Source organism: Hippoglossus hippoglossus, chromosome 3, assembly GCF_009819705.1.
Source record: "Hippoglossus hippoglossus isolate fHipHip1 chromosome 3, fHipHip1.pri, whole genome shotgun sequence".
Lineage (NCBI taxonomy): Eukaryota > Metazoa > Chordata > Actinopteri > Pleuronectiformes > Pleuronectidae > Hippoglossus > Hippoglossus hippoglossus.
This window is the reverse complement of record NC_047153.1, coordinates 21,613,428-21,677,088: the sequence shown is the minus strand read 5'-3', so window position 1 is coordinate 21,677,088 and position 63,661 is coordinate 21,613,428. Positions and strand designations below refer to the sequence as shown.

At 39.1% G+C, this 63,661-nt stretch overlaps 7 protein-coding genes across 12 annotated transcripts; 4 read left to right on the top strand and 3 right to left on the bottom strand.

The window, feature by feature from the left end:
• Window positions 1-3,045: 3,045 nt before the first annotated feature.
• Window positions 3,046-11,169, top strand: rec114 (REC114 meiotic recombination protein). The gene is made up of 6 exons (XM_034579130.1): window positions 3,046-3,201; window positions 5,964-6,053; window positions 8,832-8,915; window positions 9,311-9,484; window positions 10,579-10,656; window positions 10,920-11,169. The coding sequence occupies exons 1-6, from the start codon at window positions 3,106-3,108 to the stop codon at window positions 11,082-11,084; spliced, it is 687 nt and encodes a 228-aa protein (XP_034435021.1). The 5' UTR covers window positions 3,046-3,105; the 3' UTR covers window positions 11,085-11,169.
• Window positions 11,170-11,314: 145 nt separating this feature from the next.
• On the bottom strand, window positions 11,315-37,442 carry nptnb (neuroplastin b). Of its 5 annotated transcripts, none has more exons than XM_034579100.1 (9): window positions 36,813-37,441; window positions 26,163-26,510; window positions 21,591-21,765; window positions 19,937-20,031; window positions 16,768-16,901; window positions 16,407-16,680; window positions 12,778-12,787; window positions 12,593-12,666; window positions 11,315-12,499 (listed from the first exon to the last, which is right to left on the bottom strand). In XM_034579100.1, the coding sequence occupies exons 1-8, from the start codon at window positions 36,886-36,888 to the stop codon at window positions 12,606-12,608; spliced, it is 1,173 nt and encodes a 390-aa protein (XP_034434991.1). In that variant the 5' UTR covers window positions 36,889-37,441; the 3' UTR covers window positions 11,315-12,499; window positions 12,593-12,605. The 5 variants fall into 5 exon arrangements, with proteins under 5 accessions (XP_034434991.1, XP_034434999.1, XP_034434985.1 ...); XM_034579108.1 differs by having other exon boundaries at window positions 12,778-12,784; XM_034579094.1 differs by having other exon boundaries at window positions 12,778-12,799; window positions 36,813-37,213.
• Window positions 37,443-37,921: 479 nt separating this feature from the next.
• LOC117757323 (calcium homeostasis modulator protein 6) lies at window positions 37,922-40,348 on the top strand. Its single transcript, XM_034578357.1, has 2 exons — window positions 37,922-39,146; window positions 39,363-40,348. The coding sequence occupies exons 1-2, from the start codon at window positions 38,682-38,684 to the stop codon at window positions 39,513-39,515; spliced, it is 618 nt and encodes a 205-aa protein (XP_034434248.1). The 5' UTR covers window positions 37,922-38,681; the 3' UTR covers window positions 39,516-40,348.
• A 3,267-nt stretch (window positions 40,349-43,615) lies between these two features.
• On the bottom strand, window positions 43,616-45,750 carry LOC117759398 (UDP-glucuronosyltransferase 2B15-like). 2 transcript variants are annotated; one of them, XM_034581497.1, is made up of 2 exons: window positions 45,713-45,750; window positions 43,616-45,324 (listed from the first exon to the last, which is right to left on the bottom strand). In XM_034581497.1, the coding sequence occupies exon 2, from the start codon at window positions 45,315-45,317 to the stop codon at window positions 43,743-43,745; it is 1,575 nt and encodes a 524-aa protein (XP_034437388.1). In that variant the 5' UTR covers window positions 45,318-45,324; window positions 45,713-45,750; the 3' UTR covers window positions 43,616-43,742. The 2 variants fall into 2 exon arrangements, with proteins under 2 accessions (XP_034437388.1, XP_034437390.1); XM_034581499.1 differs by having other exon boundaries at window positions 43,616-45,326; window positions 45,716-45,742.
• A 493-nt stretch (window positions 45,751-46,243) lies between these two features.
• On the bottom strand, window positions 46,244-47,964 carry LOC117759403 (UDP-glucuronosyltransferase 2B15-like). The gene has a single exon (XM_034581506.1). It carries the CDS (start codon window positions 47,960-47,962, stop codon window positions 46,388-46,390), a length of 1,575 nt encoding a protein of 524 aa, XP_034437397.1. The 5' UTR covers window positions 47,963-47,964; the 3' UTR covers window positions 46,244-46,387.
• A 2,589-nt stretch (window positions 47,965-50,553) lies between these two features.
• chrna5 (cholinergic receptor, nicotinic, alpha 5) lies at window positions 50,554-58,262 on the top strand. Its single transcript, XM_034581258.1, has 8 exons — window positions 50,554-50,742; window positions 51,076-51,216; window positions 54,240-54,391; window positions 54,564-54,608; window positions 55,599-55,708; window positions 56,344-56,521; window positions 56,611-57,306; window positions 57,451-58,262. The coding sequence occupies exons 2-8, from the start codon at window positions 51,126-51,128 to the stop codon at window positions 57,607-57,609; spliced, it is 1,431 nt and encodes a 476-aa protein (XP_034437149.1). The 5' UTR covers window positions 50,554-50,742; window positions 51,076-51,125; the 3' UTR covers window positions 57,610-58,262.
• Window positions 58,263-59,707: 1,445 nt separating this feature from the next.
• On the top strand, window positions 59,708-61,872 carry LOC117759229 (UDP-glucuronosyltransferase 2C1-like). Its single transcript, XM_034581257.1, has 2 exons — window positions 59,708-60,062; window positions 60,157-61,872. The coding sequence occupies exon 2, from the start codon at window positions 60,164-60,166 to the stop codon at window positions 61,754-61,756; it is 1,593 nt and encodes a 530-aa protein (XP_034437148.1). The 5' UTR covers window positions 59,708-60,062; window positions 60,157-60,163; the 3' UTR covers window positions 61,757-61,872.
• The last annotated feature ends 1,789 nt before the right edge of the window (window positions 61,873-63,661 follow it).

Here is a 63,661-nt window from a genome sequence, read left to right as displayed (position 1 = left end):
ACTTTGTCTTTTGATATTAATTAAATTACTATTGTGTCATTCAAAATATAGGTTAACCTTCTTACAGAAGTTGTGACATGACCCATCCATCAATCCACTTGAATTGACTGAAAAAACATTTGGGAAAGGGCCTATATTCTTCAAAGAAATGCAGTTAAGCCTTTTGATTTTATGAGTTAAACCTTTCTACAAATTTTGTAATATTGCCAACCTTGATGTTTTATTGTACAAACTTCCCCATGATCTTCCCCAAAAACATTTACTTCAGTGAAAAGGGAAGTACCTTCATCATCAGTGCCTGAATTCTGAGAGTCCCAAAGAGTTCCTGAAAGAAATCTCAATAAAGTCATGATCAAAATTCATCCTACTAATTCTAACATTATAGCCTATAAAAGCTCCAAGACAGATCGAAAATGATTTTTGTTTACATGATAATTGGTCAAAGCTCATCGTGCCTTAATAATTTTAATATGTTCATAATTTTAATGTTTAATAATGTCAATGATAAATACTACAGGAATATGCAAGGGGGCATCCCAGGATTCGTAATACAATACAACATTTCTATTGCTTTATGTTATTTTTTCATATCCAGTTGTTTTTCAAATTCTTAAAGCAAAACAAAAATGGCAGCTGGTTTGTTTTTTAATCAGGAAGTAAAGGAGTCTAAAGTCAAAATGATTCAGCTCTTAAACTATTTAACATTCTTTGCTGGTGCACCCAACAGAGAGGAAAACTCACCAGGTCAAAACAAGTCACAGCATCAAGGGAAACGGGCGAAATCATCAACCAGCTGTCAGGGTCGGATGGAGAAGGAGGGACATCTCACATCCATCCATGACCACCTGCCATTATGTTCTCCACACGCAGGTCACTTGTTGAGACATAAGCCAGCTCTATTCGCTGGAGAAGACCATGTGATGCTGCTGAAAGCTCCAACAAGTTCACCTTTCATTTACATCCAGAGCTATGTGACGTTTCAAAACTGATCCCTGAATACCAATTGTCTTAGGACTGTTAGCTATTACACTGTATAAACTAGGGCTGGGCAATAAAACAATAATCACCACTATATCATTTTTATCAATAGCAACATAACAAAAGTTCAATATATATCGATACTAGAACGGCATTCATAGAAACCAAAGTCCAACAGTCTCCTTTTGAGCCCATATTTAAATTCACTATGTCTGATTTTGTTTTGATCTGCACCAAATTGCACACACTGATAAATATCAGTCCACTAAACATTCCTGATCTTTTACATCAAGTTCCAATGAAAAAAAAAACCCTTCTCTGAAAGAAATTGAAAAAAAAAAATGTTGGACCCGCCCCGTGATCCAGATCCACACCACAATTCTATGAGTTCTTCCCTGACCCATACCACTCCCTTCAACCAAGTTTCATGATAAATTATTCAGACATTTTTATATAATCCTGCTAACTAACAAACAAACACAGGTGAAAATATAACAGCTTCTTGGCAGAGGTACTAGTACTACTTGTGAATTGTGCAAGCACAGTGAGGAGATATAACACATAATATGGTTTTACTGTTATCGTTGTTTGCCGAACGTTTGTCCTTCTCTGCCTATTGAGCAGGTTGACACAACCTTCACTCAGAAATAAGCCTGTACACTGAAAGACAGAATAATTTGACATTTATCCTGATAAATATTGATATTGATTTATATGATTTTTTTATTTTGATAACATTTTGCAACATATGGCCCAGCATTGGTTTATACTCATGCAACAGACATTATTCAACAGAATGTACATATGTTTTTACTTTTACATACATTAACATAGGCTCTATTTTTGTTCTATAGCAGTAAAACAATGTCTGTCTTTATAAAATGAACTTAATGGTGGCGTGTTTATTGGCACACCACTTAAAGCATGAGGAACCGGGGGAAATGATCAACCGTTTATAGTGTTTTTCAAATGCTTTCCACAGGTTGTTGTCTGATCAGGATGATGGAAGTAACAACCAGTAAACTATAACGTAGTATATCCACAACTTACTCCAATAATAGATCCAATGCACAGTGGCCTTCAACTTCAGGCACCATCACAGGCAGGTCAACGTGCTGCAGCAAACTGAGAGACAGGACAGGCCCTGGTTCAGACCTCTTATTAGTACAGGTGAGGCATTTATACACCTACACTTGTCTCTTTATACACTGACACTTATCTATATACACTTATCTATTTCTACACTTACACTTATCTATTTATACACTGACACCTATCTATATACACTTACACTTATCTATTTATACATTTACACTTATCTATTTATACACTTATACTTATCGTTTCATACATTTACACTTATCTATTCATACACTTACACTTATCTATACACCTACACTTATCTATATACACTTATCTATTTATACACTTATACTTATTGTTTCATACATTTACACTTATCTATTCATACACTTACACTTATCTATACACCTACACTTATCTATATACACTTATCTATTTATACACTTATACTTATCGTTTCATACATTTACACTTATCTATTCATACACTTACACTTATCTGTACACTTACACTTATCTATTTACACTTTACACTTACTTGTATCTTTATACACCTATCTATTTATAAACCTACTCTATACACTTACTTATCTATTCATACACTTATTTATCTATTTATACACTTACACTTATCTTTATACACTTATCTATTTATAAACTTACTATATACACTTACACTTATACTGTATATTCATACACTTACTTATCTATTTATACACTTACTTATCTATCCATACACTTATTTATCTATTTATACACTTACACTTATCTTTATACACTTATTTATTTATAAACTTACTCTATACACTTACACTTATACTGTATATTCATACACTTATCTATTTATACACTTACTTATCTATCCATACACTTACTTATCTATTTATACACTTACACTTATCTATACACTTACACTTCTCCTTATTACATCTCATAGGTGAGGAAGGTGTGGTCACACAGCCAGACAACAGACAGACAACAGACTACCCTCACCTTCTCACCTCGTCAGTAACAGCAGGTCCTGGTTTTCCACAGAAACATCAAAATGGCCTCCAGTCAGGCTCCAGCCAGCAGCCAGGTGTGGAGGCTGAAGCGTTATGGACGTTTAGTTCCGGGCTCCACAGGGACAAAGCCCTGGAAGGTACCGGGGGTTTACTGCACAGTTACTGGACGGGGTTTATGCTAGCTAGCCCGCTAACATTAGCTGTCCCCCATCAAGCTAACATCGGTTAGCTTAGCTTTGCATAGCCATTAGCTGCTCCCCAACTCAGCTGCCACTGCAGGTGAATTGGCTCAATGTGTGGGAGCACATATAGGAATTCAAATCAACGTCATTTATTATGAGTGGAGTTTGACCTGGAGCTCATGAGCTAGCTTAATGCGACAATCTTAACATTGTCGCATGAATTCTATATTTTCTTGTAACATAATTTATTATTCTATCCATTTCCAAGTAGTAGTTTGACGCTTCTTTGTTGTATTCTTGGCTTGTATTGTTAACTTTAAACTAGCCAAGCAGCATTTGAAATAGAGCTGGGCAATATGGCCAACAATTAAAACAAGATGAATATTTTTCACATCAGTCAATAAAAATAATTATAAGAAGATAAATACCACATTATTCTTTTTCAAATTTAAAGATAGATTTTTGCTCCTGAATGAAGGTTGTGGCTGTAAACTCTTTGTGTTTAATACTCCTTTGTAATATATTGGACCATTTTTTATATTGCTATTGATGAAATATATATATATATATATGTGCAATAATTATTTACATTGTTTTAGTGCCCAGTCCTATTTTGAAAGACTTGAAATTCTCAAATTCTTTACATAAGTTGAAGTAAACTTAAGTCTATTGATACATATGTATTATCAATAGAAATCCAAATCATTACATTTACTGATAAATACTTTGTCAGATGGGATGCAGGTTAGCTAAAAACAAATTATCTCTGGTTGTGTATACTATAAATGTAAAAGAGTATAGATACGTTTTATGTACATGTAAGGATTATTCTGGCCTGTTCTGTGACCCAGATCTGATTGTTTAATGACAGTGTGAACAGCACAAATCACATGGAATCTGATCTGTTCAAATCAGAATTTGGCCACTTTCAATTATGGTTCTAAATCAGATTTTTTGAAAAGCGACCTCTGAACAACCACATGACCCATATTGGATTTCAATGTGACTTTTATGTCACTCTACATCAACATTCATAATCTTGTGCAGGCGAAGGGGCAGGCGGGAGTTGCCCCGTGAAAACAAACATGGAAGTCAGCTGCGACGGAGGTAGTCCGTCGAGGGACAGGGAGGTTTAAGACCTCTTGAGGTCTTTTAGACTTAAGGGGTTGTATCGTAACTGGTTTGTGTTTGAAATCCTATCAAGAGAAAAATGTAACCGTAAACGCTCACATCTCTGGCCTCCATGTTTATACCGACTTCTTCTCCTTGGTTATATCCGAGCACAGCTTGCTGCGTGTGAGGTCTTGTTGTTCTGCTGCGCATGGGAGTCACAGCAGGGCCATGGCCAGTTCACATTGAAATCTGATCCAGCCACATTTTAAAAGATAATGTTAACAGCTACACAACAAAATCGTACCATGCAACTGGAACTCAAATTGTAACCTGGAAATGCTTTCTTTGTCTAGACCATGAAGTGAAAATGAGGAAAGAAGCTTTAATTTACACAGCCTTTATTTAGGAATCTTTAAAGAAGACTTCAGAGCAGTTGCCTCTTCCACTTCATGTTGTAGAGAATTCATGTTGACTGATGAGACCTTTGTTTGAAGTTTCGCTCTCAAGTATAACAGTTCTGCAGTGATTCCCAGGCCTGTTTTAAATTCAGATTTGATACTCCCATGCACTTCTAGACACAACAACAGATCTCCAGAAATAGATTGTAAATTTGACAGTAGCTTAGTCAGACTTATGAAAGGGAAAAACATCCATTAAAGTAGGGTTACAGCTAAAACTGGATGCTGCAGCACAACAATGTAGGTCCTATATGAGATGCCTGTAAGAAATTGAATGAATGAACCTTTATATCGATCTGCAAGTGCCTTGGGAATCTTTGGCCACTCTACATGAAGGTGAGGGAACTAACATCTGAAGGGAGAAAAGATTCTAATGCAGCATGTTTGAATAAAGAAGACAATAAAGTTCTTCAAATTGTACATTTGTTATTTTCATAACAGATATCCACATAGTCAAAGAAAAATTATTACATGAACACAAATATATTATTAAATATAGAATATATAGAAAATGTCTATAAAGTAACACATTCTAAACCTGCAACAGCAGGCTGAATTATGTGTCATAGACGAAACAACTATTGTTCAATGTGACTGTGTGGAAGTCTTTTGCCTGCTAATATCACAGATAAATAATCATACATTTTCTGTCAGTGTTCAGTTGGGAAGGAAGTGTAGCTTAAAGAAATGTGTCGTTGTCTTTCATTAACTGTATCAGACTCTAGATGGCAAGCTGGAGCTGCATGTTACTAGTAATGACGGGGACGTATGGCTGGGAAACTGAAATCGACCTACAATACCCAGTATAATCCATGTCAAAGTAGAACTCCAATAACAGGCATAAATCCCAAACTACTCATTCAAATGAAGTTAAGGTACATTTACACTCCACCCAATAGACTGTACCACATTGCAGGCTGTAACACACAGTTACATATAATTTGTAAGCAAATTGAGCAAACATTTGAGTCGGATAATGCAGTTCTAATGAACTGCCTCATTTCTCTTTATTTGAAAAGCTCATCCACATCTTCATGTAACCAAACACACTCCATAGTGTATGTGTAGAGCAGTCATGTGGTTATCAGGAAAACTAATCACTCGCTAATGCAATAACTCTGGTTAACATTTTCTTCTCTTCACCAGGTATTTGAAGCAAATGGCAGTAAACCTGGACTTGTCCTCACTATTGTGGAACCTGGATATTTGCTGGTATTGCAAGGACAGGAATGCTTGGTAGGATCTTTCTGATAAGATTATTTTTTTGTTGCTTCCCTTACAAAAAAAGGGCAAAAAAGCAAACTAGGCGTAGATTAGGAGTTTCCATATGGTATGTACCCTGAAAGATTAGTAATTGTAGATTAAAATATGTTAAGCTTGTAGTACAAAATAGCATGTACAGAGATTATTCAAATGATGGCAAAAATGAAAATATAGTTTACTTCAGTCTCACAAATACACAGAATCATTGGTTTAAATTTGGTGGTCCAGTTCTGCAGGGAACAACAACACATTCTGATATTCACATACAAACCTTCAGTTCACAAGATATTTTGCTCTCTATATATATATTCTGACTCTGGACTGTATCATATGTCAGTGCATGTAGCACGGTGTTGCAGTATACCTCAACTTGAAGCAGTGTAATTCAAAAAATAAATTGTGGCTATAGGGGAATAGCTTGAAATCATTTCAGGCTGCAGCTGGGAATGTCATGCTCTGACACTGGCAATTTGTAATACGTCACAGTTGTTATTATTGGTTGTCCTCCCCCATATGGAGGGGACATTGAATATGAATTCTATTAATTATTAGTAATGCTGGTCCAAAATGGCTATTCTGGAGACATGACTGCTCTGCATCTCTCTTCGAGGACTGTACATGTATCTTGTTCCAGTACATTTATTGTAGCCTTTTGTCTTTATATTTAACTTTGATAGGGATGCTCAGTATATCTAATGAAATTACCTATAACCTAAGTTTATTAAAGGACGGTATGATTGGTGTACATAAGCATGTTCAATAACACCCTTGAGAAAATGGCAAAAGAGCCGACGGTGCACCATTGTCTCAGCAGATTTTCTGAGAAATCTGCTTAACAGATAAAAGCCATCGAGGAAGGCCATATTAGATATTCTGCTGAAGAGGTTGACATTTCAGCGGAAATCTTAGGGGACTCAGCTGGACTGTTTCAGTCAGGCCGTATGATTTGGATTCGCATACACAATAAGCCAAACGATTTATTATTGGAGGGGGTTGCGAAGAACTATAAACTACTTTAGCCTTGTTTAAACATTTTAACTGGTAGTCTGATTGGGGGTGAATTTTCATTTCAAATTCTGTTATGTCTCATAGAAAATGGATTTGACAGTTGTACTATTCATGCACTGGTTTTGTTGCCAACCTGGAACAGCACAATGACATCATCTCAACTCAACAAGTACGCCAATACCAGGTGTGGACTGTTAGAAACCACTGGAGTCACCACAAACAAACACGCTGTGGTAACTCAACTTTTCCTACAGGGAACCATTATCTACAGTGTAGCTGTGTTACACTACTGTATAAGTCTGGCTAAGCTTGTAAAATAGTAAGAGCAGAATATGAATTTTGTGTTTTTACTAGTGATTGCGGCCTTTAGAAATTAAAAGTGTGCTCCCTGCCCTGCAGATAACAGAAATTTGAGGGACGACTCAGTGTCTCATTAATAGTGTTCTGGCAGGGGACACAGCTATCTTGCTGTGCCAGGGTGTCGATCCAGACAGGTATTCAGGTCAGACTGCAGAGAGCTTTCACTGAGGATGATAGACTGGTCTATTATAGCTTGGTGCAGTGAATGCTCTGGAACTTTCAGTACAGAGAGCTCAGGCCCATAGGCTACACGATAAGGACTGAAAGAAACTTTTTCGAAACTTTTGTCTGAACACAGAGGAAATTTGCTGTATTAGAGAAAGTCAAGGGGTGACGGAGGAGCTTTACTGTGCTCCTTAGAATATGGATACTCCTGAATTAAACAAGCATTAAAAATCTGTGATGTTTAATGCTGGAAATCTGGAAATCTTGCATTCATTCTTGCTGCATGTAGGTGTAAAATCGAAGGAAAACCCCACCACGATATGAGTCTCTAGAAGTGAACCTTTACAAATATCTTTGGAAATATTCCCTCACTTGGTGCGTTTATGATGCTGCTGAGCCCCAAATCTGTTCAGTTGGGCTGAGGGGGGTCACAGCATTTTAAATCCATTGCTCACTAAACCATGTAGATAGATAGAGTGTGCTCTATGTAGAAGTATTTTTGAATACATGATATTTTACAGTCAGTTATTCAGGCTTTTCTTTATTTGTCAAATGTTCTATATTCTAGCAAACAATGCATGTGGCCACAAATGTTAACACAAATCCACACCCAAGAACATTTTAACCTAATACAGCATTTGAACTTCCTATCCACAAATGTTTGTATTTTTTCCACAATTAAATATTTCTCCCAGCAGTACTCTTTTTGTACTGCAACCTGAGATGCTTGAATGAGATGAGTCCCCCTTTAATTACTAACCATATTAGTGTTATCAGTTTCATATGGTGGTATGCACCTGCTCAGAGATCCCTGTTGATATACCCAGTTAAAAATAAATAAATATATATATATATATATATCTATAAAGTCAATGTAACAAAATAGGTCACAATATTAGGCTGCTGTCGTAAACATCTGCTTGTATAATTGTGCACGTGTAAGAGCTTTAACCCTCAAACTTATGGTTCAGCTGTTACTGAGTAAATAGAGACCCCTGCAGGCAGATTCAGGTAACAATTTTTTTTCCTGTTATCTTTCTTGTATCACTTTCTTTTGTCCTTTAATTCCATCTAGTAGATTTTAAATAGAGTGTAAATCAAAGAGGATGTCTTTACATTAATTTTGCCTTGATGCTATTCGTCAGCCATCGTAGCCTGTGGATAAAACCGTTTTGTGTCCTTGCTGCTAAAGCTGTTTATTCTCTTGTCTTTTCTCAGGACACAATCCCGTTGATCTGTGGCTCAGACTCTCTCAAAATACAGCAGAAATCTGATAACCTGATGCTTCGAGTTACTATGAAGGTGCGTCATGAGATGCATTCCCACAGCGGGCAGTAGTTTTTCAGGTCTGTCCTCAAACCTAATTTGGTATAGAATAATGAATATGAGGATCCTCATATTCATTATTCTATACCAAATTAGAGTGTAAAACTAATGATAATTGATGTTTGGATTATTAGATTTTTATATAGTTTATTCAGATTCTTCACTGCTACTACAGCCTCCCCATAGTGGAATTATCACTTGCATAATTTGCTGTTGAATTAAATGATCTAGCATGAATTATCTCCTTTACACCAATTTTTTTTTTTTTATCTTAACAGGATCCCGACTTCACAAAAGGAACATAAAGACCAAAGAGTATGTTTTCATTAGAATATGAGACACAGTTTGAATGTATTTGTTAATTTCTGTAGGGAGAGGGCCGCATGATGAGGATGCAGTTTGAAGGAAGTAGCAGGGAGGAGGCTGTAAAAGAGTGTTCAAGTGCTGTGGAGAAAGTGAAGGAGTACATGCCTGTCACCACTCAGGACACCGCCCCACCACCCCACAATCAACCCCCTGCTGAGGTCTCCGCACCAGTGATTCAGGTTGCCCACTTTACAGTTCTGAAATACAATTTCTGTATTGTATAACAGCATTGACACAAAAATATCAGATGTTTGGTAAAATGTGTTGCCTATAGAAATCCCCCAAAAACGTGACTATGACATTAGTGGTAACTTGAAGCTGAGAGTCAGTGCTTTTTTCTCCTATGATGAGAGTGGGACATCTCCATGTCCCCATGTATTTAATATTATTTTGTACATTTTTATTGTTACCAGTTTGTTATTTCTCTGTGCTTAATCAACACTATGCTTTAGTCAGCTTCATCAACAGAGGCCAAATCATCATCACTAGATGGCGCTATTTGCAGTACTGTCTTATTCTTAGAGGTGATTCTAATCTGCAGTAGGTGTAGTGAGCTGGGCTATATACTTGCATGATCCATTAGTCTATCACAGTGCAATAGGCTCTATGGTGTGTAATACAGTATGCCCTCCCCCCCAAACTCACACACATGCACACAGACCGAAATTTAGAACAATAATATAATTAATTCATAAATACAACCACCAAAGTGGCATTGCCATTAAGCCACATATGAAATACATCTGAATATTGCTTTGAACAGTAAAAATATTCACTTTGAATTTAAATTAAACATTTAAGATAATAAACATTTTAAATGAAACATTTTACTCCAACATCTTGAAGCCAACAAGAAAAATACATGTCAACAAAGCATTTAACCAGCTGAAATATACACTCTACATATGACAAAGGGATGAGTTTGTTGGCACCTCATGTCATAACTTTTTTTTACCTTTAAACTTAAAACACTCGAGAGCAAATGGTTAATTTTGGAATTAGATTCTGAGTAAAACCTTAGATCAAGCTTTTTCGGCTTCACAGCATTTAACACGAAGGACTGAGAAAGGAATGGACTCAGCCGTGGGCTTGAATTTGACCTTTAGCAAACAGCCCAACTGAAGGAGTTCACAGTGAAGATGAAAGGCCTTTGAGGGATAGACATCTTTCAATTAGTAATGAAGCCATTGATTGGCCTCTCAACCCTGTGGTGTTCTCAACCGTGTTCTTCATATCTTTTTTTCTTCCTTTGTGTGTGTCACCCCGATGTCGGCAAACTTGGCAGGAAAAGACTGTGAGAGTTGAGCCTGAGGTTGTTCAAGGATCAGTGTCCATCAAGCGTCTGACAGAGGTATTGATTATTAAAAGTCAGAGGAAGTAAACAGAAGGTTATAGAGAGCCAACAACTACTAAAATTAAGCATCCAAAGTGTAACGTATTAATTGTAGATAATGAGCCAAATGTTTTTATTTAGTCCCTCTGAGGTTTATGCTAATTTCTATTAAGTTACATTCATTTTCTTCATTTCTTCAAATGATGAATGTTAACAAAGGCTACTCAATTACCCTTTTCTTCTTTTCTGACTCACTGAAATATTATATTGACCTCCCACAGCACTTCCTGGGAGAGGCTGCGGTGACTCTGCCTCAAGTGTATCGAAACTGTCCTTTGGCAGAAGGTGACTTGGAGCCAATCCTTCATGTTTGTTTGCTGGATCCCAGCTTTCCTGCATTTGTTGAGAGGGTGGAGGAGGAGCTGAATAAACTGCTTCAAGAGTGAATAATTTCCACAACAGCTGAAGGCAAAAAGGTCAAGTTAGTGCAATGTTTTTTTTTTCTTTTACAGTTTGTGTGGGCAGCACCTGGTGGTGGAGTGTTTTGTTCTGCCATTGTTGTTACATATTAGTTTAATGGCTCAAAGAGAAGAAATTAGTTAGTTAGTTAGCTAGTTAGTTAGTTAGATAGAGAAGAATTTGCAAAGCCAAAAAAACATCTGGATTCCTTTTTTAAACTTTTTATTCAGAAAAGAAAATATTGGTCTCACTCATGTTTGATTGTGGCTATATACTCTGGTCCCTCTGACCCCACCCTAACGCCGGTCCATTCCCACCGCCACACACATGGATACATTGTATTGAAACAGGAGTCATGCAGCTACAGCAGTGAATTTTGCTATGCCAGCTTCCAAGTGATCCCACAATATTAAAGCTTCACTGAGTAAAACAAACCGCCCTCCATATATCTATTTAAGAATACATATTGCATAGGATTATAGCCATGCTATACAGTTAAAGAGAAAAAATAGAAAATAAAAATCAATTCATGAATTTGGGGAATATAAAAAAAAATATTTTTTACAGATTTCCTATTATTTGAACACTCATACATCAACATATACAAGACACCTAAGTTACTCTGGAAAGAAAATAAAAGTAATACACGTTTTATCGTAGATATTTAAACACACAGTAGTCATCTTCTGTAATCACTCTCAATTTAATAATTAAATTTAAATACTGCCAGTTAATGAAGCCCTTGCTTCACAATAAAAGTTCTGTTAAAAGTGGACTTATTGTCACAAAATCAAACATAGTTAAATGACCATGATATGCTGTACAAATCTTTAAGAATAACTCTCCATATATATATATATATATATATATGTATATATATGTATATATATATATATATATATATATATATGTATATATATATATATCCACACACACATATATATATAGATATATATATATCTATATATATATTGACTTCATAAAAAACATAGGTCATTTTGGATGCAAAAAAAGCCACACGAGGGGGATAACAACAGAAAATGTCTATTCTGAGTATCCTATTGCGTAATAATCTTGCATGCATTGTACATGATATGTAATACAAAAGGGATCACCTCAATCGAGGACATGATGAAATCAATAAAGGAGACATCAACAGCACATTAAAAATGTGTACACCTTTGAGGTGGTTTTAGTCATTATTCGTCATCCTGAAATCTCCACGTAAGACTGAATAAGGCATGCTTAAGACAGCCGTTATGTTCTTTTTGTTGCCAGTGTTATGCTGATATTGTTTCTCATAAAAAGAGACAAGATATGCTTATATTCGAAACTGCCTGGAGATCTATCCACCGCTGATACCTTCATCTTGTCACAATAACACAGTTTTTAGCCATCTCACCTGTGAAGAGAAAATCAAGAGAAAGTTTTAACTCCAACAAATACTCACAGTGAGTTCCATATTTAGCCTCAACCCTCAACAACAGTGTCTTACTTGAGTAAATTGCTTATTTTGTATTCCTCTGGCGAATGTTTTTGTCCTTGTGGTTGTTTGTTGAATTTGTTTTCCTGGGACAGAAGCAGTTATGATTTAGTGACCTAAAAGTAATAGCAATTCACATTGCAGTAGCTACAGAGTATGAATTGTAAGTACAGGTGTAAAAATATGTATTTACTTACATTGGTCCTACTGGTTCATCGTCTATTCCATGAGGGTAGAATTGGGACAAAAACAACACAGAAGTCAAATATGACATGTAGAAAAAAATATTTGTACTTCATATTTCAATGCATTTTACTGTTAATAAAATTGACTTTGCAATGCAGACAGTTTTCCCTTTTCCCAGGCAGATACTAGTTTACTGTAATTTCAGTAATGATCAGAAACCTGAAATTTGTCAGAGAAAGGTTCCCAAATCCTTCAAACAAGTGAACACTAATTATGAGTGATAATGCAGCTGAAAGCACAGAAATAATAGAAAACTGCTTCGGCGGAGTTGTGCGGTGGCATCAGAGACACAGGAGTCAGCTGCTGAACATCTTTTGTATGCACAAGCTGTGTGTCTGACAAACAGACTCAGAAGGAAAACAAGGAAGCAAACACATGAGTCTGGATTTAAAAGCTTCTTGTATTAGACAAGGTTTCTGAAAACTGCAGTGTGCATCGAAGATATAAAAATGCATGCTTGGGGAAAAGGTCAGCAGTGACATATTTGTGGTAGACAGGCTTCAATGAAAGAAACAATTGTGTTATGATCTCATAAACAGTCACAGCTATATCGCCAAGGCCTCACATGCCATCTGATCTAATGGGGTTTCAGTTCATTTCAGACAAAGCATTCATAGTAATTCTGAAAGGACCCACTGTATGGCATCTCAGCATCTAGAGGCTGTATAAATTAAAAGCACAGTGATTTATATTTTTATTCAATGCCAATGTCTTTCAAATTAGTGACACATTAATGAGAATCCCCATTTATCTTAGTGAGACAATAGTAAAAGTGTCTTTCTTGCCATACAACAGTGCAATACATAATTTACAGTACGCTGCCACAATAAGAGGAGAGACTGCAGGGAGGAGAAGTGGTGTATAATAGTGAGAATTGTTGCACTGAGTGACAAGTTAGTTCGAAGATCGGAAGCCTTGGGGGTTGACAAGGTGGTTGGTGTTTGGCATACAGATGGAAATGTGTCAGCAGGAAAGTAACCAGTCACAGAGATATTTTCCATGCAGTTATACATCTGAGATAAGCAGCATTGGCAGCATTCCATGGCGTTAATATGGAGCAGATTATGGCAATTATAATGTTAGACAAAAACATGACGCTGTGATCATTTGGAGGAGGAACATCTGTTGGCATATCCCACCCTTTTCACACCTCATATATAAACACCAGAAAAGCTTTCTTTACTGTAAAAGGTTTTGCAAGCACTGATTAAATAACAGATGTTTGTTTTACTGTGTGAGATTGATAGCTGATTATAAATAATCACAATAGTCGTTTTTTATGTAACTTTAAATACAGTGTGTGGGTGGACATTTTTTGCCTACATTTTGTCTTCTTACACAGAGTGAGCTGTTATTTAGCAAAATCGTCATGTGGTGAAATCTGTAATTTTAGCATGCGGTTTTGAAACACAGGATAGAAATGTCAGCCTCTGCCTCAGAGCCCTTTGGCTGCAGAGTATAAAAGTGTTCAAACTTAGCTAAGCAATCAAGAGACCACAATTCATGATGCATGCAGACAGGGGCCAAAACCTCCGGGAATATGGGATGCTAAAAGGAGATTTTCGAGAAGCTGTGCCTCGTGAGCAGGGAGTCCTCATTCCTGATTTGAATGGCATAAACATGGCGAATATAATCCACCTTAATCGCTTCATTTTTCCGGTAGATGAAACCAAACGAGCGGCCATGCACAGAGCTTACTCAAGCAGGGTGGCTTGTGTTTGTGTGTCTGTGTGTGTGTATGTGTGTGCATGTATTTTCAGCAAGCATTATAGTAAAGCTTTTGTTTTTCCAATTATCACTACTGGGTCACAACAAATAATGTAACATATGCAGGGCATGTAATATATTTTTAACCAATGTTAATTTAGGAGTTACACATTATATATGCCATTATATATAATAGATAAACATAAATGATAAGACTACATTGTGAACGTGGTTAACCACCATAGTGTCTTTGTTTGGTAAAGAAATACATTTGACATTAAATAGTGGTTAGTAATTAATAGCTTAAAGAAGACCAAAAGGTGACAATAAGCTCAGTTTGCTTGAGGCAGTAACATTGAGTGCTTGGAAATGTTTACTATGCTTCTTGCATACACTATGGGAGTCATCAGAATGAGCAAAGAGTGTATCAAACAGTGTTTTATACTTTTACGTTTGTCAGTGTCCTGCAATGCAGGCAGCACAGCAAACTATTTCAACCATGGTGCCACGGCCATGTTAAAGTGATCATAAAATGAACATAGTACTATTATTGTTTGAGCAAAGTAGTAAGTAAGTGCCGGTGACTACGTCTGTGCACAAATATCAAACTCTATTCCTTTTTAAAATTGTATTTATTCTGTCATTTACTTGTTTTACTAGGTACATCAAGGATTTGAATCTCACATATAATTTGAGAGTTCTAACATTTTGTTTTAAAAACTATATCAATAAACTAGTAGTTACCTGGATAATTGTGAAACTGAATCAAATCATGTTGTTTGATTTGGATTTGAATATATGTAATTGAATATTAGCGTTATAATGTTCGTCAGTTGTATATTTGCTCTAATTTTTGGTAACGATAAAGTAGATGACCTACCTACTGCACCCATAAGCATGGTTTAGACCTGGTTTGACCTTTCCCCTCTCTTTCTTTCACAACATTAACTATGGCTATCACATTAAGTTTGCTAACATAATTATATATTTTATGTTATGTTCAAATTCCAACTGAGCTTTTAGTATCACAAGATTTTACGACTCTTCAGTAATATACTCCATTTAATCCAACAACCATTAAACAATTGATGGCAATGGAAATGAATGGATACAGGTTTTCATATTGTAAAAATAAACTTCATTTATTGCGTTAATAGCTCAACAATATTGAGGTTAGGATTGTAATGTCTCTGGATGGAGTGTAGGGTCATAAAAACAGAAATTGACAGAAAGAAATATCTCTGAAACCATGCAGGATCTCTCACTTACCACCCATTTAGATTATGTTGCCATTTGGAAAGAAGGGGGGAGGGGAAAAGAATAGTGACCAATTAAGTAGTAAACTGGGTCTGATATGTTTTGTAGCTTCATCAGACTGATCCCCACAGTTATTCGCCCATCAACATGGAAAACAGTGGTTAACATTGCCCTTAGTACAGCATAGAAACAGCCAACTCTTGCAAAGGTTTGCTGTGTGTTCGCCACATCAGACAAGGAGAAGAGTCCTTTTGATCGTTACTACATATCTCCTCAGAGAGCTGATGCAACCTGATGGTTGAAGAGTTTACGTGCTTCTGTAAACAAACCTGTAGTTGTAAGATCTGATACTTGCCATTGGACTCTTGAAAAGGGCGTTGAAATTGTAACTATAATTGCTATATTTCTTATCTGATACTTCTAATCTAATGGATTTATCAACATTAAAACCAAGTGTCAGAGTCATATGTACAGGACAAATCGAATGTGTCCCTTTAATACAACAAAGATCAGACACCAGAGAAACACACCATGCCAAAGTTTTGAATTGCTGTTTTGTAATATGAACATAAATAATGTGATATCAACTTTCATAGTAACAGGGAAGATTTCTTACCCTCGATGATGTCGTCCGGCCTCTTGCGTTTCTCGTACACAACAATGATGACAACTAGGATTATAATCTCTGCTAGCACACCCAGGAAAGGCCAAAGCGGTGCAAGATGGCTGCGCACACGCAGAATAGTGGTCTCAGCAGTGTTTCCTATCACGTTGGTGGCATTGCATTCATATATTCCAGGATCTGTGTCTATGTCCAGGTTTAGTATGTAGAGCTCTGTGTAGTTGTCTTTGTTGGTGATGAAGAAGCGTCCAGTAGAGTTGTCAATTTCCTACAAAACAATGAGCATTCCTCAAAGTTAATAATCTCTCTCTATATATTAAATAGACATAAAGTGTGTGTGTATCTATACATATACCATGTAGGATGTTCCGTCCACTTTACGCCATGTCCAGGTGGGATGTGGGTAACCAACAGACTTACAGTACATTGTTGCATTTTCCCCCTCGTTTTTATTTTCACTCCTCTTGTGGCCGGTGATATCAGGTTTTGCTGTAGAGGTTAAATAAATAAATAAATTGATAATTAGCTGAGTTGGCAGAGGTAAACCATTCAGAGGAACGTTTAAACTCCTACCAGATGGCATGAATAAGGGAAGCATGATTGGCTGTTCTGGCTATGGTAATAATTGGTGTTATTCAGACGTCTATGTAAGGGAGAGGAGTGTAATTAAGAGTCTCTACAGTGGGGCAGATTCACTGAAGCAGCTCAGTGTCATAACTTCAAGCTGTTGCAGTAAAGAAGAAGCTTAGCAGGCCTTTTTCGGATATTTGTATTAATCATGTACAAAGCATTTAATCGTTTACTTTTAAGTCATGTCATTGCATCATTGCAGTATCTGACACAGATTTACTGAATTCGTGTTGTTACACATTTCCTACATTTCCTGTCCTCATTTCCACTTGACTCTACAATCTTCTCCTTGGGATAGATAAAATCATTCTTTCTTAAGAGGCCAAAACACTGACATAGAGGTATTTATCTCATATACTGAGGTACATGTGCGTCTATTACTGCACTTGCATATGTAGTTCATTTATTCAAAAATGTAGCACAAATTTGCCAGTAACTAGAAGTAACTAAAGCTCTGATTAGTCTTTTGACAAAGACTTGCTGTCAAAACCTTATGGGTTGTTGTGTAATGCTTGCAAAATGACCTTTGATAAAATAAAGATGTTTTCTGTGTTTAGTAATAGATTTGAGCATTTCTAGTAAATCCAGCCTTTGCATATGGGAAAAAGACTCTGGAATGGGTTGGAGCATTTCACAATTCATAATGAGGTCATGGAAGAGGGGGATCAGTATGATACAAGAGCCTCCAGATGTTCCCATTCAAATTAATTCCACAGTGAATTAAACAAAAGGGGGTTTCAGCCAAAGAAAATTGCTGTAAACTGGCTCTTATTACTGAATGAACCAATGATAAAAAAAAGCAACACAAAGGTTAGGGAATTAAATAAATTCAAACAAATGTCATAAAGCACTGCAACAGATGCCAAGTCAAACTGAGTCTTTCTCAACGGAGAGACGCAGACTCCATTTAATGACACGCAGCATCAGGAAGATAACTGTTCCTGCTTTTCTAATAATCCTCAAAATGACAATAATTCCTTCCATGCAATTAAGCAGGATAAGGGAGAAGCCTGGAATGAGCATTTTTCAGTTGCGCTTGGATAATGGAGCAGGAGGGGTCTGAGCTCTTTGGTGACATTACCCCACTCTAATTATGGTGCACACATGCTCCCTGAGCAGGGGAGTGGCCAAGCTCATTTGTGCCTTATCCTTACTGTATTATGTCAGTGAGTGACAGCACAGAGACAGCCCTCAGAGTGGCTCTGACACAGGCAGGAACCTTTATTTCACACTCATGACTGATTATTGTCATTATTAAATCTGTGCGCTAGACAGTGGTAAAGTGAAATATGAACGTGAGAGGGACGTTTGAGGATACACAAGGTCAAGTCCGTCACAAAGAATAGAAATTAGTAGTAGAGTAAGATGACATTGGATTTCAAAGAGCCATTAAATCAAATCCTTAGTCATTATCCTTAATTAGATGCTTTCCACATTTTATGTTGAAGTGACTTTGAGAATTTGTGTAAAAATCTTTATACTTGGAGAGTAATTTATGTCTGCACTATACTGAGAAGTTATTTGTATGCACGTTCAAACATTTTCTTCAACCAATGTGCTAAACATTTAGACAAATATCAGGTACCAAATATGTATCTGTGGTAAGCTTAGTATCACAGACAATAAACTCCTCTCCCGCCACCGAGATGGCTGGGACAGGATTCAGAGCCTTAATCCTACAACATCACAGAGCCCTCCATCTGTTGCCTCTGAGCTGAGTCCTGCAAGGATGAGTGTGCCAAGGACACTGTAGGCGAGGGATCTCAGTGAACTGCTGCCAGAAGCGCAGTGCAAAACTGGCTAGCATAACATTGGTCTTGCTACCTGGGTCACAAAAGATCCTGCACACCTCTAGAACATCACAGGAGCATTTAGCATGAAGAAAATGCTTTGTTTAGATCCTTCTATGCTCTTACTGTCAAACATTCCTGTAAAAATGTTTTGACGTAGAATGCGCAGCTATTTTAAGGGCAGAGTCGTGCATCATCAGTTTAGTTAAAACACTGACTTTTTCTCCAGGGGACAGATGGCAAGCCTCAACAATCACTGGCCTGCAGTCCAGTGATGGTTAGGACACTTCAGTTTGAATGGTGATGAGTACCGTCATCCTGCAGTCCCGTAAAAGCAGAACACACACGGTCATCACCCATGTTACGCAATCAGGCAGCGCTATAAGACAGCCGCAGAATAAGAGGCAGGACATGCTCAGTATGCGCCATAGCCATGCCACAGCAAATTGGCTTAAGCGCTACACACAGCCAAGCTTCTCTTGAACAGGCATTCACTTGCCCTTTCTCAGAGAAGATTCCTTATTCAAGTTGATGGCTTTGCTGTCGGCTTGAATGAAACCAACACAGTAGTTCTTTTATTAGCTTTTCTAGCTACAGCAAGAACTGTACTTAACTATTTCTAGTTTCACCATTATTAGCTCTTATAAATAAAAAAGTAATGTACAGACTTTTAACCACTAGATAAATTTGTTAAAGTGTTTAACTGCTTAGAAGGATGCCTCCTATTGAACCGAGTGTTTGCATGTTTTGGTGAGCATGAGCAGTGCCTGTCCATTTTGCTACGCTGTCCTCTCAGTGAAAGCTCAGAGTGACAACAGCCTCAGGATTGCTCCCTGTCATCACCGCTGTGCTGGATGGATGCAAACGTCTTTGTCAATGACATCTCCCTCCGCACAGCTTGAGAGGTGGGTAACCTTTCTAGGACACCTTTATTTTGCCATCTCTCAGCAGAAAACCACAGACAACATTATCATGTCATCATGTGGTGAGCTAAAATTAGGGCCAGGGCTTTTTCTCCAGAATTTCCTAATAGTGAAAAACATTTTTTTAAGTGAGATTCGTGTCATTTGTATAACAGAGGTTCAGCTGTCAGAGGAATCTTACCTTTTACTTCGATTGTTGCATTTGCATTTGGTGCCATGTCAAATGTGAACACACACATGTATTCCCCAGAAACGTCCGCTCGTGGTTTAATGATTCTGCAACAAAACACAGCACACCAACTTTTATTCCATTATTTCCATTTACCAGTCACTCACATTGCAAGTAGTCAAGTAAATAAAGTCAACTGATTTCAGTTTGACTCTAGTAATTACTTCCAACTACAGCAGTGAACGCTTTAGGGGCCTACAAGTCTATGGGAGACAAAATGTTGCCATTACGTTGTTATATTACGGAACAGCAGCTCTGAGTTTTGCAGGGAAGGCACCACAGGCATTTTAGCTGTAATCTCCAGAGTATCACTGATGTAATGTGACAAGGAAGTGACCAATTGGTCTTATCTTGTGGGTGGGGAGAGTCTGTGGTGAGTCTACAGAGGCGACAGTAGCTTTGTGCTCCAGTGGTTATACTGTGTGACAGTGGGAAATAACAACTAGTTGGTACTTTAGGCAATAATAGAGTTTTTGTACTTAGATGCAAAGGTATAGCTCAACATTGGGTTTAAGACAGTGGGCGTTTTGAAAACCACAAACTCAGGATTAATCCAAACAGTGGCAGTCTAGGGATATTTAAAACCTATATGTTACCATATATGACAGGGTTCTTACCAAGTGCTGCCTTTTGACTATTTCAATATATCGCAGATTAATTAAGACAAAAACAGCTATGAGACATAAACTTCACTGTCAGCATAAGAGTGTAGCTCAGGCTGCATTTTTCTGTCCGAACCTGTATGAGCCCGACCCGATACTAAGAGGCATTCTGTTTTTTTTGTATCCGAACCCGACCCGAGCATGATGCATTTAATGTAAGCTGCACTAAGTTACTGTGTCCCACGTGGTTAATGGCATGTTTTGTGCAAATACAGACATTTGCAGTGTAAAACATCAACCCAGCCAACGCGACAGACCAGACCCAAACCTGAATATCATTTAAAAAATGTTGTAGGGTGCCAACAAGTCACGATGGGTTCAGGTTGGGTATCCACTCTCTAGTCTAAATTTCAATGTCCTAATATTTTTTAGTAGCTTGCTAAAAAACCGAGCAACATAATGTAATGAAAGGTACTTTCAAACTTAAGTTGTCTTATTTCCCACTTTGAGATTTATATAGCCATCAATAGCACACTATTAGCCACAAGATTCAGGTGCTATAAGAATTCTCAAGTCAATGTGTTTTCCTAATGAAAACACAACTCCAGCAGAAGATTTACCTTAAAAAATGTATTAAAATGTGTTTATGAATTGCCTTAGTAACGGCCTGAAGCTAATTGTACAAACAATCTAGCTTTTAATGAGTTGTTGTATCTTCAATGTCTGGAAAATGCACAAAACACACAGACTACTTATTATACAGCAGAGAATGTCTGCAGTGCTGTAGTTTGACCCATTTACAAGCAACTACCAGTGGTTGGTTAGCCAAGCAGAAAAACAAACCTGAGTTACTCTTTCTGTGGATCTAACCAACACTCCCATTTCAAACTTGATGCCAATCATTTAACTGTCTCAGCAAGTCTAGTTCTTAACATTTTCTGACAAATGTTTCTCCGTTTCATTGCTGAGAGCAATCCACATTGTCTTCTCCCAAGATATGTCACCTGTGCGATGTGTTCATTTGATCTGTCCGTGTATTGGTGATCTCCTGTCCATTCTTCATCCAGAAGCTTTCCTTGTGAGGGGTGTGGGCAGTGGTGAGGTTACACTGCAGGGTAACGGGTTTGCCTGAGGTTTCCGCTGACAGGATGATCTGATCAGAGGCATTGATCTTTGGTTCTGGAAGACAGACACAGTCAAAAGCCTTATCACAGAACTGGGGCTCAACGCTGTTTTAACTCTTCCTCCCGTACTGTGGTTGCTGTAGGCTGAGTGCTTTTTTTATACAATCTGTGTAGGAGGGTATCTATGAGGTGAAGACAGAAGTGCACAGACCAAATAAACAAAGGCATAATAAGTAAATGAAATGGCTGGAATGCCTTGTCAAGCATTTATCTTGAGAGTTTGTCTAATGACCTCCAGTAATACACAATTAAATTCAATTAAATTTATTTGATTATACCTATCTCGCACTACATTTGTAATTTTTTTTTCAGACTTTAAAAAAAATGTACAATACAGTCGCGCAGATTCCATGATGATGTCTGACAGAAGATACTGTGTAGCTGATAACTGCAGTAATTTTATGTGTCATTGTAATAGAGCCTATTCTAAGCTTGCAAATAAATGTCATCACTGAACAGTCCTCTGACATTTTACATTCGTGCTGTACGCCTGCTTGAAGTACTCCAGCCTCTAAAATACTAAGCACACTGGTGACTAAACAATACCAGGGTCCACCTTTCAAGGGCATTCAGGGAAACGGGAGGTGTCATCTGAGAGCGAGGCGCCCTTTGCTCTGCCTTCAGTAGTGAGCAGAAAGCCTCCTCTGCCCTGCCCCTCCTCCTCTTCCAGGGCGGGCCAACCATGGCAACGACGGAGCCCTCGAGGGGAGGAGCAGAGGAGAGAGGCATCATAATCCTACTACTGGCTGCTGCTGCAAGGCCACTAGCAAGAAAAAAAGTAGGAGAGGGGAAAGAAGGGCTGCTGAGACTGGCATGTGACGTCTATTAGCATTCATGCCACCCTCATCTTGCTATTCTGTAGACTCTATAGCTGAAGGGAAATCTCTCCCTCCCCCCTTTACATCGGCCTCACCAAGCAGAACCACATGTACTATTAATAGTATCTTTGAGACATGCGTACACACACAACATGAGGTACATAAATTAACATTTAGCAAACACGGCACAGTGGTCCACAGGCAATTTAACCTGAAGGTTGTTTGTAGGACACAGTGTGACATCTTAAAATGTGGTAGCTGCTGGATAATACAACACCGTATCAGAATGTAACTAAATATTAAATACTGCTCTAAATCAGTCAAGATGTAGTGAAACTTGATTTCCTCTTTCCGCTTGATTATTGTATCCAATTGACTGACATTTATTACATAATGATACTCTTTAAAATTACTGCATTATCAGTACAAATATATTGTCTTCTCTACGTCATCTGGTAGTTTATTATAGTAAAATGTTTTGATTAAACTTTACTCTTTATGTTTTTCAAATTTAATTAAACAAAGTAGCTGAGACATCATGACCAACTTGGCAAGGTCTATATTTATGAAACATTATGTCATCGTAAGAGGCAAGGCAGACCTCAAATTGTGAATTTGTTGGTCATTACATTACAAGAGGTGCACTCCAGTGAGAGGGGCCAGTAACAGAGAAATTTCTCTATGCTGGCACAGAGAAAACAGTTTCCTGAACACATGGTAGATCTAAATGGTTTGTACCATTCATTCTTAATAAGGATATGCAATTTTCAGTGAATTTTTATGTCTGATTTGCCCCACACATTTATATTTTTCCAGTACAAATATGAGAACACTTGACATACCAATACGATTGTTGAAAGAGCAGTCACCTTTAAAATAGATTAGCTATTTGGTTTATAAGTGTATAGTATATCTGTACTCAGAATCCACTGAGATCCATGCAATTAGTAAAAGTGATACTGAATGAAAAATCAGTATTCGAGTATGAAACACTCACCACATTAAAAGTGGCTGAAAAGATTTTATGTTCATTTTTCCACAAAGAAACCAGCTGTGCATGAATTGTGTGGCGTGATAAATTCCAATGGTAAAGATGTTTCTTTCTTTAATGGAGAAACAGCCTCAGCACAGGCTTATAACCTTTTCACAGCTGGAACTTCTTCATCCTCTCATGTTGGACTGAGGACACAACAGTGACTCACTACCGCCTCTTGAGGTACAATGTGATATTACGAGACGGGACAGGCTCAGGCTTGGTGGTTAGCATGCTAACTTCAGTAGTTTGACATCAAAACCTATTTCTGTTGATAATCTTGTTAAATTTTTGAATGTATTGAACAAAAATACTCACCCGTTAACCACATTTTTGTTTCGAAATTGACAATGATGGAGACGTTGATAGAGACTCCTCTACAGACATTTTGATACTGGAATAAAAACTTTTGAATTTAAATCACTTGTTACTGGCATTTAAATTAAAGCTGATGACAGCTGCTCTTCTTTGTTAAGAGCTAAAGTGCCACATTATGACAAATGAAGTTTTTATATCCTCTATACTACATATGAAGCCGCCGTCAGTAGCCTGTGGGATAAGATTAGCATTAAGTCTACCAGCCAAGAAATTATTTGGCACATAACCCCCTATAAAATCACAAATTGTCATTTTTAAAGATTGTTTTTTTGTATAAATTTCACATGTCACTTCAATCTAAAAATATGCTGGTCTAATTTTTACCTTTGTACAAGCTAGGCATTTCGTAAAAGTATGATAAGCTAAGCTAACCTGCTGCTGGCTGTAGCTTTAAACATGAGGGGTATTATTGCTATCATCAAAAAAGCAAAGCAAAAATGTCTGTGTATCCCTGAAAATATTTCTTGAACCAGAAGAATGTCTAGTTTCCTACTGAAAAGATTTTGGGTACAGTATCATTTTAAGTACATGTAGCACATGTTTGAAAGGTGTTCCTCAGTACATGTTGTCCATGCATGCATGCGTTTTATTTATTCATTTTAGAAAATTCAACATTTAAATTGAATTTGCTCAAATGTCCAAATGCCAAATACAAAATAAATGATAAAGCTTTGTAATGGGCCTCAGATACTGCATATATATTTACTGATAGGGAGTACATTGATCTAGAATTATTCACATTCACAAACTAAATTTTGCATAACTAGTAGCCCAAAACAAGACAATCAGACTTTGGCATGTTTCCCCAGCTACATACTATACATTCATTTCAAGGGGGGTTTATGTATAGCCTGTTATATACATGTAACAGTTTGGATATTACATGTATACGCAAAGAACATTTACTCCTCAGTAATGACAGAATATATGTAGTGAATAGCTACTGTCCATTGCACTTCTTATAGAAGTAGAAATTGCCACACCTAATCAAAATAGTGCTCAGCAGAGGTAAAGAGTTTTGTCAGAGCCAGCAATGATCAGACTCCTCTAAGCTTCTCAGAGAGCTTCACTATGACTAACAACATTCCACATCTCCCTGTGCTCCAGTGGGCAGAGCACTGAAGCATGCACAGATTAGAAGAGTCCAGTTGAAATTCAGTTCGTTTGAATGTTTGTCTTCATAGAGCAGAGAGTTAAAGGATATAATGTCATTACTGATTCATAGTCACACTCTTAATGGCTGAGAAGGCACAAGGTTACACATAGCACAGGCAAGTCCAAAAAAAAACAATTTTACAGAAGTGAAATCTATGTCTCATCTCAACAAGAAATGAGACACTCAAGGCCCGTGCATGGTCTCATCCTCTATTGGATTACCAGACACAAATTTGAAAACAGAAAATGTTTGCTTTTATCAGGAAAGAATTGACAGCAGGAATCACTCTTTTACACCTAAACTGATCCCTCCTTGTGTCTTCTTACAGTCCCATTTACACTGTGCCCAGAGTAAGAAAGCCAAATCAAAAGCACCATTACTTCAAAGCACCACTAGGTTTCTGCTGCATTTAGCAGGCAGAGCTTTGAAGTAAATAAAACAATCCACGCAACGTAAAAGACACAACATTATGTAAAGGGATAGGTATCAGAAGTAAATCCATAGATAGGAAATGGGTGAAATTAGGATACAGAGAAAGGGATAATGATCTGAATATTGTAAAAAAGACACAGACAGTTGAGACAAAGGTTTTGTGTGGGAGGAAAGAGAAAAATGTAGATAGAGACTGAGTAAAGCTCCTGGGTTTGTGGTCATTTACAACAAGATGCTTAAGGGATTTGGGGAGAGATGGGGAGTTCACAGAGTTCAGTAGGGAACATAAATATTTTCCAAACTTAATTAAGAAACACAATTCAATATTTATGAAAACAACATAAAATGCGACCACTGGCATAAGGACGTTTTTTTCCTTCTATTTTTACTATGATAATAACCAAATTGAAAAATGCATATGAATAAATACGTGGTTGTTTGTTTTATTTTTATCTGGCCAGTGACCGCTGTAGAGAGGGAGGGCTCTTGACAGGTTTTTACGGGTTGGAGTGGTTGGGACACGGGATCGGTAGTTTGTTTACCACCCTAGGTACTACGGGACATAGACCACTCACTCTGTAGCACCGAAATGGTGGCCTGGGCGCGGATCCAGGTGATGGCAGGGTTTTGTCGGCGGTCATTGCGCCTGGGGTCGTTGCTGGCCCGGCACTCATAGGTCCCAGAGTCCTCCAGTGTGAGGCGCGTGATGCCGAGCACACTGACCCCATTGGTGCCGTAAGCCGTGTTGATAGATACCCGGCGTTTGCGGGCTCCGTCCCACAGCTGCTTGAAGGAGTCGGCTCGGTTGATCTCAGCATACCACCACTGGATCTCTGGAGTGGGGTTGCCGACCACGTCGCAGTACAGCTCAAAGGTGTCCCCCGTAAGCTTAGTCTCAGACATGGGCGACTTCACAAACCCAGCTGGAGAGAAAAAGTGTATCAGGATGGCAGGGAAGGAAAGGGTAAAAGAGGGTTAGAGCAGTAAGAAGATGTAGAAAGGTTAAGGGATGGAGAAAGAAATCAAATAGGATCAGAACATACAAACAAAAGCGATGATGATTAAAGGCAAATAAAAAAGACCCTCAAATCATTGATAGGTGGAAAAAGAAAAGGTTAATGATTGCCTAAATCCAGTCCTGTCAACATCAGACTTCCCTGGCCCACTAAGGCCATACAACTATCAGATAAAGTCATAGTCACCCAGTCCCAAGTCCTTACCAGCAAATTATGCTTTTATACTGTGTATTTTGTTTTCTCTTTCTCTCATGTTATCTTATAAAAAGTAAGTGAAACAGGATTTTGAAGTGTACCTTTCATTTGCTAGTTAGAGCACTTTGCTGAAAAGACTTTGATCACAATTGATAGTGTTCCTTTTCAAGTAGAACCATCCCTCCACCCTTCCCTGTGTTTACTGTGTGGTAACAATCAGTGGCAGCACTCCTACTTGACCCCAATGAAATGAAAATGTCCCACAAGTATGCCACACATTTGTCAGATCTGAAAAATAGCACTGCATATAAAACCATGAACTTCATCAAAACCAGTTGCCTAAAACTTTATCCTTCAGTTTAAGTATCACTTAGACCGTTCTGTCAGAGGAATGAATGTCACTTAATCTGCAGAAATTAAAAGGTACAATAATTGACATCTTGGGTAAAGTGAGCAACATCAGTCAACTAGCATCGTATTGCATCCACTAGAGATGTTAGTATCTAGCATCAGACTAAAATATTTTTTTACCTCATCCAAGGAACATGTTTTTATTGCGTTTCTTTGTTCGACTGTCTGTAAGGAGGATTACTACTTACTGACCCACATTCCATCACATTTTGTGGAAGGTCGGGGCATGACTCAAATAAGAACCTATTACATTTTGGAACAGATCCGGATAAATGAGTAGATCCAGGATTTTTTTTTCACTTTCTTGAACATAAAGCGCATACCTCCGCCAAGCTACCCTTGGCGGAGGTATGCGCTTGTCATTTTCCTCTAAGATGGTCACTCTGTCATGTGTGTGAGGCGATCATGGAATCATAAATCCTTGCTGTGTTGTGCCAGGACAGACTGTTCCCCAACCAATCACTTTTTGGGGTCTTTAATGACGTGTGTGATATGCCTTGTGCTCGGAAAAACCTATAAACCTTTCCTCTGTTTCACACACATCACTCACATCACATCATTCTATTACATTTGCGCGTGGCTTGATCTCTTCATCAAACATGCTCCTCTCTATTAGAAAACATTGTGAGACAACATGCAACTGCCATTTTTGTCAATTATGACACACAACACCAGATTTTTGCACCTAATGCCTGTTGATTGTTTCCCAATACCCTGTGTCTTGCGTCTGGATCAGACTCATATTGTTTTTATTTGACCCTTCTTACCTTAAGAATATCCTGTCAATAAAATCTGGAAACTTGAGGCAAAGAAAATGTCTCCATTAATGAAGCAACAAAATTATATTTACCAATAAATTATATTTCACCACCCATAGAAATATGAGTCAGTATTCATCAACTTTGAAAAATGGAATACTGCGTTTAATTTTCCCTTTTCTTTTTTTTTTTTACACCCGGTTATCCTGTTTAGGATCCCGTGGTGCTGCAGTGTCTTCCAGCACGTGTTGGGTAAGAAGTAGGGTTCACCCTGGACATGTTTCCAGTCTGTCACAGGGCTGACAAACACAAACTATGGCCAACTTAGTTTCAGCAATTGACAAACTGCACTCTGCTCTTTTTAAAACATAGGCCTCTGAATATAGAGTGTAACTTTATGTGTGTGTATATGTATGCATAAAACCTCATCTCATTTCATCCATATCAGCTCTTGCTGTTAACACCAGAAATTGGGTCAACCAGCTTTAACTTTGGATAAGCTGGTCTTTAACAGCAGGTTTTAAAAATTTGCATGTAAAGGATAGTTCAACCACCTTCTCCATCAATACTGAATGAACTGACATTTTCGCGCCACTCAATCTTAAGAAGTCGGACAAACGGCCTCGATTTTTCTAACACTAGTGGATTACCCTGCTGCCGCTTGGAGCAGGAAATATATTTAAACTCTTAAATATAGTCAAATTCATAATGAAATGGGACCCATACGCATTATTACCACAACTGTGTGTGTACCATGCTATGTCTGTGCCTGATTCATGACCTTGTTCCACATCAGCACTTACCCTAACAACACACTGCAAGCCTTAATGAACCTTATCTAATGACAAATCACCTGGATCACAGAGAGCATTCTCTGCCGCCCCTGCAGCCTGTCAGCTGTATACCACATGTGCTTAGATGAATCAGAAAAAAAACTTGCCTTAACTTTGCCCTGAATTGTTGTAGTGGAAATTGGAACAAAGAGCCTGTGGTCTCTTCAGTGGTAGAATGTGCGTCGTGTCTAAATACAACAGCTCCCAGGCCCTCCCAGATCTGTCTGCCCTGTTCAAGGTATCATAAGCACAGGAACAGATATGTCGAAGGAAGGAGTGTAAACAACTACAGTTTTCAGCTCATTCCCAAAATGAACAGTGAAACCAATTATAATTAATTTAAATAATTCCGTTTGAAATTTAATTGCCAGGTCAATATAAATACTATTCACTCCGTTTACATGGTTTATTCAGTAATTTTCCTTAATGCTATAATCCACAATGTTTGCAATGCTTGAGAACATTATTCTCTCTGCACTGCTCTCAAACAGGCTGTCAAAGTACAGCCAAAATATATCACATACTTAACAATACATGGATTCCAAGCAGTGCCATGGTAACAAGTCTGTTGCCCAACACCAGTTCGTGACTCACAGTCATATGAAAATAAATTAGACGATAGGGAGGAGAGATTATGACGAGAATTTCTACTGTTTGGAGATGTGTCGGCGGATATGGGGTGCTTACAACTTGTGTTTCTCTGTGCGATGCCTAGAGATATGCAGAGTAATTAGCATTTGTTTCTTTTCTCTTGAAACATCTGGGCCCATCAAGCTCACCACATAATCCCAGAGGGTGAATCCAAGCCTTTCCGCCCACACTTTTAAAGCAGTATTTTCAGTTTGACAATTTCATATGGGATTCTCTACTGTTATTATGGGTATGACAGTAGGCTCAGCTCATGGCACAGATAAGCATTGTCTGCCATGCATTGTAGAACTCTTAATCACAGTATCAGCTCAAAAAAGAAAGTGCTGAATGTCCTCCAAGGTGATGACAAATTTAATCAGGAAAAAGAAACAGATTACTTAATTCAAAATCAGCCCAAGGAGGCTCTGAGGAAAAATAAGCAGAGAACAAACTACAGACAACACTCGGCAATGAACAGACCCAATCTCCGTGTCTTTTTTAAACAAGGAGCCTACACTGGGAGTGAAAACAAAGCACTAAACAGCCAGCCGGTGCTCATTCATTTCAAATGCGTGCTGGGAGATGAGAAGTGACAAAGAATGGGACTGCGGATGGTGGACAGATCTCAGCCTCTTGGTGAGAAAGTACAGTAGAATAAAGATGAGCAGAGATCATCCTTGTGCAAATGAGCAGGGGGTTGACTAGTTCTAATCATTTTGTTCATGAAAAATGCAACAAAAAAAAGAGCTGATAACATTTTGACTTTAGTATGGTGTATGTGTGTACATTAAAAATGTTCTGTGTCCATGTACAGTAAATAGAAAGCAAAATCTAAAAATACGGCAGTCTGATCAATTTACTGCTGTTCATCTTGTATATATTTCTTTTAAAGTCAAAAACTTGTGTGAAAAACAACAAAATAAACGCACCGTATTATGCGTTTTGAAGCAATTTTACGTTACTTTAACTCTGGTTTGAGCATTCCTCAACATGTTAACAGTATGAACAGCAGTGGTTACAAGTAGGGCTTGAACTTGCATCAACTATCACTTTGAAGCTGTGTAGAGCTTGCTGAAATGTAGATGTGGCTTGTGTCCTGATTTTTTTCCCCTAAAATCTATCATTTAGGATCAAATACACCCTCCCATGGGCTTTAAAGGTGTATCTGGATCATGAGTTGCTTGCTCTTTTGTGGTTATACAACATTATACAGCCAACGTGTATTGCAGCTGCTTAGCTGCTATAGGTGGCTAATTGTTAATGCTTGCAGAGCTAACATGGGAACGTTCTGTTTAAACTAACCCTTCCCAGTGGCCGCTGGGTGTTGGTGGATTGTAATGATCCAAGAATTATTTGTAAGACCAATGAAATGCTTGTAGCGACAAAAATGAACAGAAACTAAAATATTACCTCAGCAGATATTTCTGTGGTGGGGTTTCTTGCTGAATATAGCCTTTCTTAAAATTATATTATATGATAGTTGGAACAAATAAGTGCTTCACCGCAATAAGGGGTATGGCTTTTCTCTCTAGGCGTTGCTCAAAACAAGGATTTCAAATGTTTGTATAAGTGGATTGTTTAAGAGAAATTACTCAACACAAAATTAATAAGTCCTTAAGTGTGCTATGTCTGACTTGGCTCACTTGGCTCACTTCACTCCTGTATTATACGCGTGCATAATAGTATCACACAATGACCTGAAGTTTTCTGTGACAAGCCGTACTGTCTCAGGCTGTATAGAAGTCACAGTCATTACAGCCTACATACTCCACTGATGTAGGAAGAGAAAAGAGATCCCCTGAGGACTGACAGCTCGCCACACACACCACCACCACCACCATGCAGTGTGACTCAGTTTTTTGCCTACAACCTGGATTCCTGTCCACAGTCGCACAATACCGACAGAGAAAGCAGCAAGTAGGAAACACCCTAGGGCCAAATGGTTATGTGCTGTTTGAGGTTGTGGGTGTCTTTGTTTTATCTGCATGGTACCATGATAGATATCTGTGCCTTTGCAGGTCATTTGTATGACACACACATAACAGCTGAATCTATTATTTAGACTCTATCTTTCACTCATATAGCCTAGAGGTTGCTATATTGCCTCTAGAATTGTAATCTACATTGTAAATATTTACTTCTGAGTAAAGCTTTGTTGATTTACTCAAATAAAATCAAGCTACTACTAGGCTATGTAACTATGTAAATGATTTTGTGAAATTTTAAAGCCAAATATTTCCACATAGGTGTTTTGCGGTGGTTTTTGCTGATTCACTCATCATTTTGTGTTGAAGTTGGGTAAAATTATACAGAGGGTGTGTCAATGTCACCAAATATCTAGTAAGAGTCATAAGGGTGTAACTTGCCGTGCCCTGCCAGGGGCCACAAAACTATATAAAAAAAGGTAAGTTGTCAGTATATACATAGTCTTTGCACACTTCTTAAGAAAACGCCACCTTAGGAAGAATTTGTAACACCAGTTCGAATGTGCTATTTGCGTCTCAATTAGCCATAATATTTTTTGGAATCTTTCACCATGCATGTATATAGGACATGATTTGTTATTCTTATTTCTCTACTTTTTAAATTACCATTGGGCAGATAACACTGGCTAAATACTTTATATTAAACAAAATGTGACCATATTCAAGGTTTGCTTAAGTTTTCAGATATATTACTTATCTATCAAACATCCAGTGGTTTCTATTTACACTGTCAATGTGCTTCACAATGGATATAACCGAAACTGTACTGGTTAATCGGTGCAGTTTACATTGTTTATTGCTGATATAAAAGAGGATGGCTGTTGAAAAACATGGCGTTCTCAAGCTTTGTTGTTGGAAAATCCAACCCAGAGGCTAAATGATGCAGTCGGATTGAACGTTTCATTGATACCAAATATAAAATGGTTTCTGTTTGGAAGCGAAAACATACTCTGCCCGCCACTGAATAACCAAAACCACTTCCACACAATTAAATTAAATAATAACTCAACTCTATACAGTAAGGTCTCAACTTTACTATGTAAAGAGCCTTGGAATCATTTAGTTATTTTGATTGGCCCTTTACAAATAAAATGTAAGGAAATTAATTGATTAAAAATGTAAAACTTAAATTAGATTTATCAAGATGTTTACTATGGTTGATTATTTGCATCAACCAAGTGTCAAGTCTCTGTAAATCGATATTGTTATATGCTTTACTAATGAATGCTTGGACAATAACTATTAATAGTCATTAGTAGCATTAGGTTAATACATGAAAACCAGAAGGTCATTTTCGGCTCCTAGAAGCTAATGTAGTGATTTAAGAATGTGCACATTATAAAACTAGATAACTATGAAATACAATGGCTAAAACTCTTTGTTTCTAAGTTGATCTGCCCGATAAAAAACGTAAAACAACAGAGAGATTTTTGTCCAAAATAAAGAAGAAATACAGACATACTGATCAAATCAGAAATTGAACTACACTTAAAAGATACTGAGGGTGGGATTTGCAGCTACATTTGTGTCAGAGAGGCTGACTCACTTCATCACACCACTGATGTACTTAATTTGATGTCACTGTGGTGGCACAATGTGACAAAATATTGCAGTTATTTGAGAATCTCAATCTCCAGAAAAAAGGTGACGTTTGGGCCAACCATTTTCTTTTTACTGGTCTGTCATGCAGATCAGAGGAGAGGCAACAGTTTAATGAGATTTAAATCCCAATAACCCCTGTGCTGGGTAGAAATGCTCTAATCCTATCCCCTAATCACAACCAGAGAACACTTCCTAGTTCTCTTTCAGAGGTCAAAACAGGGGAATTGAAATGATTTGATGTAGAACCCGAGAAGCACGATAAAACACATCACAGCACACTGATTTTCATCAATGAAATACTGTACCAAGATAATTCTAAAATTAGAAAAAACTACACCTCCAGGGTAATGACTTCCACCATTAATATGTTGTTTTTTTTTTCATGGGTGACAAATGCTATTCCCCAATCTCCTACATACTTTCAAAAATTACCATTAGTCAGCTTAAATGCTGAACATCAGCTGGCATGAGTCTGTAGAGGAAAAAGCAACCTTGTGTCTGCTACATCCGTCGTTAAAATACCCAGACGAGTGGAAAGAATTTGACCGGGTTTAAATGAAAGAACCCTCTTTAACTATTCTTTCTCAGAGCTGCTCCTATGCAGAACACCTAACCTGAGTTTTTCAACTAAAAGACCCAGTAGTAAAGGGCTGTGGCTAGACTTCCAGCTATAAAGTGTGTAATTGCATGAATACAAGTGCTGTTGAAATAAAAAATGTAATAATGAGCATGCATGTTCAGCAGCAACTATCACTTGACAAATCGCTCCCTTATAGCTGTGCATCGGTATGTACCTGCGGTGGGTTTTATGGCCTACTAGAGTGATGCTGCTTCTAATCAGTGCAATCCATATCAGTTTTCACAGTGGGCAAGCATGACTCAGGGTAAGAGCTGGCCTGAGTCCTCCAACATATTTTCCAGACTCACGAATGTAACTTTGTCCACAGCCTGGACAGTAACATGATAATGGACAAGCTGCTGCATCATGTGGGCCTATTGATTGTATGGTAAATAACTGCAGAATGCTTATCTTAAAATGCAGCGTGGGCCTGCAGTACATATTGCAGTACACGTGGGCACAGCTTTCTCCACATCATGAACCTAATCTTTGCTGTTTTATGTGCACAGTCCTGTAATTGCTAACTTACATGCTGTAATCAGAAAACAAACAGGAAATATACGAAATAATATCAGCTCTTGACTCGAGGTTATCTCGTCTTGATCTGCATGTCTTGACACACAGGCTGCCACCTTCTCAACATCCTTTATTTACTTTGCATAAAGATCACATCATCCCTCTGCCTAAAGAGTTCACAGCCACCTAGCGAGTCTTTAGAAGGCTGTGCAGCTGTGCACAAGGAGGCCGTCCATTAAGAGTTAATGGATTCACTTTCACAAAAGGACCTTAAAGCCACAGTTCTCTGTGCTGTGTCTCGGTGGTAAAAATAGAAACAGGGCAGAATGGATGGATGCTATTTACAGTCCTCCAAATATCTGTCACAGAGGCCTATAGCTTATAAGCCTCCATTTCCCTAAATATGAGGAAATAATGGCATGAATTTCCCTTTCTTCCCAGGTACGGTGATTACATCTCGAGCACTTATAATTATTATTCTCCTGCCATCACTCCCTGAACTCTGTATTATCCCAGGAAAATCTAGGGTAAGACGGCATGCACCGATTACCCTTAATCTGAACTGTGAGAGAGAGAAGCAAAATGGCTTTTGGGTCTACGGGATGTGAAACAGTAACTGCAGCTTATTACAGCTGTGGTCAAATCTGTATTAAATGCCAGGGCTGTTTACTAGAAAAGAAATGCATCTGTATATATGCTATGGATTTAGAATCTCTACATAAAGCACTGTCAGATTTAGTGACTGGGTGGCACCAGTCTGTCTCCCACTGAACACTGATGTGTATATGTGCCTGTGTATGCTTGTGTGTTTCTGTGGTGTGGTCTGGGCCTCAGTGAACAGGCACTAATGCTGGGCAAAGACCACAGGAAGTGCTTGGAATGCCTTTGCTTGGACTTAATCAAACAATAGAGGGTTTATTGGGTATTTGATTTTCCAGATAGCAAGATCAGAGAATGCCTGACAGTGCACGCACACACACTTCAAGCACCTCAGAGAAATTAATAAAGAAGACAGAGAGGAATTCAAGGAATAATACTTTGTTATATAACTGCTGTAGTATTTCAGATTTCGCAGACTCCTCACAAGCTGAAGTCGTAGGCTACTTCTGTGATTTCTTGTTAAATGATGTGCATTCCTTTCTGCATATTCTGTGTATCGTGTTGCCTATTTCAAAAATAGTGTAGTTATTAATTACATTTAAATTGTTTAGACTCAAATAATCTAAGAATTCTTAATTTTCAGATACTTGCAAATGTTAAATCCTAAGAGGGTTTGACAGTGGTGGACTTAGGTTTTTCATAACCCTGTCATCCTGCCATCAAAATATCCTTGCATAGTGGGTGTCCAATTATCCCCTAGCAAAGAAGAGGTGGACATTAAGCATTAAAATTGTGAGCAAGGCTGGGTAATTCTCTGCTTTATTTTACTCTGAAGGGGGATTAGATCCTGTCATTGACATTGATATGTCAACATGAGGCCTTGACATGTGGGTGCAGCAGCTTCTTAAGAGAACAAAAACTGAAATATATTATTTAATTTACATACTTAACACATGGCTGCTCGAGGAACCCATTGATGTTGATCTTTTAGAATTTGGAAAATTATAAAAGAATAAAGATTGGAAATAATCTGCTTTCATTTCATGAATATCTGCTGATTCGTGTGCGCCTCTGGGTGAACGTGATTCAACAGAATTGGAATGGAATGCTGTATCAGAGGAGGACAGCTGGGCACACCCAACACTATGTTGCTGATGTTTATTGCAACCAAATTATATTTTGTTTTATTATCATTAATGACTTTAAAACAGTCCGCTTTTGAAATTGAGAATGAATATCAACAAAAGAATAAACATCTGGTGCTCAAAGACACTAAATGATGATCCAATAAGAAAATGAGGATTAATTGTGTATGTAGTTTTGCTCTAACTGAACACTGAACCAGTTGGGCAAGAGAGAAAAGTCATTAAAGGAAATGTGGCTGTAGTAAATGTAGTAGCTAGATCCAACACTGGTGACACAAGCACTTGGTAATAGCATAATTTATATCCTGTGTATGGTGTTCACTAAATCCTTGATCTGCATCCAGAGCAGGTTAGTCTTGCCTGGCACATTCTGCTACCCAACCCCCCCTCCACTAAACAAACTGCACACTGACAGCCTCAGGCGACCCGAAGGCTACTACTGTATGTAGTTTACATATTCAGATCTAATCCCAGGAAGGTACCAACCTCAGACACAGAGCAACAACGCTAAGTGTCGACTTAAAACTAAACCCGACAACATATCTGACTTGTCCGAAAGTGACAGCTGGTCCTGGCACGTCTACTAGTAGGTTGTGGCTACTCAGCTCGCAATAGATTAAACACACGTCAGATTTCTCTGTGGAGTGTAAAGACCCGTAAAGGCTGCACGGTGTGGTCACTGATTGAATCTGACTCCGGCCTTGTTGTCGAGTTTGTGTGTGAAACTACAATATTCAGCAGGGGCTTTATCGCAGTCCTTCTCACAACCCTCTCCGGGAACATTTCGCTCGGCGGTCCTCGCACAAGTCAAGTCTCACCCCCACCCCACCCCCCCCCCCCCCCCCCCCCCCCCCCACCCCATCAACGCGGTGTTTACAATCATGTCGTGGGTCACATCTGCTGTCAGTCTCTTACCGTTTTGAGCCGAGGCGAAAGGCACCGCCAAGTTCCCCAAAAGGACCATCGCCAGCATCGCTGCGTTAGGATGCATCGTCGGGGCTCGATGAGAGTACCAGGGTCTCGGTCGGACGGATGTGGGATGAGAGCTCGTGTGTATTGATCAAAAGATCTAGAGAGATGGGCCCAGCATAGCAGCGGGTTCTTTAAGGATGATGATGTAAAAAAGAAAAGAAAAAATAATGATGATCGTAGAGACGTCTCCCTGATTCAAAGACCTTCAGATGACAGCTGCAGGTGAATGGTCCGGGGACGAGGCCAGCGGCTCAGGGATGCCGACGATGAGCAGCCATAGGCGGCAGAGAAGCCCTCGTCGGATTGCGGAGGAGAGGTCTCTGGATGTCAGGGAGGTTGTCCACACTGTAGTGAAGATTTCAGAGATGCGCAGACCGATGCGCGTTTGCGCTGTCACGGTCACGGTTTGGTGATTAAAATGAAAGTGGCGCACAAATGATCCCCGACGGGAAGTGGTGTAGCCGCAACACGAGTCCGTTATCAGCACCGGTCTATTTTTAATACCACAGAAAGAAGAGGAACAGCTGCGGGTAGGACACCAACGACAACCTGCGCGTGCCCTATGCGCTCATGACCGTGGATAGACACACGTACACTGACAGACATGCACACACGTATAACACCTATATATGTAATTAATGTTGTTTGTGCAGTTGTTTTGTGGCTCTCCCAGCCTTCATTTCCCTGACATCAGATAAGCTTCCATTTGTAATCTTTATGAGGACAGGTGCATATCTTGAAATAAGGTGTTCCTCACACTAATAACGTATGGGATGTCCTTACTCTTGCAATATTGATGCAATAAATTGTCAGCGGTTTCATGACCAGCGGCCAAGTCAAACTATATGCAGAGTAATTGGTAAATATTTTAGGGGGCTGTATTTTTAAAAAACAACAACAAACAAACTTGCAAGTGGTTGTGATCACTGCAGCAGTTTCCACCACTCACATCTTGTACCGCCCCCTCCCCACCAAGCTTGTTGCACAGCCCCTAAATAATCGCTCTTGTCAGATTTTAATGTGAGGAGATTATGGTGATGCTCTTGAGCTCACTGAGGTCATTTATAAATTATGTCATCACATCGGTGGCCTGGGTGTGCTCAGGCTGTATGTACCACATCCCCTTGAAAGATCAACATGGCCTCCTGTAATCCGCTGTGTGCTTAATCTGTGCTGCTGCACGGGCGACCTCATGTGGCCAGTTGAGGTAAACTGAAAAGAGTCGCCATGCTTTTCACATTTTTAAACTGCAGATAAATTGAAAATCAGGGTGAAAAGCGCCTGAGCTCAAAATTTGTAACCAGGCATGTGGGAGTAAGTTTTAATTTCAGACCTTTCTATCATTTATTATCTTTTCAATTGTAGCAAATACCACAGCTGTTTCGTTGTAGAGTTATTTCGTGCCCATAATACTATTTAATACTATGATGTGAAAGCTCACCCTTTGTTACATGCCTACACCTACTTGCATGTGTTTTGTGCTGGACTGTTGCAGTCTGTGCTCAACTGCTGGACAAACTTCCCTCCACTTTACAGCCCTCCCTCCAGTTTGTCCATGGGAGAACACATTTCAAATGTAACCCCACCTGAAACCTTGTACAGACCAATCAGCTTGAGAAATGTCAGAGCAGACGGCACACCCTCCTTTGTTCCAAACCAATCAGAGTGGACGTGTGGCGTTTTGCCCGAGGGTAAAACTTACCCCTGGATGCATTAATTACGCATCACTTAGCTGTTGCCAATGTGTTCACAACGGTGGACCCTCTTTTGGGCTTTTTACAACGATTGCTTTCATTTTTCGGTCAATCTAGTATGGAAAGTAGACAACAATGGCTTACCAGGCTGAAAAATGAACTTAGCAACAGTCCTCTGGTATCAAATGTGGCTTTTGGCTTCATCCTCATGGGACTAGAGAAACTGGTGGAGCTGGAGTTTGAGTGTCCTTGCAATCCTACATGGAACGGAGTGTTTTCATCAGCATTCTTCATCATTCCTGCCGTCATGGCCTTCACGTTGATGCTGATCATTCAAGGAGGCAGATGTGATACGCGGTGCTGTAAAACTTTTCCCTTCTCCAGTTTTGTTCCTGCTATCGTGTGGCTGATTTTGCTGTTCCTCGATGGACAATACTTTGCTTGTGCTATGACAAACTGGGATGGTAGATTTGTACTAGTTGACAAGGCAGCTCCGCAGAAGTGGTGTGAGCCAACAAGTGAGGGAGATGTCACCCCACAAGAACTAATGCTCCGCTCGCAGCAGCTGTTTGTTTTTTCTCAGGTGAGTGGAATGTTTTCTAATTTAAAGAAGATTATGTAGAATAAGTGGAGTAAAAACATACTCTTCTCTCAGAGTAGGAACTTTAGAGAATATTTGCATAATATCAAGCTATTACCTTTGGTAAAATATTTATTCAATTCATTGTGTTAGCAAGAATTACACCTTATCTCATGATAACTACTAAACAAAGTGTTGCTTCACTCTTTTATACCCCAGGTTATAGGCATAATCCTCCTCATTTTCATCTGTGTGGGTCTCATAGTGTATGTAATCAGAGAAAGCTGCCAACAAGAGGTGGAAATGCAAGATTCAGATGTAGCTGAGCTCACTGTGCTCAGGATGAGCACTCTACGGACCAGGACATCATGAGAGGACTTACACCGCCCACCTCACCTGCCCTGCTGGCATGGACACTTTGTAAATACCCTGAACAGACTTTACAATGACTTCTCATCATTATTGTCACTACGTGCAGTATTTTTCCCTTATCAAACTTTCACTGATGATCAATGACGCTGCTGTATGAGGCCATATGATTATGGATATTACTGAAAACAGTGATTTTGTTTTTTTCTTTGTATTATCAGCTGATATGTACCCGGAGCTGTGCTTGTGGTCATCTAATGAGTCACAAGGTATTGGTTTTACCTGTCTGTACAGTAATATTGGCACTTTTCTTTGCTGAGAATTAGATCAAAAGATTAATTCCACTTTCATGTCCCAGTCTTATAAAGCTACAAACCCAGTATTTGTAAGGTTAGCTTAGCTTAGCGTAAAGACTGGAAATGTAAGGAAGGCTTTGATTCATGTTTACAAAACCAGAGTGTAAATGTGATAATTCTTTTCAAGGGGTGGTTATGTGCTAGACAGTTCCTTGACTGGAATCCTTTGCAGCCAGACCTATCCTTAAATTATTTGCACGCCAGTGAGGGATCACCATGGAATCACTTTTAAAAAAGCAAATATGACAGATTTGGCCAATATAACAGTGGTCAAGGATAGGAAACCCACTGCAAACCAGAGAGTTGGAAACGCTCTACAAAGGTGTGGCCATTAAAGACTGAAGGGTGCAACCTCTGAATTGGAACATCTGTTGTCCAGCATATAACCACCTACAGACAGCTCTTTACACACCTTTATGTTAAACTAAGCTAAATGGCTGCTGATTCCAGCTTCATTCATTTAATTCATGACAAGAAAGAGAATAAAGTGATATTTCACTTTGTTAAATTGTCAGTGCTGCTGTCTTACTTTCAAGTTTTCAACCTTGAAAATTGTTTTTTCACTTTCTGAGCCTGGACGTTTTTTGTGCCTTTTGTATTAGCTATATTGAGTCAAGTGGAATCCAACAGGCAGCTAATATCTATCTGACTACTGTTAGTTGATTCTTGTTTTGAAGTGCCAAAATGAAAATGTTCCAACAAAGTGAAATCTCACTTAAAATATTTCTGTTTTTCCTTGTGGTTTTCTCCAGAACGTAGGGTCAGACCTTCATCATGTCTAATCCTACAACACTTATGATTCAATCTGATATTGCTTATGATTTACCTGTATGACAGCTAGAGATGTAAAATCATGTGTATGATGTTTTCTATCATGGCTGCAACCAGCCAAAAGTAGGAAGTAGACACAAAATCTAAAACAATGTATTTTTATTGTTTTGTAATAAAATTATTTATTTATTTAAGTAAAACCCTCAGGGATTTTGTACAGTCATGTCACGATAGTATAATCTTAACAAACCTGCAATCTGGGTATTTGAGTGAGTTGAGTATTAAAGTGAGATGAACTCCGTTTACTGTAACATCTCTCTACAAATACCTTTAACATTAGACAGAACATAATTATTTGAATTTTGCTGTTTTGACATTCACAGAAAACCTTTAATGGGTATATAGTAAATGCTACAAATTCAATACCTTAACGCAGCTAAAAAATGTGCCCTTTGTTAAAAAGACTGTGTAGATTCGCAAGTAAATACGCCCTTTGTTTCTGAGGATGTCCTCTGTCCACAAGAGATTGGTTGAATGGATTTTTGCCTGATTCTCTACAGCTCTCTCACAGTCTCCACTTGCAACAGTAGTTTATTTCTTTATTTCTTAGTATTTACAACATTGCCAAAACCTCAGTTAAACCCATTAAGTGTAGAAATTGGGGCAGACCCTGTAGGATCATCCTGTGGCAGGGCTTATTCAAGACTTCTTGTATGGCCCTGAGGAAGTTGTTGTCTTTATCCTCTTCGCTCCCCACACTTTGAGAGCAGGGCGTCATATTTATATTCAAACAAATGTGCACACACAACTGGAACTCATCCAACTCTTAGACTATGTTATTTCCTTTCATGAGAAATTTACTTTTTTATATCCTCGACAGTGTTCTTGGCCAGAGTCCATCACGCTCATGATTTTGTGAGGTAATTTAGCTAATACTTTAGCTATCCGATACATTTTCTAATGCAAAATTTCCCCTACCTAAGGTCTCCAGAGACATATCCACATCCAAGTATTATGGACGTCTTTAGGGGACATGTGTCACGAAGCACACTGGCAGCTCACTAAAGACAAAGATACTGTTCCAGGCTTCATGTCCAAAATGACACAAGTGACAAAGAACTGACCCTAAGTTTTCGCAACTCTAGTACAAAGAGTTTTTTCTGACATTCTTAATTGTTCCTTAATTATGCAAAGGTAAACATTACTGCATTTTTTAAACCTATATGTAATTGATATACCCCAACCTTGTTTAACTCACTTCCCTTTCTGTGTTTTGTAGGCTTGGAAATCAAGATCATTCTTGTAATAATGGCAATAAATAAATAAATGGTGCACATGCCATTCCAAATCAAAGATAGAATAAATTAAAAGAAATGGAATAATTAGCATTCATCGCCTGAAGCGATATTATTTTATTAGTGATAATAATCATGATAATGAAATCTCCATCTTCTCCACATCGAAATTAATGTAATTTTATGTGTTGTATTATGAAAACATTTGGCTATCAAAATACAGTCCATAATACAAAATCCTACAGAGACACATATTGAGGCCTATATGACGCACAGTGTTATGCTCATATAAGGGCCCATTATAACCCTGGCATGTCACTTTAATCTTTTTATATGAAGTTGGATGTTTAAATCCATTCAAGCCTATAGCTTGGATAATGTAAGAACTTAAGTCCTCAATATTGTGCAACACCGGGGAAAGAATTTATCCATTGTGGTGGAAATTGGTCAATAAACGAGGTTCTGAGACAAGTTGTCTTTGTAAGTTTAATTGCAAAGCTTTCTGCAGAAAGGATCACACAGGAAGGGTGGATGCCGCAAGTGAGATGCAAAAGTGAAGTCTCTGTGCGTATTTAGGCGCCCTGACCACAAACAAGTGGTGGGTGAATGTATTGTTCTGTCTGGAACATACTGTGTGGTCTATTGGTGTGATATGAAGGCTGCAACCGTTCTGTGTCGCAGAGGAAAATGTGTGATTTGTGATAAGGGTGCTCGTCAGTTTGCTGGGTTCCTAGAAAAGGGGAAGTCAAAGGCAGTTTAACCTCAAGATCAATTTCTGCAAAATGTATACAAACAATTGGTGCACATGCTAGATGCATAAAGTTCATGTCGGGCTGTACCTTAGATGGAAATATCTGCTGTAAGCACAAACTGAGTTGTTATTGAGTAAATTTCCATTACACCATTTAAAAATGTAAAATCTAACAATACTGTGCCACAGCGAGGGCGAATTTGTTAAAAGGATTTACACATGCAGAGGTACATTCCTTGATTCCACTTAAAGAGGACAAGCAGTTTATAGAGGTACAAAGCAAATGAGTAAGCAGTTAGACATTTTAAACAAGGTTTTATTTACTTCCAGCTAAAGCAGCAATGCCACTGTATAGTATGTTCCTCCCTCTACCAAAGGTTAAAGTTCTCTTTGTGTGGAACTGAGGTTACAGATATTTTTAAATAATGCACTTGCTAGTCTTTAAAAAACACACACATCAAGCATATCAAATGTTTGTATACACAGAGTACTAAGTACGTGAAATAACAATATTGTAAGAATATAGTGAGATGACTTTATTCATCCTTCAACATACAGGATGTGTTTCCTCTTGTAAATATAATAATTATAAAGCACTGAATTATTTAGATTTGTATTTCAGCTAGAATCAAACCAACCCTATGATTTTTTCAAATTGCCTTTACCTTTTGTTCTCAGACAGCATTTAAAGCTTGAACACCTCATTAAGGCCACAAAAGTGCATCATCAGCACAAGTCCAAGTGACAGTAGCATCACATCTACAGTGTGGTAGGAAAACCAGGGCAGTCTGAAAGACATAAACTGCTGAGTGGTAATGTGCTCTCTTTTGTTTACAGGCAAAAGTAAATGTTGACGTTATAACATAACATTTAAATCAAACAGACTTCACACAGCAAGTTGATCGTCAAAACTCATTTTTTTTATTTTTCCACAGACTATGATTAATGTGAGGAAATGTACAGTCAACTCAAAGGACAGTCCAAAACGAAACACCTGCTCTTTCAGTGTTCAACTGATCATTCAAACTGACTGTAACATCTGATAAATCCTTCATTGTTAGTCAGATTTTAGCTTTCTTTTGATACACAATCTGAAGCATGACCATAACAACCCAGTAAATAATAACAAAATAACTAGTGTAACTGTTATCAAGAACAATATGACATCTACAGAGTGGTAGGAGTACCAGGGCAGTCTGTAGGACTCCGTTCTCAGGTGAGCTGCACCTTTGTGTCTCATGACAAACTCTATCCAGAAGAGGGCAGTGTCCAGTGGTTTCATTGGCTGATCTCTGTGCAGCCTGGAGAGTCTCTGCATGTTCAGCCTATAGGAGGGCTCAGTCAAGACTTCCTGAATACCCTGAAAGAAGATGTCTTCATTCATAGTAAAAAAATCAATTATCTTTCCTGCTCCTCTGACTTCAATTCTGAATAGATTATCATGTTGGTCAAAAATCAATGGAAGTCCTAGTATAGGAACTCCATGGTAAATTGCCTCTTGAACTCCATTTGTTCCCCCATGAGCCACAAATAGTTTAATCTTTGGATGTCCCAGGAGGTCATTCTGTGGCATCCAGTCGACTAGTAAAGTGTTGTTGCCCAGAGTGGCCGGTCTGTCCCCTTTGTACCTCCAGATGACTTTCTGAGGTAATTTAGCAAAAGCTGCAGCGATCTCATCAGCTAAGTCCTGCGGAAGTGTGCTAATAAAAGTCCCCAGAGACATGATGATGACTCCATGTTCTCCAGAGCTCTGTACAAAATCCTCTAGGTGTTGAGGCAAAGGTTTTGCAGGTCTGCACTGGAACCCTCCCATGTAGACAACATTAGGCATGGTGGGTCGGGGGAACTCAAACACAAAGTCCACTCTCATCAGCCACAGGTCGGCTGCTTGAAACAGTGAAATAAAATCTGCATTCGGACCTAAATATTTTTTAATAAAGGCATCATAAATTGGTGACACAAAATATGCAATTTGGAATTCTGTGAAGCCAAAAATCATGACGTTAAGAACTCTCTCAGGAAAGCTCATTTTATCTGATAGCTCAGACCCTGTCATTGGAACGTAAGACAGAGGAGAAGGTGCAATTGAAAAATGGCCTTCACCTTGACTGGTCCATCTGACATTAAAAACAATTGGCAACCTGAGGTAGTGAGCAAGTATAACACCCATTGGGCTAAACGGGTCTGCGAGGACAAGGTCATATTTGGCATCCTGCAGTGACTGTATTAGATCTTTGTTTTCAAAAAGCAGCTCAAGCATTTTGCACATTTTCTGATTCATCTCAGAACCCTTTTGTATTAGTTCCATTTCCAGTTTAAAACGTGTCCAGGCAGACTTCCCTTCCCTCTGGATATCCAGGAGTTGGGCCACAAACTCAGTTAAAAAATCTTCATCAAATCCAGACTCAGCATCAAGTGTGACTGAAGTATAGAATTGGGATGTCTCCTTGATATACCAGCTGTCGAATGATCGCAGAACAGAAACCTGGTGCCCCCTTGAGTATAGTTCCTCTATGATGACATTCATGTTCACCCAGTGGCTCCCGTCCACTGGAACAACAAGCACTTTGCCACCATAAACCAAAGGTGCATAGATCAACCAGAGAGTGGTCACAACCCAGGGACAATTCATCTTTATTCTGAATCGGGGGAAAAAGCAAACAGTGTCTTAAATTAAATCTGATCAAACACATACTTTTCAATGCAAGTTATGTTTTTATCAAAGGGATAGTTGGTATCACTAATTCTTGAATGGAAACTGCCTTTTACCCAAATCAAGTCTATTTAGTACTTTTGTTTTTAATAATTTTGCAGTACAATATGCAGCATGATATATATTGGAACTTGTTTTTTCCGTATTCAAGCAATTTCAATTGTTCCAGAGAGACTCAAAACCATTTCTTCTTGTAGACAATATATAATGCCAGTTAAAAATTTACTTCTGTGAATACAAATACGTTTTGATCGCAAAATAGCTACAATGTCAGCTATTTCTGTTAGCTAAAGAATTACACATGTTGATCCTACCTTTATTAGCAGCCGGTGTAAAGATGTTTCGGTCTTCCTCCTTTGTCAGAGAGAAGATAATGTGCTCTAGCCAACCTAGAAGGACTTTACTACTGCAATTTTATGATTTGGCACGCACAGGTAATAAAATACAATATGGAGTAAAGGTTGTTCATGGTGATTAGCTGTTAAGCAAATATCAGTTACAAAAACAAATTACTGTTCAACAAGAACTTTAAAAATGGTAGGATTGATTTCATATGTCAAACATAACAGTTTGCTTATTTCATTGTGGGACAAGTGTGTGGATGTCATGACCAGATAGTGTGTTTGTGATCTATAATGCTTCTGTGTGTTTGTTGTGGACTCTTCTAAAAAGTGACACTTTTTTAATATCTGATATTTTACTCACTGTACATGACTGAAAAGCATAAACAGGTTTATTTTGGTTACAGTCAAAGGTACATTTTAAAATGACACTGCATAAAATTAGATGACTCTGCCTTACACAAAGTAATTAGACTTCACTCAGCAAGTTGGTTGTCAAAACTGGTAGGTACCTTTATTTTTTAGCTGTCGTTAAGAAGGAAATTTACAGTCAACCCAAAGGACAGTCCAAAACTAAAACAAGTACTCCTTCAGTGTTTAGCTGATCATCCAAACATCGTAACCAGTTTGAAAATATATCCTTCCTTGTTAGTCAGATTTTAGCTTTCTTTTGATACACAATCTGAAGCATGACCATAACAACCCAGCAAATAATAACAAAATAACTAGTGTAACTGTTATCAAGAACAATATGACATCTACAGAGTGGTAGGAGTACCAGGGCAGTCTGTAGGACTCCGTTCTCAGGTGAGCTGCACCTTTGTGTCTCATGACAAACTCTATCCAGAAGAGGGCAGTGTCCAGTGGTTTCATTGGCTGATCTCTGTGCAGCCTGGAGAGTCTCTGGATGTTCAGCCTATAGGAGGGCTCAGTCAAGACTTCCTGAATACCCTGAAAGAAGATGTCTTCATTCATAGTAAAAAAATCAATTATCTTTCCTGCTCCTCTGACTTCAATTCTGAATAGATTATCACGTTGGTCAAAAATCAATGGAAGTCCTAGTATAGGAACTCCATGGTAAATTGCCTCTTGAACTCCATTTGTTCCCCCATGAGCCACAAATAGTTTAATCTTTGGATGTCCCAGGAGGTCATTCTGTGGCATCCAGTCGACTAGTAAAGTGTTGTTGCCCAGAGTGGCCGGTCTGTCCCCTTTGTACCTCCAGATGACTTTCTGAGGTAATTTAGCAAAAGCTGCAGCGATCTCATCAGCTAAGTCCTGCGGAAGTGTGCTAATAAAAGTCCCCAGAGACATGATGATGACTCCATGTTCTCCAGAGCTCTGTACAAAATCCTCTAGGTGTTGAGGCAAAGGTTTTGCAGGTCTGCACTGGAACCCTCCCATGTAGACAACATTAGGCATGGTGGGTCGGGGGAACTCAAACACAAAGTCCACTCTCATCAGCCACAGGTCGGCTGCTTGAAACAGTGAAATAAAATCTGCATTCGGACCTAAATATTTTTTAATAAAGGCATCATAAATTGGTGACACAAAATATGCAATTTGGAATTCTGTGAAGCCAAAAATCATGACGTTAAGAACTCTCTCAGGAAAGCTCATTTTATCTGATAGCTCAGACCCTGTCATTGGAACGTAAGACAGAGGAGAAGGTGCAATTGAAAAATGGCCTTCACCTTGACTGGTCCATCTGACATTAAAAACAATTGGCAACCTGAGGTAGTGAGCAAGTATAACACCCATTGGGCTAACAGGGTCTGCGAGGACAAGGTCATATTTGGCATCCTGCAGTGACTGTATTAGATCTTTGTTTTCAAAAAGCAGCTCAAGCATTTTGCACATTTTCTGATTCATCTCAGAACCCTTTTGTATTAGTTCCATTTCCAGTTTAAAACGTGTCCAGGCAGACTTCCCTTCCCTCTGGATATCCAGGAGTTGGGCCACAAACTCAGTTAAAAAATCTTCATCAAATCCAGACTCAGCATCAAGTGTGACTGAAGTATAGAATTGGGATGTCTCCTTGATATACCAGCTGTCGAATGATCGCAGAACAGAAACCTGGTGCCCCCTTGAGTATAGTTCCTCTATGATGACATTCATGTTCACCCAGTGGCTCCCGTCCAGTGGAACAACAAGCACTTTGCCACCATAAACCAAAGGTGCATAGATCAACCAGAGAGTGGTCACAACCCAGGGACAATTCATCTTTATTCTGAATCGGGGGAAAAAGCAAACAGTGTCTTAAATTAAATCTGATCAAACACATACTTTTCAATGCAAGTTATGTTTTTATCAAAGGGATAGTTGGTATCACTAATTCTTGAATGGAAACTGCCTTTTACCCAAATCAAGTCTATTTAGTACTTTTGTTTTTAATAATTTTGCAGTACAATATGCAGCATGATATATATTGGAACTTGGGTGGGAAAACGCGCGAGTGTTTTTTTCCCAGAGTTTTTGGGTTGGTAGACATGCCAGATACCCACATTAACGTGTAGAAGCACTAACAAAGTGGAATTTGCATGCTATGTCCCCTTTAAATAAAAACAATGAAAAGTTAGTTAACCAAGGTTAAAAAGATATCACTGCAAAATAAATAAAGTCTGATCATTTCAAAGTTTGTTAACACAAATACTTGTAATAGAGTTGCAAGCCATCCATGACCCATCATTATTTTTATATCCATTATCTATTCTGTTTGTCCTTAAGGGTCACAGGGGGTGCCTGGGCCAATCTCAGCTGATATAGGGTAACAGGTGGGGTACACCCTGGACTAGGGACCTGCGTGCTGTGAGGCAACAGTGCTAACCACTGGACCCCACTGTTATTTCTCACTTTTGTTATTTCTTTTCAAATCAAATAAAGTTTATTTATTAAGCACATTTAAAAACATCCGGGGTTGACCAAAGTTCTGTACAATAGTAAGAGCCATTAAAATAACAATAGAATGAGAGAAGATAAAAACAAAGCCATAGAATAGTAAGAGCCACCCAGTAAGCTTGAGTCATCAATTCAAACCCTTTATACAAATAGACTTTATACAAATAGACTTTATACAAATAGACCTTTTAAAAATAGACTAAACGGGCTAAAAACAAGTAAGTATGTAAATAAGTAAATAAGACTTTGTCAAGGGCTGTTAAAAGCCCCGGGCAGCCACTGGTAACCAGTGAAGGGAGCGGAGGAGCTGTGTAGTGTGAGTGAATTTAGGTTGGTTAAAGACCAGTCGTGCTGCTGCATTCTGGATGAGCTGCAGAGGTCGGATGGCACTAGCAGGTAGACCTGCCAGGAGGGAGTTGCAATAGTCTAGTCCAAATCCAGAGGAGATCAGTGCAGTAGTGACAACCTTTAAATCATTTAAGGAGAGTGGTCTGGGGGAGTCTGTCTCTGCCTGTCTCTGTCTCTGTCTCTGTCTGTCTCTCTGTCTGTCTCTCTGTCTGTCTCTCTCTCTCACACACACACACACACATACACACAGGCGCGTGCTGAGCAAAAACCACAGGACAATGTGCAACAGGTAAAGAAAACCTTCCCATGTCGGACCACTCGTCAATGATAAAAACAAAATGTTGATGTATAGTGACATCATAGTAAAGATTCTGTTATTTATTTCCATTTTCAAGGCAAACCCTATGTAAACACATATCGGAGCAGGAGCTGACAATAGACACTCCTTCAGTCCTACTGTCATTCAATTGGAGACAGTTATTTATTATCCGGTGTTTCACCTCTTGGAGCGAATCAAGAAGAGACCTAACAGAGACCTTACCCTTTTTTCTATCATTGCAACCATTTTTTTTCATCAGTTCAAAGTTTTCAATCATTTTTTCACAAAAATGACTCTTGCAATTACTCAACACTCAACTCTTTTTGAGGTAAACAAGCTGTTAACATGTTGAATTGATGTCTAGTCTAGGTGTATTCACAGAACTTTGCACAAATCATTTTTTTAGTTAGATTTTGTGTTAATTAAAACACTTTGTCAAATTGTCATTTTAGCTGCTTCCACCCCAGCATATAGCATGCTAGCAACATATACATATACTACATATAACATTCTTAAGGGTACTTACTGTAGTCTACCGTATGTTGTTGCTGAATGTCACACTTGAAGAATAACTGTTTGTGTGTCTTGGACAGGAGAAACCAGTCTGTATCCACCCACAAAAAGGGGAAGAGCTTAACTACATCTTAGCCTGCACCTTAACCCAGAGGCTATGCAGGTCTTCTCATTAAATCACCTCAAACTATTTTTCTGATCTTCAGCTCCAAAATGCTCAAATGCAGAAAATATGATTTTAGACTATGTGCTGATTCTTAACCATCAGTTTAATACTAAGCTATATCATGTCACTTGTTACGAAACATTCTCAAAGCAGGTTTATGGTGATTAAGAGACAAATTAGAGATCTTAAATCTTAAAAAAATCTAAACATGAATTTCTTCCATTTCAACATCTCTAGGTCCCACAAAATGCTGTCGCCATGGAAGCACTCACAAACACACACACACACACAGAGCCTGTGTAGAACTAAATGTAGCATATTGTGTGGCGTTGGACATCAGGTAACATACTGGTTGTGCACATGAAAATGTAAAGCAGAATCTCAGTGGCAGAGCTGCCCTTGTCGTGCTGCTGAGGAGATGCATGATGGGAGGCGGGGGGGGGGGGGGGGGGGGGCTATCCCTGTCTGTGATAAGTGAATACAAGGATGCTTGGAAAAGGGGAGGGAAAGGTGGTGGTGGTAGTCGGGGAAAATGGGGCGGGCTCTCTGAAGGAAGAGGAGGAGGAGGAAGAGGATGTGTTGTCTGTGCACAACTGGAGGCAGCAGGGACTGAAGCAGCATCTGTATGAGGCGAGAGAAAGAAACTGCACGGAATGGAGGAGAGCTAGAGCAGCACTGTCGCTGTCATCAGGACACCTACCGCTTCATCACTACCACTGGCATTCTGGACTGCATGTTAATGGGAGAGACTCAGAGCAGGTATGTTTCTATGACATGTTTACAGCATTTGCATGCTTTATGATGTGAAATATGTTTATTACCATGAAGATGGGGCAGATTATCAAGGTGAGCATGCAGGATGCTATTCTGTATATTAAAAGGTGTGTGATTTAGTTTGTTATTTTGATTTGTTTGTTTGCTTTATATAGCTTATTCACTGAGATCCATAACTGTGATTGAATCTAGATTTTCCAAAGGGGAGCAGAGATGTTTGCTTTGAGATTTGAACCCTTATCTTTAGGCATGTTTAAAGCTCAGATTAATACTCGGTGTACACAAAAGCTGCTGCCGCATTTAACATTTATTTTCCAGCTCTGTGATGCCCGAGGGACCAGCGGAGTGGATCCATTTCCTCCTCTGATATGATGCTGAGAGCAGGAGGGGCAGCCACCTTCCTCGCACTGCTGCTGCTGCTGCCGCTGCTGTGCTGCTGCCACCTGTGCCACTCACTGCGTAAGTTTCCCAAGGACTGGGAACTGTCACGCTGGAACGTAATGGGCTCAGTGTGACAGATGGGATAGTGGAAGATAAGTTGGATAGACAACGTGTATATGTTACCAAGAAACCAAGAGAGAAGATACAGAAATTTCCAGATGGTTGGTGAAGAGTGAAGGTAGCTTGCCAAGTTACTCAAACAAAATGCACTGACTTACCTGATGTTCAGTGCGTCTTGTGTCTTATTTGGTCAAACGTGAGCAGCACCTGAACAGCAGGTGATTACATATTGTCTATTAACCGCTAACCCCTTCATATCTTAAATTTCTCCTGAAAAAAACTCGAAACTCAATAACTGAAAATTTACAAGGGCACAGAAGTTGGATGTCATACTTTTTTTATAATGCAGAATCATTAATGCAGAAATCCAGGGAGTTAATAATAAACTAATGCAATGTTCAATCTATATTGGATAATGGTAGTGATGGGAGATTTATGGCACTTTGGCTGACATAAGATGTCTAATATCCAAATTTGTTAGATTTTTAGCCACTTCCAAAAAGTGAGCTCGAAAAGATTCTTACATTCCCAGTCATATTTACGACGTAGATACTAACTATCCACGAATCAAATATTTGTAACCATTCAAAAATACCAAAATGTCTGTAGAAACCATATAGGCAGAAACAACAAAAGATACAATGTGTGCACACTGCAATCATGGTCAGGTGATGAGCTGTTAGACGGCTGGTGGGCAGGTATGGAACAGCAAGTATGGAGAGTTGTTAGTGCAGACACAGATAAACTGTGTAAACCCACTGGAGAGGAAGGAGGAGAGGAGCTGCTGTTGCCATGACAGCGTGTATATATTAGTATGCATGAATGATTCCTCTATTTTTTCTCCTCTGCTTGATTTTATAGATTTCTATCTCTCTCCTCCTGTTAATTAATCTTACTCTTCTGCACCAGGGCGAAAGCAGCAAGCATTAACTAAAGTATCTTTCAACATATCTCAATATGTTAATGGTAAATATGAATTTGACTCAGCACTAGGCGTAAACTTCCCTTCCACAGCTACTTTAAATGGGATTATTTCGTTACCTAAAAGCATATAAGTTATCTCTGTTTTAGTGTATTTCTCACCCTATGATTACATTGATCATTCTTTAAAACAGATTCATGTACAAGCCCGCAGCTTGGTGATTGTGGGGGTAGAGCTGAGGAGATGATGAGTTGGCTGATTATGGGGTCATTGATTGAGGGTGTTGCATCCTTGTCCCTATTGATCCACACACACACACTAACAAGGGTGACACCATACATTTGCGGCAAGTGTTTTGGTAGATTTCCAGCCACATTCTTCCATCCATAAATTGGGTTTATAACCGTGTGGGTGAGTGATTTAAAGAGCAGTATGAAAGAAATTGTGGGTAATTCAAACTTGTAATCGATACTTTCCTCTAGGTATTGTAGCTCTGCCTCAGCAAGAGAATGCATCAGTTCATACTTTAACTTGAATTTATATTCATTATATAATTAGCAATTAATGACTTTGTACTTTTTCACATTGACTTACCTCCAGTAGCTGCAACAACCAGGAACAACAGTGTTGCTCTCCTCTCTCCTCTGTCAGGTTTGAAGCACTGGGCAGAATCATAGCTATAGGCTAAGTTACGATATCATAGCATGAAGTTTTTGCGTAACATGCACGGCATGAAACCTGTGTGTCTGTCTCTCAGACACTTGCCGTTGAGTATTTTCCGATACAATTTTTAACTTCAGTCCCACAACTTATTTCTACAACACATTTCTTCAGCCACTAAAGCTCTTTACACATGAGCAAACTATATCTCTTTGAACAAAACTTTCTCACACATTTGCACAACAGTTCTATAGCTGCGAAACTTTGTTACACACTCCCAAACCTAATTTTGTGGAAATTGTGTAGAAACCAGCAATCACAATGTACTTCCATTAGAAATATTTTTTTCTGGTTACTTTTACTCTTGTTATCCCAAGATCCACTTGTGACTAGTGATGTTTGAATTAAAAACATGCACCTCAATTTTAGAGGGCCTGCATTATCTACAGTCACCAACACTGTCTCATTCATCAAAATCACGACTGTTTGCTGTCCTGGCTCCTAAATGGTGGAATGAGCTCCTCATGGACATCCGGACAGCAGAAAGTTTACACATCTTCCGCTGCAAACTAAAAACACACCTCTTCCGACTATACCTTGAATAAAATTTTAAAACTAACAATTTAGTAGCACTTAAATGGCACTTACTTATAGCACTTTGTAGTTTTGCTTTTTTGAAGAAATTGTACTTTCTTGATTCTTGTTGTTCTGGGTTTGTACCCTCATGGTTGAATGCACTTATTGTAAGTCGCTTTGGATAAAAGCGTCAGCTAAATGAAATGTAATGTAATGTAACACATATGAGTCACAGTGCAAGACGTGTATTCCTCTCTTACTGTGGTGAATGAAGGAAGGGCATATGGTAGAGAGTAGACCAAATCCCTGCAACAATTTCTACAATCTAAACTCAAACTACTATATTTAGTAGTAGTAGTTTATGGATATACTATATATATAGTAGTTTCCTAGGATTACTGCCTCTGAGCATAGTATGAATACAAGACTGTGACAAGGCAGAATAAAAATCAAATTGGGCTGTAGTTCATAGATGGCCATCAAATCATGTAAACAACACCAAACACTCTCCACTCACGACTGCTACTTTCAATATTATCTTTCTTTTTGATAGTGGCTTCATTACAGAAAATGAACTGCTATCACTGATCTATCAGGAACCCTAACCCCATTGTACTTCATATTGAGTGTGTGTTTGGTTTGATTTCTGTGTCTCTCGAAACCAAAGCTTTACCACAGAGGACATATCCAGAAACTCTAGACATTAACACTGCAGTAAGGTCAAAGAGGTGAATGCATCACTGTTCGAGAGCAATAATAGAAACAGAGCTGTACAGTAAATGTTGTAATTATCAGCCATGGATAATCTGTTCTCCTGTTTCAGGGGTACCAAAGCTCTCATCGTATGCTAAGGCAGAGGACAAGCTGTTTCGATACCTCTTTGGAAGCTACCAGAAATGGGTTCGTCCGGTGGAATATCTAAACCAGACGATCTGTGTGAAGTTTGGACTGGCCATCTCCCAGCTAGTTGATGTGGTGAGGACACAAAAGCACTGATATGGTTTATGAATATGTGTCACTGAGGTGTTAACTTCATTTATGTAAAACCTAATAAGGCTGAAAGACAGAATGCTATTTAAATTATTGCTCAATAGAAATTTCCATATCGGCCACCTATTAAAGTTGATAATTGTTTTTGTCATTTTAGGATGAGAAAAACCAGCTGATGACAACCAATGTGTGGATGAAACAGGTAAGTAGAAACAACTGATACAGCATTTCATTGCACCATCGGGAACCTTTGGGTACAGTTCTTAGCGTGTCAGTTATTCCTTTATGGCCATGTAAATGCGCTAACAACATCTGGCTTTTGTGGATTTTTGAGGCAACTAGTCGGCCTCTCCTCGCCACCTTTTTAATCTGGCCGGGTGGCCTTTAGCTGACACCTCCCATCCATATGAATCCTTTAGGCTCTGCGCCCACGCACCTGCCTCCACAGGCCACATCCTTTCCACTGTCAGCCTTATTCATGGTCTTGGCAGTCCTGTCTGTCATGCATTTTATGAATTATCCCCCTGGGCTATAGACCGGGCTGGGCTGTTCAGGTCAGTTGCTCCCTTTCACAGTGATGAATTGCATCATGCAAAAAAAGGGGTGATGGAAGGGCAGTTTCCACAGAAACAGAAAGTCAGATTTTCTTTCCCTCTCCTTTTTTGTTAAGGAAACAAATACTGAGCTTAAGTTTTTTTTTTCTTCTAATAAACTTGCTTGAGTATTCTGTCTCCAGGTACTTATCATGTTTATCATGTCGAACCCAAATCAGATACATTTGCTAGTAGAGTTAGCCAAGCTAGCTGTTTCCCCCTGTTTCCAGTCTGTATATCAAGTTATAGTCAGCTGCAAATATTAGCTTCAGTTTTAGCATTCAAGGCTCAATATGTTTATTGTCACTCCGGTTATAAAAGTATAATCACTTGAAAAACTTTTGCAGGGAAGCTCCATAGTAAGAACAAATAAAGTTGTTAAGTAAATCATAAAAGAGCGAACAATAGGAAGAAGAAGATAAAATATACAGAATATTGTTACAAAATCGATCTAAAATAATAATTGAGAACACAGTACTAAGACATGTGAGGAACAAATATGTAATTCAGACATTAGATTGTTATCAGCCTTTTTCATCTAACTCTCAAGTGAGTAAATAGGACTCAAACTTACTCATTTTTCCTGTGTGTGTATGAAGGAGTGGACTGACATGAAACTTAGATGGAACCCTGATGACTATCTGGGCCTCACAACTATCCGTGTCCCCTCTGACAGGCTGTGGCTGCCTGACGTGGTGCTGTACGATAAGTATGTCCTGTAATTTATGGAGAAATGATACAGATGTCACACATTTTATCGAATACCTTCCAAATTATTTACTATAGTATGAAACACTTTTATAATGGCTCTGGTTCCGGAAGTAGATTTCCCAAATAATTTTCTCCATTGACATTTCAGAAAAACCTAATTAAAAGAATTTCAAGCCTTATACCACGTTGACCAGCTGCGAGATGAACTGTGAGCATCCCATTAACTTCCAGTGCTTCTTCTTGAATAGGGAGTTTCACCCCTTTGGACTTATCTCTAAATCCTGCAGCGTGTTAGAATGCAAAACCATGGTTGCTCTGTGGTAAACGTAATTGAAACGCTGAACGATCCCATCGTTGCTGACATAATTTTTGTGGTTGTGCTTAACATTTCCATGGTAACAGCGAGCTCCACCAATCGCAGATGTCACTATTACACCTGAGCATTATGGGAAGTGCAATCCTTAACACAAAATCTCTATCAAGCAAATGAATGGGATTTTTACGCTGTTGAGCTCTATTGTCATGACAATACTAATATATGTCATTTGTGTTTTCCTACAAGGAAAGTAGACATTAAGCTAACAGTTTGCAAAAGCATTTATCTCTAAGAGGATTTTTTTTTATCTTTAACAGCTCTGATGGGCGTTTTGAGGGAACTGTCACCAAAGCTGTTGTTAAGTATGATGGAACGATAACATGGACGCCACCAGCCAATTACAAATCAGCCTGCTCCATTGACGTCACCTTCTTCCCATTTGACCTCCAGAACTGCTCCATGAAGTTCGGCTCCTGGACGTATGACGGCTCCCAGGCGAGTCTCTCCTCAAAAGCATGTGTATATTACATGTAGCGTTAGTTAAGACCAGTCACTGACATGACATTGTCCTCCTTATTTAACAGGTGGACATCATTATGGAGGACTTCCACGTAGACAAACAGGACTATTTTGACAACGGTGAATGGGAGATAGTAAAAGCCACAGGCAGCCGTGGACTGAGGACAGATGGCTGCTCTTCCTACCCCACCATCACCTACTTCTTCATCATCCGCAGGTTGCCTCTTTTCTACACCCTCTTTCTCATCATCCCCTGCATCGGCCTGTCCTTTCTCACCATCCTTGTCTTCTACCTGCCCTCCAACGGCGGCGAGAAGATCTCCCTCTGCACCTCAGTGCTGGTGTCGCTCACCGTCTTCCTACTGGTCATCGAAGAGATCATCCCGTCCTCCTCCAAGGCCATCCCTCTCATCGGGGAGTACCTGGTGTTCACCATGATTTTCGTCACACTGTCCATCGTCATCACAGTCTTTGCCATCAACATCCATCACCGTTCCTCCTCCACACATCACGGCATGGCGCCCTGGGTGAGGAAGATTTTCCTGCATCGACTGCCTAAGCTGCTGTGCATGCGCGGCCATGTGGACCGTTATGCCACAGCCGGAGTGGTTGGGGCGGGAGGAGCCGTAGGTCTGGGTATGATGAAGGATTCAGCACCTGGACTCACCCCCCTACTCTACACGAGACGTCACCTGGAAGCAGCTTTAGATTCTATTCGCTACATAACCATGCATGTGGTTAAAGAAAATGAGGTCAGAGAGGTGAGTTTGTTGGATTTTGTGTAATTGTTCATCCGTGTATGATTGTCTACATGGACAAATATTCATTTCTGGCCCTGCACTGTTTGTTGCTCATGTCTTCATGTATGTCCAGCGACTGACGTGTGCTTTATTTATCTGGTGCAGGTGGTACAGGACTGGAAGTTTGTAGCCCAGGTTCTGGATAGAATGTTTCTGTGGGCCTTCCTCCTGGTGTCGATCCTGGGTTCTGCTCTCCTCTTCATCCCAGTTATTTACAAATGGGCCAGCATCATTGTCCCTGACCATGTTGGAAGTTACCTCTAAGAACCACACATTGGAGCACAGCGACCACAAATGGATTTAAAGCACATTAACAGCCTACTGTGGATCTCCTGTGAGAGACTGAGATTACTGGTGAGATTCAGGCTTGTGTACACACTCAACTGTGCCAGAGGTCAAGATGCAGATTTGAGGCCTCACTCGCAGCATACATCTCACAGAGACCTGTTTTTTATTTTAGAGAGATTCTGAGATATTTATTAAGTTTCATTTAAAGATAAATTATAATAATCATTTAGTGTAGGTTCATCCGGCCAGCCACATTTATTTTATGTCCTATAAATGCTGGCATCGCAGAGTGCACATCAGTCATTGTGGCTGGAAGAGGGTCATTGATTCAAAATGGCAGGAATACTTCCTTGTGATGAATGTATTGATTCATTTCATTTCAAAACTATTGTATCCCTGGCAATTACAATGCAGCTTGCAGCCGAGATCAATAGATACATACACACACACACACACACACACACACACACACACACACACACACACACACACACACACACACACAATAGATATGGGAGAAAACATTCATTCTCATTTGACATAATACTCTGTACTGATTGGGTTTGGAGAGATAGGGCATGATTCAAATAAAAGTTTCATTTTGATCTTCTGGAGGCCAATTCTAATTTCACAAATCACCACTATAAGCACATGCTCCTCTACTGTGTGGGAAACAGTGTGGACTCTTTTCCACGGACTTGAATTTTCCAGCCAGTTCTTCCTTTTAGAGGAAAAACTCTGCATTCTCTGGAAGGAATGTAAGAGGAATCTTGGTAACAGGTCCGTAAAGAGATACTGTGCATTCACGATGGGTTTAGTCCACTGAAAATTAGGACAAAGACCTACCTCCAACTTAAGCGGGAAAAACAGATCATTTAACAATTCCATATTTGTCTTGTTATTTGATTAATGTTGCATGCAGATGCATCCAATTATTTGATTTAGAGACATGTACGAAAGGGCCTCAGGGCCACTTTATCGCTGTTCACATCTCCAGGAACCAGAGAGACTCTTGTGTTTCAGCAGCTGAGCAGCTCTCAGCCTGTGTAAGACAGAGGCTGGGGACTGAATTGAAGAAATCTGTTGGGTTCCTTTTCCAGTTACTACAACACTGAACCCAGAGTCTGTGAATAAAAATGATGACCAAACACAACATCAGACAAAAATTGTATGGTATTTTAACTCCTATACAATAAATAATCAAAGGGACTTTGCATGGTTTTCATAATGATGGAGAGTCTGAAATACAAAAGCTGTAATTCACATCTAGATAAATAAATGCATTCTATGGTGCTTAATTTATTCAAGAGTAATATTTTTACTGTAGATCAGAGAACAGTAAAAGTTGGTTGGTGGAAAGATCATTTTCACCAATGTCTGGGATTTTTGTTCGCACATAATTTCACCTACTATAGATAATGATAAATATGATACAGAATTTAGTTTTATCGTACTAAATTTGATGCGGCTGCTTATTTGTGTTTTGCATGAATTCCTTTGTGGATTTTAGTTTGTAATCAGTGTAATATCTCACTCTGCTCCTAGAACCCTAACCCTAACCCTGTTCATACAAAATCAACATATGCTGATGGTCGGGGGAACTAGAAAGAAATTCTTTAGATGAAACAGCATTGTACAGGACTTTTTAACATCTAAATTAGAAACTATTTTACACATATTTTTGCTGGCTATTATGAGAAAATATAATTTCAGAATGTAGCAAAAAAATCTTAACATTTTTTAATCTGTGATAAACCTAATTTAAGATAAGGTAAACCATTAATCCCACGCCAGGAAAATTCACTGAAGATAGTCAAAACGAGTTAGACAAAACAGTGACTGAAGTTCAAATTAGAAGAAAAATAGGAGAAAAATAGAAAACTTAGCAATATGTACATACTGTAATATGTACCTTTCACTACAAACAGAATATTATGGGTCGAAAAAAAAGTGCAGTGACAGGCTGATTTAGGAGGATGTATACTGTATATGTGCATATGTATAAGAGGATAACAAATATATGTTTAGACTGATATAAAAGTATATAGAAAGGTATAGTATACAATATGACATGAATATAAAAATGCAAATATTAGAATTGGAATATATTATAAAGATAAAATATACAAGTAATGTGCAAAAGGACACGTTTAAACAAAATGGTGCAGGTAATGGAGAGTAGTTGTGGTGCTGAGCAAAGTTACAGGCCGTGCTACATAACTGCAACACGTCTCTGCCCACAGCTTCAACAAAGAGATCACATTGTTTCTTCATTCCTGTAGAAAGGCCCAAAGAAAAGATTAACGATAATCCACTCGTGTAATCTATCCTGGAATTTGTAGTTACGCATTCTCTGCTACCACGGATATTTCACATCCACATCGAAGGAATAAGCATATGCACGCTCTGAGCTACTTCATGTAAAGCAGGTATGTTATAAATCTATCTTGCATGTAATTTAATACCATTGAATTCTCCTGAATGTATCGACAGTGAGGCTGAGTGTATTTATTCTCCTCTCAGGTTTGAGATGCCGCCTGATGGAAACACTAAGATGTTCCTTCTCCTTTTATCTGTTGTCTTCCTGACATTGAGAATATGTCACGGGGGCAGGATCTTGATTGTACCTATGGAGGGAAGCCACTGGTTGAACATGGATATCATGATCAGAGCGCTGCACTCTCGAGGACACTCCATCGATGTGGTTCGAACCGATGAGAGCTGGTATATCAAGGACGACTCTCTGCACTACAACACGATAACAGTGTCTGTCACTGAAGCCTTCAATCACGACTTCATTAACCCCATCCTGAAAAAGATCATCGACATAGAGAGGGGGGAGAGCTCTGCGCTGACCTTTGTGAGTTTACAGGTCGAGATGTTTACTGCCATGTTTAACATGCATAGAATAATATGCCAAATGGCTACTGTTATGTTTAAAGATAAAGACTTGATGAATAGTTTGAAGGAGAGAAAATATGACCTGGTCCTCACTGATCCGGCCTGGGGTGCAGGTATAATGTTGGCTCACGCTCTTCAGCTACCTCTGGTTTATAACGTGCGCTGGATTACAAGCGGAGAAGGACATTTGGCCATTGCACCTTCTCCTTTGTCTTACATCCCGATGACCGGCTCTGGCCTGTCGGACAAGATGAGTTTCATACAGAGAGTAAAGAATCTAATTTTTTTTGCCATTTGGCAAATTCAGGATGGATTTTTAATTAACTCTCAATATCAAGCAGTTTGTGACAAGTTCTTTGGTCCAGAAGTCAGATACAGTGACCTACTACAAGGAGCCGACCTTTGGCTGATGAGAGTGGACTTTGTGTTTGAGTTTCCACGACCAACTTTGCCTAATGTTGTTTATATAGGAGGGTTCCAGTGTAAACCTGCTGAACCACTTCCTGAACACTTGGAGGTGTTTGTCCAGAGCTCTGGGGAGCATGGAGTCATCATCATGTCTCTGGGGACGTTTGTGAGTGAACTTCCTGCTGACATGACCAACAAGATGGCTGCAGCTTTTGCTAAATTACCTCAGAAAGTCATCTGGAGGCATAAAGGGGACAGACCGGCCACTCTGGGTAACAACACTTTACTAGTCGACTGGATGCCACAGAATGACCTCCTGGGACATCCAAAGATTAAACTATTTGTGGCTCACGGGGGAACAAATGGAGTTCAAGAGGCTATTTATCACGGAGTCCCAGTTGTGGGTCTACCTGTGTTCTTTGACCAGAACGACAACCTGCTCCGTCTGAAAGAGAGAGGAGGAGCTAAGATTCTTACATTAGCCACAGTGGACAAAGACAACAACTTCCTAGAAGCCATACAGGAAGTCTTGACTGAGCCCTCCTACAGGCTGAACATGCAGAAACTCTCCAGGCTGCACAGAGATCAGCCAATGAAACCACTGGACACTGCCCTCTTCTGGATAGAGTTTGTCATGAGACACAAAGGTGCAGCTCACCTGAGAACGGAGTCCTACAGACTGCCCTGGTACTCCTACCACTCTGTAGATGTAGTTCTGTCTTTCCTGGCTGCTGTTGCAGTGATTACTCTTCTTCCTCTTGTATTCGTCAGATATGTACTACTTGAGAAATGCAAAAAGAAGAAAAAGGAATGAAAATTTACCATAGGCTGACTTCTGACTGTTCTTTCTCCTAACAAAACATCATCTGACAGTTTAGGGTCATAGCATGTCACAAATGATTTGTAAAACTGTCGATTCATTGAATTGTCTGCAAACAAAAATAAATTCTTTAAGGTGTGACTTCACCCCTAAGATCTAGGTTAAGTGCCTCTCCCTGCTAAAACCAAGTTATCTATGTTGTCGAGTAAGATGCTATGACTCCAGCAGCAGCACACACACTTTTACTACAGAAATGTGGTGTGAAGTATGAAGCTTCCTGATGGCCAAGATCACGGTTTGAACCTCCTGCTGAGGAGCACGGTGGTCTCAAGCCGTTCAATCCGCTGGTAGAGGTTAGTGTCTTAGGTAGCCGTTCAAACAGTGTGTGTATGTGTGTTAAGTGTGTGTGTGTGTGTGTGTGTGATTGATTGATTGATTGATTGATTGATTAGTTTCAGCATAGATTTGAAAATGAGCGCAGCTTTCCAGATTCCGACCTATGAGTAGTGACTGTTTGTGGGGGGCCACAAACCTTAGAGGGTGTTAACTATTTTTCAAATATATAAATATATATAATTAAGTAGAGACATCCCAAATGGTTGTCACCTTTGGCCCTGCAAGGTCTAACACGGTTTGAAACACCAGGTGGCGTCATGAGCCCTGTTGAGCTCATTACAGTTTTTTTTGATCACATAAACACTAAAATCAAAAGTATTACACAATTATCAAAACCTTACACTCACCACTATAAGCACAATGTCAGCTTCACACTTTTTGCAAAACAATACACACAGTGATTTGCAAAACACTAAACACACTTGTATACATTAGACACAGAAGTATATCAAGATGTCACTTCCTTGCAATTCCAAAGCACTGACTGTCAAATTACCACCCCTATGAGCCAATTGGTTCAACACAGCCATCAGGTGCGCAAACACATGATTGCTTAATTGTAGACACACCAATCAGGTTTAAGCACTATACAAATGCAACAGGTGAGTTCACCTGTCTTCAACCAAAATGGAAGGAGTCAGAAAAGGAAGAAGAGTGAGGGTGAGAGGGGGAATCCACGGAGGAGGAGAAGGAGGAAGAGTAAGAGGCAGAGGCCGTGCCAGAGGTAGAGGCCAAGGTGGAGGTGGAGGTGGAGGAAGAGGAAGAGGAAGAGGAAGACATGAAGCAGGAGGAGAACGTGCTCAAAGAAGAAGAGGACCAAATTTATCAAATGAAATTCGCGCAACACTAGTTGACCATGTCGTGAACCACGGATTGACGCTGAGGGAGGCTGGACTAAGAGTTCAGATCTTAGCAGATATACAGTGAAATCTGGCATTGTAACCTGTACTGGATACAGGATTTGTTTGTGTGATATTTGCTGAGCTTACAGTGTTATGCACACTACTGTAGCAGCATGAAAACTGGGACATGTTTTGTTGTGATTCTCCATGTTGACATGTTGACTGATTTGGGAATATGGAGAGAAATAAATTATAATTTCATTAGCCTGCAGCATTGGTCTTGTGTAGTGTTTGGTGAATTTATTGTAAATTTGCATTTTCTCTGTGTACTTCACTTACTCTAATCATTGAGAAGTAGAATTGCTAAAAGTGTTTCAGGTTAGCAACAGCAGTGTGTAACTGGTTCAAACAGAATTAAGTCATATGAAATGTGTGTGTTTCATATGGTAACAAAATATAGTTTTGATAAATTAATGTATAGTTTTTACAAGAGTGTTTCATTTTGCTAAGGATCTGAGGTGTTCTGCTAATTGTGTGTGTGGTTGTGCTAATTGTGTGTAGTGTTTTGAAAAGCCGGGCCCTGTTTTAGAAATCATGCTTAAGCAATCGAGAAAAACTGTAATGTAGATTTTTTTCAATAATTTCGTGATAAATGTGATTT

Bases quoted from the DNA above. Each gene is read 5' to 3' on its own strand.
- LOC117759403 (XM_034581506.1), bottom strand. From the start codon at position 47,962: ATGAATTGTCCCTGGGTTGTGACCACTCTCTGGTTGATCTATGCACCT.
- nptnb (XM_034579094.1), bottom strand. From the start codon at position 36,888: ATGCATCCTAACGCAGCGATGCTGGCGATGGTCCTTTTGGGGAACTTG. The intron at 26,511-36,812 runs GTAAGAGACTGA...TTTTCTCTCCAG, and splicing joins TTTCGCCTCGGCTCAAAACG to CTGGGTTTGTGAAGTCGCCC. The intron at 16,902-19,936 runs GTAAGATTCCTC...TAACCTCTACAG, and splicing joins TGCAACAATCGAAGTAAAAG to CAAAACCTGATATCACCGGC.
- LOC117757323 (XM_034578357.1), top strand. From the start codon at position 38,682: ATGGAAAGTAGACAACAATGGCTTACCAGGCTGAAAAATGAACTTAGC. The intron at 39,147-39,362 runs GTGAGTGGAATG...TTTATACCCCAG, and splicing joins AGCTGTTTGTTTTTTCTCAG to GTTATAGGCATAATCCTCCT.
- chrna5 (XM_034581258.1), top strand. From the start codon at position 51,126: ATGATGCTGAGAGCAGGAGGGGCAGCCACCTTCCTCGCACTGCTGCTG. The intron at 55,709-56,343 runs GTATGTCCTGTA...TATCTTTAACAG, and splicing joins GACGTGGTGCTGTACGATAA to CTCTGATGGGCGTTTTGAGG. The intron at 56,522-56,610 runs GCGAGTCTCTCC...CTTATTTAACAG, and splicing joins GGACGTATGACGGCTCCCAG to GTGGACATCATTATGGAGGA.
- LOC117759398 (XM_034581497.1), bottom strand. From the start codon at position 45,317: ATGAATTGTCCCTGGGTTGTGACCACTCTCTGGTTGATCTATGCACCT.
- LOC117759229 (XM_034581257.1), top strand. From the start codon at position 60,164: ATGCCGCCTGATGGAAACACTAAGATGTTCCTTCTCCTTTTATCTGTT.
- rec114 (XM_034579130.1), top strand. From the start codon at position 3,106: ATGGCCTCCAGTCAGGCTCCAGCCAGCAGCCAGGTGTGGAGGCTGAAG. The intron at 3,202-5,963 runs GTACCGGGGGTT...TCTCTTCACCAG, and splicing joins CAGGGACAAAGCCCTGGAAG to GTATTTGAAGCAAATGGCAG. The intron at 10,657-10,919 runs GTATTGATTATT...GACCTCCCACAG, and splicing joins CCATCAAGCGTCTGACAGAG to CACTTCCTGGGAGAGGCTGC.